General features: G+C 46.5%; 2 protein-coding genes across 3 annotated transcripts; both read left to right on the forward strand.

Annotated features, from left to right (window-relative positions):
- The first annotated feature begins 9,073 nt into the window (after nt 1–9,073).
- LOC113249672 (histo-blood group ABO system transferase-like) lies at nt 9,074–13,351 on the forward strand. Its single transcript, XM_044381002.2, has 3 exons — nt 9,074–10,155; nt 10,445–10,589; nt 12,782–13,351. The coding sequence occupies exons 1-3, from the start codon at nt 9,074–9,076 to the stop codon at nt 13,349–13,351; spliced, it is 1,797 nt and encodes a 598-aa protein (XP_044236937.2).
- A 14,026-nt stretch (nt 13,352–27,377) lies between these two features.
- On the forward strand, nt 27,378–42,336 carry ZNF599 (zinc finger protein 599). Of its 2 annotated transcripts, XM_026484390.4 has the most exons (5): nt 27,402–27,782; nt 29,671–29,797; nt 32,057–32,152; nt 32,940–33,027; nt 39,976–42,336. In XM_026484390.4, exons 2-5 carry the CDS (start codon nt 29,718–29,720, stop codon nt 41,230–41,232), a joined length of 1,521 nt encoding a protein of 506 aa, XP_026340175.1. In that variant the 5' UTR covers nt 27,402–27,782; nt 29,671–29,717; the 3' UTR covers nt 41,233–42,336. The 2 variants fall into 2 exon arrangements, with proteins under 2 accessions (XP_026340174.1, XP_026340175.1); XM_026484389.4 differs by lacking the exon at nt 32,940–33,027 and having other exon boundaries at nt 27,378–27,782; nt 39,710–42,336.
- Nucleotides 42,337–71,461: the final 29,125 nt, after the last annotated feature.

The raw sequence follows: 71,461 nt of genomic DNA on the forward strand, positions 1-71,461 counted from the left end.
AGTCAGGTGTCTGGACTCCAGCGCTAGGTACGGAAAAGAAGGCTCGTGCTAAAAGCCAGTGAAGTCACTTCTAAGTCCAAGAGACAGGTTTTCATGACAATGCTCATCTAGAAATACATATGTTTTCAGATAATAGTTACTAAATTGCTCAACTGAGTGTGGGACCCACGCAGGCAGTGAGGGGGTGGGGGACGCGTGGAGGAGACCTGCTCTGCCCCAGTGGACAGATGGCAATGCTCTGGGATGAAGGGGCCAAAGGCCAGGAAAGAGGGGTGGCTTCATGGTCTCCTCCTGCCTGGGCCCTAAAGGGGCTCTTCAACTTCACGGCTTGTTTCAGCTTCTGAAATGAGGAGATCATTTGGCTTAGAGCTGAAGAATTTTGCCTACTGTTTGGAAGAAATATTTGCACGCCATATATTCGAAAAGGGTTAATATCCAAAATATATAAAGAACTCCTGCAACTCAACAGCAAACCAAACAATCTGAATGAAAACGAGACTGAGGATCTCCATAGACATTTTCCCCAGGAAGACATACAGGTGACCCAGAGATGCATGAAAAGATGCCCCACGTCACTCACCAGCAGGGAGATGCAAATCAAAACCACAGTGAGATGTCATGTCACAGCTGTCAGAACAGCTCTTATCAAAAAGGACAAGAAATAACAAATGTTGGCAAGGATGTGGAGAAAAGGGGACCCTTGGGCATTATTGGCGGGCATTTCAATTGGTGCAGCCAGTAAGAAAACTGTATGGAGGTTCTTCAAAAGACTGAAAACAGAACTGTCATGGGATCTGGCAATTCCCCTGCTGGGTATTCACTGAAGAAAATGGAAACACTAACTGTAAAACATGGCTGCACCCCTATGCTCGCTGCAGTATCATTTGCAATAGCCAAGATTTGGAATCTGGAAAACCAGTCGACCAAACAACAACCACCCAGGCTCATAGAGAGAACACATCGGTGACTGCCATAGGGGGACTGGAGGGTGTGCAGAAGGGGTTAAAGGGGTCAAAAAGCACAAACTTCCAGTTTTAACTTAGTCATGGCGATGTAATGTACAGCCTGATGACTATAGTTAACATAGTATTGTACATTTGAAAATCGCTGAGAGAGTAGATCTTAAAAGTCCTCACCACAAGAAAAAACGGGGAAAAGTTGCTAACTATGCATGGTAAGGGATGTTGACTAAACTTACTGTCGTGATCTGTGTCTGAAGGCCTCCCTCCTTGATCTGGAAAAGACTCATCTCTGACCCTTCGTCAGGACAGGCAGGGAGCACGCCCTCCTCAATGCGGAAGGGTGGTGGAGCACACAGGGAGAGGCTGTAGGCGGCGCAACGCCTGGAGTTCGTACCTGAATGTGAGAGTCAGGCCAGACTACGTGTGTGTGTGTGTGTGTGTGTGTGTGTGTGTCAGTGGTCGCAGGAGGACAGGGGAGGGCATGGTGTTAGGCCTAAGTCTGGAGAGGTGGTTCTAGGCCTCAACCAGGAAGGGAAAGAAAGCAGAGTCATAGCCTTGATGCCAACACTGGTTTTAGTGAAGAGCCGCGTGCCAGGAGGACGGCCCGGGTGAGCTGAGCATCGCCTGCCTCTCTCTGGGCCCGGCCTGCAAGTTTCGCTCACCAGTCTCTCAGCCTGTAATTCTTCCTCAAGACTTTAAATCTTTTCCGCTTTATGACTTTGGGCGACGTCGAGTTCTGGTCTTTCACGTAATTCATTTGCTGCTGATACCACAGGTACTCCGGGGAGAGGACCTTGGAGGGTTTGTGGTAGAGGAAGTATTTGTTCAGGTGGCTCTCATCGTGCCAGATGGCCTCGATGTGGTTGGCTTGGTCGACCATGATCGCTCTGTGGCAGGCCTCGGTGAGCCTGGAAACCTCCGACACGGACCCCCCAAATAGGGCCCCTATGTAATAAAAGTCCCCCTCGTCTTCAGGAATATGCGCTTGCGACTGAGGCCGCCGTTCATAGGGGAAGTCGGCCCGATTGAGCCCATAGTAGCCAACATGGAGCGTGCCGAACAAGGAGGAGAGGACCTCCACGCCCACGTGGTCGCTGAGCCTCATGTCCACATCTGCACACACGAGGTAGTCCACCTCCCGCTGGAAGCGCTGCCGGGAAAAAGTGCTGAGCATCTCCATGCGGTGCATGGAGATGTCCTGCCAGCGGGCATAGCTCTGGATCTTGAGGATGATTATCTGCCTTCCGTTTCGGACGTTGAGGTGAGGGACATACTCCGGCTTGTCAGTGAAGACGTAGTAGTTCACCCGGTGTCCTACCATGAAGTACATCTCTGCCGACTTCAAGAACTGCTTCAGGAAGATCATGTATGCTTTTACCGAAAATACAGTCAGTCCGATGGTGGCATTCTGGAGCCGGAACTGCTCATTCAGGATGTCCGTGTTGAAAGTCCCCTCCCAGATGATGGGAGCCAGCCACGGGGTCATGATAAGGACATCTTTCCTAGAGGGTGTTAGAACATCTGGTTGGGGATACACCATCCTCGATAATTTTACACTTCGCACGCCATTGTGTTCTCTGATAGCCATGCTTACACCGGCGTGGATGCTGTCCAGCTTCTGGTTTCTTGGGTTCAGGTAACCCTTATAGCCGAGGAAGGTCATGATGAGTGCTAGGAGAAGAAGAGAGGTCACTCGATGATGCGAACAGCATTTCTGTGTCGCAGCCAGGATTTGCTGTAGCTGGGCCATGCCGGCAGGACCGAAGGATGCACCTCTTGCCTCCTCCAAGATACGAGGATACTTGTCTCTCCTGATTTTCCCGCCTCAGTGGTCTCCCTGAGGCCAGGGGAAGGTGACCACCCAGCACTAAAGCGCCTACACTCACACTGCCTCTCACTAGTCCAGCAGCCCAGGCTACGCCGAGGCCTGGACCTGGTGCAAGTGGGCCCCTGGACACAAGGACACCCTGGCTGCCCTGTGGAGAAAGACAGGAGCCAAAGAGACCTTAATAAATTCCGGTTTCGTTTGAGGTGCTAAGAAACCAGGTGTCAGGACTTAGTCAACAGACAGCTAGAACTTAAGGACGAGTGCGTAGGAGACAAGTCAGAGCTCGAGCTCCTGAAACAGATTCAGGGGGCTGGCTCAAGGAGACCACTGAGCAGGTCAAGGCCAGAGATTATGATGAAAGCAGGGCAGGGCAGTAGCCACCAGAGCCTGACCGGGGGGTCAGGACTTATGCTCTGGCCTTCCCTTGGCACTTAACAGCTGTGAGCTAAGCACCGAGTTTCCTGAAAAAACCCACAAAGTCAAGATCAGACTGTCTTCTAGCTCATATCCATGCAGCTAACATGGGCCACCCTTCAGAGGACTGATTTGGGAGCCGTGGTGAAGGGGACAGAAGATCTACACACTGGAAATTGTTTTCCTTTATTTTCTTAATAATTACTTAAAATTACTAGCATATGCTTTTTATGTTACTGGCCTTACCCTGTTGTTAGGATTAGGCTGCTCAGTGTGTGTTATCTTGTTCAATGCTCACAATAAGCTTGGAGGCTGGATGCTACGTTCTCCGTGTCGTACGGATGGAGAAACAGCCTCAGAGAGGCGGTGACAGGCCCACGAGCACACGGCTGGCTGGTAAGCGCTGCAGCGGCCTTAGCAGCCAGACTTGAGAATATCCTATATTCTGACCCTCTGTCTCGCTGGTGTCTTTTAGGTTTCCCTTACTGGGTTCTTTCAAAAGTCAGAGTCTTTGGTTTTTCTCCCTTAGGCGTCACTGTTGTCTCCGGGCTTATCATACTGCCATTTCATACATCTCCTCCCTCCAGTGTCCAGGAAGATTCCAAACATGTACCTCCCAGAAAACGAAGCCTCGGACGCAGACGGCTCCTGCCGCACCGTGGAACACACAGCAGGTTTAAAAGAAAGGGGGGGGGTCCCCTGGCAGATAAGGAGCACCTGCCCCCTGCACCAAGCTCTTGAACCGCTCTGTGACACCTCGCTCCTGCTTTCACGCACAAGTGGTGGCTGGAGATGGGGGTTTTCACGGGATTATAAAGCCCTCTCGGGACAGCGCTGAGTATGTTGGAAGAGGGAGGGAAGCGTGTTGGGAGTGTCTTCTAATGGCAGTCATCTTCTCTTTGTGGTCTGGACTGTGACATTTGCCTAGCTGTGCGTAAGAAGGAGAGCACCCTGCCTCACAACCCTCCGCCAGCGCAGCGCTCCAGGGGACCCAGCAGATGGTGGCCCAGCCCAAGTTTTGCTGACCCCTCGGCCCTGCTCACAAGTTCCCCCTGCGGACCCGCCTCCTCAGAGTTGGCCTGTCTGGGTCCCTCTAACACCACAGAGAGCAAGCATTAGCCCACAATGGGCAGAGAGTCAGCGCAGACAACTGCCCTGAAGGGAAAAGTGACTCAGATGCAACAGCAGGGCGTAAGCGACACACATGGGACAGTCCCCGGACATGCCAGGTTTGGGTGAACGAGGGGCACTGCCCTGCAGGGTATGGCCAGGATCTCTTCTTCATAAAATCACTACTTGCAAGCAGAAGACACAGCTGACTTTAACACACAGTAAATTTTATGTAGTGAATATTTTACTACAATAAAATGACTGAGGCCTCAAGTGTCTCCCATACCTGAATGTTGGCACAATCACAGAAAACTGATCCATAACACCCAAAGTGAAAGCATAAAAGTTTGCTTAGGGAGTAATTGGGAAAATGTTTTGAGTAAGGATGGGAGATTTCTGGGCATCCCTCAAGTGACCTCAAGAAGAACTCTGTCGAGTAAGTTTATCCTTCTTTTATACTTAAAAAAAAAAAAAAAAAGACGTTGAAGAGAATCTTCCAGCTAAGATAAAAGCAAATCCACGTACTGTATTTGCCATTGCCAACCTCCATCACAAGAACTGGCATGAGTACTGTATACAGCTGTGTACTGGATCTAGGATTTTTTGGGGGGGGGGGAACATATCTCAATCCTATTGCCTCTGTGATGGGAGCACCCAGAGTTTGTTTCATATTTCTCTCTCTGCTTGGACCCCAGGCCCTGAGCAAAGTGGCTAGTGCATCCTTCTGCCTGGAATCCCGAGGTTCCCCATGGTCTGAGGTTAGAAGGGTACCATAATAACATGCCGGCAGGACAGTTTGGGAATCTACAATGCATGGTCCCTCGATAAACCTAGAGACCTAGAAACACCTCTAGATAAACCTAGAGGTCCCTAGAAAACCTCTCTATCCAACCAAGATTCCCTCTGAAGGATCAACAGCCGTGTCCTGTCCCTACCCTTCTCCCTACTCTCTTCGCCGGCCTTCTATCTGGTAGCCTTTCCTGCCTGCTGGGCAGCTGTACTTGGTTCGCTATATAAGTTGTGTTCTTGCTACATAAACAACTCTGAGACAAAGCTGTGAAGACAGGATGTTCATTTGGGATGTGATTTCAGGGTGAACAAGGGAGAAAAGCCATGGCTATGAGCAACTACGTCTCAAATCTACTGGGACCCCTCTCAGAGACAGTGTGGAACTTACCTCAGAACTAACCCACTAGAGATCAAGGTGTGTATTTTTTAAAGGTTTCTCTGTGTATATTAACTACCCCCACACTTCCAGAATGAGCCTGACAATGGCCCACCACGCTCCCACGTGGTGGAGAAAGCTACCAACCCGTAAAGAGAGATACAAGTGTTTGAGGAGGCAGTATGTCTGCTGGGGGAGGGTGGGGGACCTGTCCACCTCAGCTGCACATGAACTCAGGTAGGCCTAGGTGAAAATAGGGTGGGGCTTCCATGATTATGGAGGAAATGATATGTCAGAAGCAGATATGAAAAAACAAATTCTGGCTTTTACCTCCAAATCCTACATTTGTATATCAAAGACGTAGGATAGCCTGTCGTGGTATTTCCCCCAACGCTAGAGTAGATAAAGCTTCTACAGTTTGGAGGAAGGAAGTGAGAGGGCAGGGAGCACATGGACAACCCTGAGAGTTTCCACTGGTGCCCAGGAGTCTTCAGGAAGTTCTGTGGAAGTTAAGCAACAGCCAGTATATTACCTATGTTGTGAGGACAAACTAGCCTCCACTTATCTCTTCCTCATCTTTGGACAGGCGCCCATCATACCCGTACACCCATCTATTGGTCAGAGTCCTTATCCAGGACCGTGTGCCCGTCCAGTTCATCTGGGTGGCTAGGACCTTTTCAGGAGGCCTGGAGATGGTAAGCCCCTGCAGTGGGAGAGGAGTGGAATATATCTCCTGGTTCACATGCACTTGGTGGGAGTGCAGATTCTCTGCCCACAACCTCCCCGTGCTACTGTCCTTCCACAGAGGCAGGTACTCGTACCCCATCTTAGAAGCAGCCTCTAACCCATGATGTAGAGTGGGCTGGAGGGGTGAGTGCAGCCCCAGAGTCACATCTCATCGTGAGCACAGCGGCCTTCCCTTGCCACCTACCGAGCACACATCACAGGGAGATGAGTGACTGTCAATGTGTCCAGCTCGGAGAATATTCCATAGGCTCCTTGCCACAAGGATCACAGAAACACTCATCCTGAGAGGGTCCCTGGGGTGAATGCCTAGCAGGGTCTTTCTCAGGTAGCTCTCAGTGGGTTGTTACTGAACTGTAAGAGAGTGGTGGGGGTTAGGCCTGAGAGGGCTCCAGAATCATGGCTATGGAGGCACAGGAGGGGTTCTAAAGCCCTGGAACCCAGGAACCCAGCTCTGTATAAAAGACCCACCTTGTAGTGACAGTAGGTAGAGCAGCTTGGTCCACCATTGCACGGTTGGGATTAGAATAAATTGAGGCATAAGAGGCAATTTCTTGGTCCTGGCCAGGCTCAGCACTTATGCTGCAACCAAGAACCATACCTTTGTTCTTTTTCTCCATAAGTTGCTTGGGACAGGGTCCCTTTGTACCAATTATTTTACTTTGCACTCACCACAGCCATGGAAATGAAAGGGTTTTCCCATTTCTTAGATGTAAATGAGAGGCCCAGGGAACTATAATACATGCCCAGACCCAAGTGAGAATAACCGCCTGGATTCTACAGAAAGAGGAAAAATGAGGGCTTTAGGGAGGCATGGGCAAAGGGTTGGGGGTGCTAGCATAAATTTTGGACAATGGAACCAGCCAGGGATAATGGTGTGAAGAGGATCCAGGCACTTGTGCTGTGGAGGCTGGAGTGAGGAAGGCCAGAGGTCAGGGTAACACACTGGCCAGGTGGCGCCCTAAAGACTCATGGAACCTGGCGGGTCTCAGGCTAGTGGCCTGGCAGAGCTGAGCAGGCAGGGCTCAGAGCACCTCCCAAGTGGTCAGAGGCTACACTATCTCTCTTCCTGGTCTTTTCCTACACTACTGGTGTCTGCCCCATCCTGCTACCTCTTCTGTGAGGTTCTTTAACCTCCAAGACTCTCAGGGAAGTGCCACATAGAGCAGAGCCATGGGTTCCCTCCGCCACCGCCCTGGGATGGGCAGATTCCCCAGAGAGGCACCAGACCCACGAGCACATCAAGCACATGCTCCTGATCTTCTTGGGGCCATTTTCGCATTGAAGCGGGGCTTCCGCTTTCTGGCATTTGCAACATCACTGGGTTGTCCTGGTATTTTGCCACTATGTCAGCATTATTGACTAGGGGTGACAATCAGGATTACACAAACATTCCTAGACACAGCCAGGCAAATGTCACAATCTGGGCCACAAAGACAAGGTGTCAAGTTCTTAAGACACTCATCGAAACTCACTCATTCCCTCCTCCTAACATGCCCAGAACCACCCTGAGAGGGTTTCAGGAAGTCCGGAAAGACCGTGTCTCCAGCCAGCTCCTTCTGTGGGAGAGGAGAAACAAGGTGTCACAGAGCAGCACAAGAGCGCCAGCCAGCTTCAGGGTGCAGGTGGCAGGCGCTCCCCACACACCATGGGACCTGTCTGTACCAACAGTTAGTCCCACAGGGGGCTAGAAGTCTGCGCCAGAGGGTTCATTTCCCAAGACACATGTACTTGGAACTGCCTCGGACTGCAGAGGGAGATATATGTGTTGGCAATATGATGAGTCAAAAATGGTACTGGGTCAGGTTCCCTTCTCCATCTCGAGGGCCCTGCCTAGGATCAACTGGCATGGCAACCATTAGGGAGAGAACCAAAGGAGCCTGACTGGGGAAAGAACCCAGGAAAAGGAAACTACAAGGGACTTGTGGGCAAGGCAGAGGATCAGAGTATAGGGTGGCCAAGAGGCCAATCCTGGAGTCTGGTTGCTTAGTTGGCTTCAGCGCTAAGCCATGTGGTCGTGGACTGGTCACCCATCTCTCTGAGCACGTTTCCCCATTTAGACCAGGACGACAGTGCAGCATCCATCCCTTAGCCTTGTTTTGAGGAGTGAGCAATATAATGCCCATAAAGTCCAGCAGCCTGGACTAATCTCAGTATAAGCCCTAGTATCTGCGAAGTAAATACTCAGTGGAATTTTAAGTGATTATTCGAGGAATAAAGGTAAACAATCCTTGATTTGTGGGCTCTCTTGCTTGCAGCATGGTTACCAAATCAGGCCTTCTGAATGATGGCCCACATCAGCCTGTCTGGATGGGACCTTGAAGACATTCTGTTCTCAACTTTACTTTCAGGACATTTAGTGTTTATGTAAATGTCTCACAGCTGGTGAGTGTCAAGGGAGGGCTGGAGCACAAGCCTCTAACCTCCTGTTCAGCCCTGCCCTGCTTTCATCACAATCTCTGTCCTGGACCTGCTCAGGGGCCTCCATGAGCCAGTCTCCTGAGCCTATTTCAGGAGACTGGACTTCTCTCCTACAAGCTGGCCCAAGGGTTCTAGTGGCCCATAGTCCTGCTACCTGGTTATTCTGATACAACCTCAACCAGAACTGAATTTATCCATCTTCTGCCAGGCTGGGAATCTTACTCAGCTCGGTGACCCTGAATACCCAGTGCTCAGGGGCTCCTTGCACGGGGGTAGGACCTCAGGAGAAGCAGGGGGCATGAGTACCGTATAGTCAATGCGTTCTGCCTCACTCCGCCCGGGAGAGGCTGCTGCAAGTGGAACCTCGGGAGGTGCAGGTCCTTAGCCTCATCTAAGGAGATCTAGGCTGCAAGAGTTGGAAGTGGAGCCATGGCTCGGCTGGTGAGGACAGTCGCAGAGAACCCAAAATGTTACTTGCCTCATCGAGTGATCGTCCTTCTTTTAATAGCTCTTGCCTTGGCCTTTTGCTATTGCTACCTGAATCCAAGAAACCAGATACTAGGAAGCATCTCAGCTAGGACAAACAAGGTTATTAGCAAAATCTATGGGCTGGAAAGTATAAAATTATCAAAGATGGTGTATCCCCAACCAGATGTTCTAACACCCTCTAGGAAAGATGTCCTTGTCATGACCCCGTGGCTGGCTCCCATCATCTGGGAGGGGACTTTCAACACGGACATCCTGAATGAGCAGTTCCGGCTCCAGAATGCCACCATCGGATTAATTGTGTTTCCCACTGAAAAATACTTCCTCTACCTGAGGGCGTTCCTGGAGACGGCAGAGATGTACTTCATGGTAGGACACCGGGTGAACTACTACGTCTTCACTGACAAGCCGGAGTATGTCCCTCACCTCAACGTCCGAAACGGAAGGCAGATAATCATCCTCAAGATCCAGAGCTATGCCCGCTGGCAGGACATCTCCATGCACCGCATGGAGATGCTCAGCACTTTTTCCCGGCAGCGCTTCCAGCGGGAGGTGGACTACCTCGTGTGTGCAGATGTGGACATGAGGCTCAGCGACCACGTGGGCGTGGAGGTCCTCTCCTCCTTGTTCGGCACGCTCCATGTTGGCTACTATGGGCTCAATCGGGCCGACTTCCCCTATGAACGGCGGCCTCAGTCGCAAGCGCATATTCCTGAAGACGAGGGGGACTTTTATTACATAGGGGCCCTATTTGGGGGGTCCGTGTCGGAGGTTGCCAGGCTCACCGAGGCCTGCCACAGAGCGATCATGGTCGACCAAGCCAACCACATCGAGGCCATCTGGCACGATGAGAGCCACCTGAACAAATACTTCCTCTACCACAAACCCTCCAAGGTCCTCTCCCCGGAGTACCTGTGGTATCAGCAGCAAATGAATTCCGTGAAAGACCAGAACTCGACGTCGCCCAAAGTCATAAAGCGGAAAAGATTTAAAGTCTTGAGGAAGAATTACAGGCTGAGAGACTGGTGAGCGAAACTTGCGGGCCGGGCCCAGAGAGAGGCAGGCGATGCTCAGCTCACCCGGGCCGTCCTCCTGGCACGCGGCTCTTCACTAAAACCAGTGTTGGCATCAAGGCTATGACTCTGCTTTCTTTCCCTTCCTGGTTGAGGCCTAGAACCACCTCTCCAGACTTAGGCCTAACACCATGCCCTCCCCTGTCCTCCTGCGACCACTGACACACACACACACACACACACACACACACACACACACACGTAGTCTGGCCTGACTCTCACATTCAGGTACGAACTCCAGGCGTTGCGCCGCCTACAGCCTCTCCCTGTGTGCTCCACCACCCTTCCGCATTGAGGAGGGCGTGCTCCCTGCCTGTCCTGACGAAGGGTCAGAGATGAGTCTTTTCCAGATCAAGGAGGGAGGCCTTCAGACACAGATCACGACAGTAAGTTTAGTCAACATCCCTTACCATGCATAGTTAGCAACTTTTCCCCGTTTTTTTCTTGTGGTGAGGACTTTTAAGATCTACTCTCTCAGCGATTTTCAAATGTACAATACTATGTTAACTATAGTCATCAGGCTGTACATTACATCGCCATGACTAAGTTAAAACTGGAAGTTTGTGCTTTTTGACCCCTTTAACCCCTTCTGCACACCCTCCAGTCCCCCTATGGCAGTCACCGATGTGTTCTCTCTATGAGCCTGGGTGGTTGTTGTTTGGTCGACTGGTTTTCCAGATTCCAAATCTTGGCTATTGCAAATGATACTGCAGCGAGCATAGGGGTGCAGCCATGTTTTACAGTTAGTGTTTCCATTTTCTTCAGTGAATACCCAGCAGGGGAATTGCCAGATCCCATGACAGTTCTGTTTTCAGTCTTTTGAAGAACCTCCATACAGTTTTCTTACTGGCTGCACCAATTGAAATGCCCGCCAATAATGCCCAAGGGTCCCCTTTTCTCCACATCCTTGCCAACATTTGTTATTTCTTGTCCTTTTTGATAAGAGCTGTTCTGACAGCTGTGACATGACATCTCACTGTGGTTTTGATTTGCATCTCCCTGCTGGTGAGTGACGTGGGGCATCTTTTCATGCATCTCTGGGTCACCTGTATGTCTTCCTGGGGAAAATGTCTATGGAGATCCTCAGTCTCGTTTTCATTCAGATTGTTTGGTTTGCTGTTGAGTTGCAGGAGTTCTTTATATATTTTGGATATTAACCCTTTTCGAATATATGGCGTGCAAATATTTCTTCCAAACAGTAGGCAAAATTCTTCAGCTCTAAGCCAAATGATCTCCTCATTTCAGAAGCTGAAACAAGCCGTGAAGTTGAAGAGCCCCTTTAGGGCCCAGGCAGGAGGAGACCATGAAGCCACCCCTCTTTCCTGGCCTTTGGCCCCTTCATCCCAGAGCGTTGCCATCTGTCCACTGGGGCAGAGCAGGTCTCCTCCACGTGTCCCCCACCCCCTCACTGCCTGCGTGGGTCCCACACTCAGTTGAGCAATTTAGTAACTGATAGGGGCCTGCCAGTTCCCTATTATCCGAAAACATATGCATTTCTAGATGAGCATTGTCATGAAAACCTGTCTCTTGGACTTAGAAGTGACTTCACTGGCTTTTAGCACGAGCCTTCTTTTCCATACCTGGCGCTGGAGTCCAGACACCTGACTGGCCCTGCTCCAGTCGTAGATGGGTTCTAGTCAGACAGGCGTGACTCAGCTCGGAGTGCGTGGGGTCCTGTGCTGTGAGGTGACTGCAGCAGGCGACCTGGTGGGAGATGTTGGGCGGCGAGGAGCCGGGCTGTGTGGTCGCCGAGAGCTCAGCACAGAAGCCAGACAGAACCAGGATAAATCGAGGTCCCGACCCAGACCGCGGTATGAACACGGCCCGCTGTTTTCTCTTTCTGAGGTGGTTGTCCTGGGTGCGTAGTGGGGGGTTGCTTGAAGATTGAACACCATACATGGCACCCCCGACATCACCAGCCAGGAGGTTGGAGTGTCAGTAGCCACAGGCAGCCTTTCTCTGGCTCTGGCTTTATCAGAACGTACTGGAGGTGCCAGCAAACACAGCTCCTTCTTCCCGGAGTCCCGCCTGCGAGGGAGGAGGGACCCCAAGAGGAGCACCAGGGCTGCGGGCTCAGACTCCAGCTCGCGAGGCGACGGAAGACCGAGGGCTGCAGACCCAGGAGCCTGCAGCGTCCGAAGTGAGGGGCAGGACGGGGTGACCCAGGCCCCATGGGGGACACGGGAGGGCACCGGCGGGCGGGGGAAGCTGGCTGCACAAGCTGAGGGAGAGGCCTCTGTGTGCGGGCGAATCCCTGGACTCAGTAGAAAAGTCAGCGACTGTCCTCGCACCCGAGCCCACGGTGGCCGGCGCGTCCTTCCCGCCCGGCTCCGGAGGGCCACACCCGGGAGGACAGAGAACGCGCGCACAGAGGGCGAAGGGCTGGAGGGAAAGGAGACGAGGGCCAAGGGCGAGACCAACTGTCCGTGTGCCCCGCGCTCGGGACTCGGTGGCCTCAGGCCGCGCGCACGGGGCGGCAGGTGGGGGCACCAGGTGTCGCCCGCGCTCCGTGGGGACCTTCCAGGACGGCGGGGTTGCCTCTCCGGAACCGGGTCCGGCCTCCTGGACCTGGGTCCAGGTCTCGGTGCCCTGGGTCCTCCGCTCTCTCCCTCGGGTCCGAGTACCGGGGCGCAGACCCTCCAAGCCGGCAGGCGGCTCCCCGCAGGGCCAGGGGCGGCCGGATGCGGGGCAAGTGGGGCGCTGGCCCCGGGGACTGGGGGACCCAGGGCTCCGGGGAGGCGGCCGCAGGGCCAGTGCCCGGGGCGGGGGGCGGGGGGCGGGCAAGGGGGCCGAGGGACACGGACAGAGCCGCCGCGGAGCACAGCGGTTACGGCAGCCGCCCGCCGCCGCCCGCGGGGAGCTCCGGGCCCAGGGCGCCGACCTCCGGGAGCCGCTCGCGGGCGCCGCACATCCTGGAGGCCCGCACCTCGGGGGCCGCCCTGGGAAGTCTGAGCCGCGGGATGAGCGGCCCGGCCGGCTGGTGTCTGAGGCAGCCCGGGGCTCTGACCTGCCCGGACGCCGCCCCCACGTCACCCTTTCGGCCCAGGCAGAGCCTCTTCTCTTAGCTTTACAAGCTTGGCAAAACCATAGTGAAGGCCTAGAACTTTCCTCAGCTCACACAGGTGGTAGTGGCCCTGCCAGGGGCTGACCCAGCTGTCTGATTCTACAGAGGCAGCCTGGAACCATCAGACCCTGGTGACTGCTGGGCAGGTACACGTCACGTGGTACTTTTTTTTTTTTTTAATAGTCCTTAAGGTACTTAGCTCGGGGCACACCTATGATGAGGACACGCACTGACCTCGAGGGGGGCTAATTCGGTTCAACTGCTAAGTGGGCCTTGACCACACCGGGCTTCAGTCTCGCCCAGATGGAGGCAGGGAGCACCAGCTGTCAGTCCATCTCCATGGCAGATCTCTCTTGTAAGTGCGTCTTGCGGCAAACCACACAGCTGTCTGGGGGCTGTGTCCTCCCCTGCAGGGGTAGGGGATGCGCACCAGGTGGGCACAGGATCCCCTGCCCTGAAAACTCGTATGCCCCAAGGGCACCAGCATTCTTAGAATAACTCCATGGATCAGGTTTCAGAGTCCTGGTCAAAATGGACAATTTACCAATATTAACTTTTCCAGGCCACAAAGACGGTATGTATCTCCATATATTTAGGTCTTTCTAATTTTCTCTTGACAATATTTTGTACTATCTGCCAACACCGAGGCCTCTGGGTCAGATTCAACCCATAGCCTGTATTTGTAAGACCGGAGAGCTAAGAACCATGCTAACAATTTAAAATACTTGTAACATATACACACATGCGTGCAGAAGTATGGGACAGAGATCTGTGACCCACAAAGCCCATAATACCTATTTTCTGGACGTTAAGAGAAAGTTTGCGACCACCCTTGTATAGTTTTGTGGCTATAGGTAACCCACAGCTTTTGCTTATTATTCATAAGTGTTTTATGGGGTCTGTGAAGTTATTTTCAGTAGTTCATTTGGAGTTCACAGAAAATGCTATGATCACATAGATATAGCATTCCAGCACGTCCCTTCTGGATGTTTCTTTGTAGTTTCCTTAGGAATTTCTACATGCACAATGATGTTTTCTCTGAATCGTGATTCGATGAAGAAAGCTAATTTACTTCCTTTTCATCGGCATGCCTTGTCTTGTTCTTACTTTTCCCCTTGCAGAGAGTAACAACGGTCAGCATAGCACCATCGGGCATTTCTTGTCTAAGGAAGACTTGCAGCTGACTCCACAGCTGTCTGTGAATGATCTCCCAGGTCCAAGGACAGGAGACACACACCAGGTGGGTGCAGGATCTAGCCCCGCTTAAGGGCACCCACATCACTTATAACAATTCCACAGCCCATCTTTCAGAGTCCTGACTGAAACTGACAACTTAGCAATGTGACCTTTTCCAGTGCACGAGTAGGATACGTGTATATGTACATAGATTGTACACATGCATTACACATGTGTTGGTGTTTGGTAATACACAGACAAAGCAGTTGCCTTTGGATGTGACCTTCACACGGGAAACTGGCTCAATTCATTTCTTCCTCCTTCTAGTTTCTTTGTAGATGTGTAGATTGGATTTTGTACAGGTGCAATCATGTTTTCTATGCAGAAAAGGCACTTTTCCTTCTTTTTAAACCTGTATATCTTTTATTGGTTCTCTTTACCTTTGACATTAGCTACAAGGTCCAGGAAAATACCGAGTGGAGACAAGTGGAGGCAAAGGGCATCCTTTCCCAGCTTCTGATCATAGGGTAAAAGCATTCAGTGTGCTGTTCACTGGAGTTTTTTGTAGATGTGCTTTATCACGTAAGTGAAACTCTCCGACTCCTACCTTGCTGAGCATTTTCCTCTGAAAGGAGTCAATTTTGTCAATTACTTGTCCCACAACCATTGAGAGGAGCCTATGATTTTCTCCTTTAGTCTCTCAATATGGTGATTATACAGTAACGCATTATTAATCACTCAAAACAACCTTACATTCTTGAGAAAAACCCCACTTAATTATGCTAGATCATCCTTTTATATTTGGTAGAATTTGACTTCCTAGAATGTTATTAAAGATTTCTAGGGCTATCAGAGATATTCACCGGTGCTTTTTTTTCTTTTTTTCTTGTGAGTTTTGGGATGAGGGTGACTAGTGCTGGCTACCTAGAGTGAGTTAGCAAAACTTGCCTCCTTGTCTGTTTTCTGAAAGAATTTGTGGAACACTGCTAAAATAATGTCATTATAGGTTTTATAGAGTTCATCAGGGAAAGAAACCAAAACATCTGGAGGCGGAAGTTTCTTCCTTGAAAGGGGCTTGTGGTCCCTTGTTACCATTTTCCTGTCTCCGATGGGCAGTCATACCCCCTTTTACATTCATAATCTTGGTCACTGGAATTTTCTTTTTAATTTCTCATCCAGTCTGAGTAGGGGTTTATTAATTTTATCAAATTTTAAAAACTCTTCTATCAGCTTAGTTTTCAGTGCTGTGTCATTTCAATTTCTTATTTTAGACCTTACTGCTATTTCCTTTGGATGGAAACTTGAACCATTCTTTTTAATCGTTTCTTCTTTTTTTCATACAAACACTTAAAGCTACAAGGGTTCCTGAAGCACTCTGCTTCAGCTGTATCTCACAGATTTGTATTTGCTGTGTTTTAATTGTCATGTGGTTTAAACTATTTCCCCCTTTTTGTTCTTATTTCTGCTTTGACTCATTGGTTCTGACAGAGTATGTTTTCCTTCATGTCTGGATATTTGAGGATACTCTACTCATTACTGGTTCTACTTGAGTCCTCTTGTGGTCAGAGAGAAATTCTGCCTGGTGCCCCCTGGGTCGTGACTGCTCTTCCTTCCCTGACTTTTCATGTGGTGTTTCCCTGACCTGAAAATAGCCCATCTCTATCTGGCCACTTCGTTCTTCTTCTTGAGGTGTAATTAGAGCTCCGGTCCTCGCAGACTTAGTTTTATGTCTTCCTTATCTGCTTCGAAATCCCCAGCACCGCCCCCTCCTGTATACTATTTGGTTCATTCGTCGGACTCTCACTCTACTGTAAATTCCTGTGCAGCAAGAGACCCCTTTACACTCCGCATCACTAGGGTCTACTAGGGTCTGCCACGGTGTCTAGGGGAGGGTCACCGCAAATAAATGTGTAATAAAGTAACAGGTAAGCAGCTGAGGGAAATGCCTGCCTTTTGCGCTCCCGCGTCTTAGGATGGATTTTATGGACTATAGCATGTGTTAGAACAGATCCTGTTTTCAGCAATAAAGTCTAGTGGACACACAGCAGGACTCTAAGGCCAGCCCAGCGTGAGTGACGTACGTTGTAACTCTTGCGATTTGAGAGTTCAGTGGGTTAGACGAGGGGAAGACTTGTTTTTCCAAAGAGAACCTATCCAGTTGTTGACCAGAAAAGAGAATGATTTCAGATTCTTTAAAGCAGTATGAGAACAGTATCTATATATTGACCCTTGACTTAAATTTTTAAAACTTGTGAAACAGACATGAGTGTTTCTTCCTTTCCCCACCGAGCCAGTCCCCTCGGCGTGAGGTGAGAATGTGTGTGGACTGTTGGCGTCGTCTACATTACGCGGGGACACTGAAATGCTTTCAATAGACTGCAGTAGTACAGTGTGGTTCGCTCACACAGCAAGGGTGATGTGGCCTCCATGGAGGCCAGGCGGCCGGGGAGAAGCACGGAAGGAAGAGGCAAGGGAGAGTCATGCCCTGTGGCCCCCGCCCGCACCTCGCTTCCTCCTGGGCTGCTGTCCCTGACACAGCACGGACTTCAGAATCAGCTCCTGCTGTCCTTAGCGGGACTGCCTCCACATCCTATTTCCTGGGCCACAGAGGCTTCCCACAGTTGATTTGGCTCAACACATTGCCGCTTGTACAGCTCAGTTCTTTCTCCCTCATTGAGTTGAAGAAGCCAAACAGATCGGCAGAGGCCCAATTAACCAGAACGATGTATGTATATGTATATCCTAGCTGGGAAAGAAAGATAGAGACTGACTGAAGCCAACGGGCAACAGGAAAGGGGCAGCTGTAGGTAGCAGTGGCTGTCCTGCCAGTTGTAAGACTAGAGGAAAACCGACCTAGAGCTTGAGTCTTCCAGGCCAACAGTTGCAAGCAGAGTGTTGCACGGTTGATGTTTACAGATTTCACCCTTCTCTCCGCAGGGGACCTTTTCAAGCCAGCGTGTTGCCCTCTGACCAGCCTCATCGGAACCCACAATCTTGGACGCACACACAAAAGGCCGGAGCTGTGGACCTGCAGCTTGCTCTAGGAAAACAAAACACAGGGGAGGTTTGACTGAGAGAACCAGGGGTGCCTGAGACTGTCCCCAGCACGGCAAAGCCATGCGGGAAGGTCAGCGGTTGCCAGCCGGTTGTAGAGGAGGCTCTTGCTTCCTATTGGCTGACAGCCTAGTTCTTGCAGGAGAAGATGACCAATGGGTTGGTGCCACCGTATAGGCAGAGAATCCTGGACAGGTGACAAGTCTTCCCCAAAGGCAAGGCTGCCCCTTGATGGACCCGCTGAAGAGGCACCCGTGATCCAGTTGAAGGGAGCTGAAAATGTGCCGGAAGCCCAGCTATTTTCTCCGTGGTGTCGGCTCCTACAAGGTCAAAGGGGGCATCCCGGCCGGGAAGGCCCCAGTGCACTGACCGAGGGCCAGGCCCCAAGTGTCTTCCTGAAAGTGACGTCGTCCCATGTGACTGCAACACATGTGCTGTGGCCGTGAGCCTCCCCGGGCGCTCGGAATGACGGGGGAACAAGAAGTGTGTCCAAACACAGCTAGCGTACTGTTGCCTCCCGTTGCTCGCACTGTCCCCTGCGCTCATGGACCCCAGGTGCCCAGACTGGATTCACGGACCATAGTTTCTCCAGCCACACCCGTGGCGCCAGCCCCTCTGACTGCACCAGAGGCGCCCTGGCCAGGTGGCCCTGCAGCACCTGACAGCAGGCACGAACAGCAGCCTATTCAGGCCTGGGTTGCTTCTCAGTGGTGGAGGCTTCTCCATTAGGAGCAGGTCTGCCCTGGCCACATGGGCCCTGAGGGCACTGAGCAGACACAGGAAGGGAGCACTGATTCCCCACCACGTTCTTGTCCTGGCCCCTCTCGCTGGAACTCTCGCTGTGCTGGCACGAGTGGACCCCAGGCGCTCGGACTGCAGGTGGGAACACAGGGCCCTCCAAGCGCAGCTGTGGTGTTGCCCCTCTTACGGCAGCTGCGGTGCTTTGGCCGGATGGTCTCCAGGTGATCTGAACTCAGGAGGAACAGAAGTGTCTTCTGGTGCATGTGTTGTCAACGATGGTTTCTCTGCCGATAGGGACGAGCGCGCCGGCCTGGGCATTCTGGGTGGTCTGACATTGGGTGAGAAGGAATGCGTATCCCAGTGGAGGCTCGCCGTGTGTGCTACAGGCTGGCAGGACTCTGGTGTTCAGGTCTCAGCCTCCCCCAACGTGAGCTGAGGTCCTGGCTGTCCCCCTCGGCCCTGAGCTAAAGCCCAGTGCTTCCGACATGGAGCTGGGGACTGGGGCAGACGTGCTGCCCCCACGACAGTCGTTACTCAAAGGAGCTGCAGATGCTTGAAAGGAAACGGCTCTGGAGTCATGTTAGCAGAAGGTGAGCTGCGCCTAGTGCTGGGCATCGCGATGATGGCTGCACTGCGATGGAGGATGGCCGACAGAGATGCCAAGGTGGAACACGGGAGTGTCCCACGTGCAGAAGCTGAGCGGGCTGTGCTCGCACTGGGTGCCTGTGCTTCCGCAGAGGTTAGGACTGGAGCTGGTGCTGACACTGCCGATTTCCCAGAGGCTCGGTGCTGACAACGTGGTCAGGTGCGGGGGGCTGTCAGGAGGAGCGTGGGAGGGGGGCATGGTAGCCACATCAATGTCATCAGGGTCAAAGGCAGGCTGGGATGCCCAGTTGGCTGACGTCCTGGCGGCTGGAAAGCAGGGAACTGGGAAACCAGTGATGGGTTGGCTAGTAAGGACAGGGGCACTGGGGAGGGTGACTCTGCTCTTGCCCATCAGGGGCTCCACATGACTGAAGCATGACTCCCGGGCTCAAGCAATGGTTCCGAGTTGGGGTCGGGCTCCTGATTATACTGGAGGTGGACTGATAGAGACTGGATTCCACACCAGGTGGTCCTGGTTAATGAGGTAACACACTGTGGAACCTCAGGGAAACCGGAAGGTGAAAGCCTGGAAATGGGGAGCTGAGCCCATGTGGGTGACACCCAATTCCAGAAGACACTGGGAGGTCACCTCTGCAGATGTGCTGGCTGCCCCGGGGGAAGAGATGGGGAAGCAGTGATGGGCTGGCCAGTGAAAACTAAGGTACTGGTGGAAGTGGAGGAGGGACACGGGGCGGGATGACAGCTGCTTGGGGAACGGGAGCTGGGTCAGGAAAGGGGAGAAGCTCCCCTTAAATTGCCCATGAAGAGCAGTGTGTTCACTGTCTGACCTGGGAATGGAGGACATAACCTGAGGTGCTTCCCAGCTACCCACTCACCCAAGGCAAACTCTGCACTGTTCGGCCTGATGCTTGTGACTCATCACTAGAATGTGTGACAGAAAAGGACCGGCCAGTAAAGGGCGGAAGCGAGGGCGCCAGAGGGCAAAGGCTGGGGCCACTGGCCCTTCTCCAGTCCCTTTGGGATTTCCGCACCTGGTTGCAGGTGTTGGGGACCAGCAGTGCCCCCGCACTAGGTGGGCACTGCCCAGGACTGCTGATGCTCGTTGCCAGCAGAAGTGGGACCACCAGGGCTTGGGGTCTGCAGTCTCCTCAGCACTTAGCCCAGGGCTGCCGCGGAGGCAATCTGTGCCTCTAGGGCCCCTGGCCATTGCTCCCAGGCTCCGAGGAAGCAGAGCCTGCTCAGAGCCAAGCCCTGGGGCGACCTCAGTCGTGACGGGCAGGGGGCCTGGTTCACTCTGGATCTGGGTAAGAGAGACCCTGACGGAGAGGATGAGGTTGGGCTCTGTTTCCGGCGGGTCCCGGTGCACCCAGAGTCTGGGGATGGCTGCAGCTGGACGGGTGCCAAGGGGGGCAAGGACTGACCCAGCAGCACAGGGTGTGATGTCCCCAGGTCTCTTCCTTTCCGCCAACCACCGCGGACAACCCCCGTTTGCCCTCACATCCTACCTTTCCTCCGTGTGGGTAGGTTGGGTTTCCGGAACATCTGCTCACAAGGGAGCTGTGTTCTGTTCTAGTCCTGGAGCAAGACAAGGCCAGCCTCTGCGACAGCCCTGGGAAAGTGCAAATCCCAAGCATCAGCAGCTGGGCTGCGAAGTGTTCTGAGGCAGGGGCAGATGGGGTGCCCTAGCCGGCCCGGATGCTGTGCCCCCCACATCCCTTCCCGGCAGCAGGTTCTCTTCACTTCTCCCTACACAGTTTACAAATTACAAATGGCATTAACTGTCGGGATCTTCCTGAGGTCCCCACAGGGCAGTGAAGCCAGGATCTGAAGCTGGTCTGTCTGATTCCGGAGCTTATGCATCACCCCCTGACTGTGGTGCCCCCTCCCCCATCATGCAGGCATCACGGAGGACCATTTTTCTAGTCCAGGTCCTCAGCTCCTTGGCACCCCTCTAAGGGTCACACACGGCCTACTAGGTCTGAATTGGTCGCACTCCTAGGGCAGCCACAGGCCACCCTGGCTCCAGTCTCCTCAGCAGCTGTAGGAGGGAGGTCACAGGTTGCCGGCATAATCCCATGAGGCATCTGTTGTCGCCGTGGCAACACACACAGCTGCATGTGAAACTCCTCTCCCAGATGCAAGGACACAGGAGGCGCTGCAGGGGGTTGCAGAGCCCCCTCTGCTGGAACAGCCCTGTGTCCCCAGGCATCATCTCTGGGGTAACTCGGCCCCGCTTTGTCTTAGGATGAAGGAAGTTTCTCCAATTCCTACTTCACCGAGAGGTCTGCTTGAAAGCTATGTTAAACTTCATCAATTCCTTCCCCCACAGCTTTGAGACAGGCAGATGGCGTCTCTCCTTTAGTCTCTTAATATGGTAAATTGCATTGGTTGATTTTACATTTGGAATCAACCTTGCCTTCCCGCTGCAAATTCCACTCGGTCATCCTAGATTACCTTTTTACATTTGGTTAGGAGTGATTTCCTAGTATGGTAAAGATGGTCATATCTGTGTTTATGAGGTATATTCATCTGTACATTTATTATTCTATTTTGTATGCAGGCAGTGTTAACCTCATAGAATGGACTCAGAGAATCTGCCTCCTTCTCTATCTTCTGAGAGTTTGTATAACACTGGGCAATGTCTTCTATGTGTGATGAAATTCACCAGGAGAACTCTTTGAAGCCGCAGTTTTCTTCCTAAAAAGGTGTTTATAATCACCTTATCCTTTGAATGTCTTCCAATCTAGCAATGTCACCCCTTTTTCCCTGAGAGGGATAATTTGAATTTTCACTTAAGTTCATGATTAATCTCAGTACACATTTATCAATTTTATTAGTCTTCTACAAATTTAACTTTAGCTTTGTTAATGTGCTGTGTATTTTCTCTTTCCATTCCTAGATGTGTAATCTGTTTCTGTTTTGGATTTAACTTGCTTTCATTTCTCTGTTTTTAGGATGGAAACTTAAATCACTGTTTTTAGATCTTTTTTATTTTTTAATATAAACACTTAAAGTTGCAACATTCCTTTATGCACTGCTCTAACCATATTCTGTAAATTTTGATTTGCTCTGTTTCAGTTATCATTCAGTTCAAATTATTTCTAATTTTTTGGTTGTTCCTTCTTTAACACATTGGTCACATGAAAGTATGTTTTCCTTTATTTCTAAATATTTGGAGATATCCTAGATATCCTAATTATTGGTGTCTGCCCTAATTCTGCTGTATGTATGTTCAACTTTGGGAATTTGTCGAGACACAGTTTTGACCGCGTATGTGTCTAACTCATGAACCTTCCAGGTTCACTTGAAAAAGAAGTATGTTCGACCCAGCAGTTACACTACTAGGTATTTATCCAAATGATAGAAATGTAGCGATTTGAAGGGGCACATGCTCCGCAATTTTGATAGCAACAATGTCCACAATAGCCAAGCTATGGAAAGAGCCCAGATGTCCATTGACAGATGAATGGATAAAGAAGAGGTGGTATATATAGATAATGGAATATTACTCAGCCAGCAAAAAGACTGAAATCTTGCCATTTGCATCGATTTGGATTGAACTGGAGGGTAGTATGCTAAGCCAAATAAGTCAGTCAGAGGAAGACAAATACCATATGATTTCACTCCCATGCGGACTTTAAGAAACAAAACAGACGAACATAGGGAGAGGGAAGGAAAAATACGATAAGAACAAAGAGGGAGGCAAAGCAGAAGAGAGTCTTAACTATAAAAAGCAGACAGGGTTGATGGAGGGGAGGTGTTGGGGTGATGGGGAACGTGGGTGACGGGTATTAAGTATGCAGCTGATGAATCACTAAATTCTACCCCTGAAGGCAATAATACAGTATTTTAATTAAATTGAATTTAAATTAAAAAAAGAACTGTCTGACATCAGCTGCTTATCCTGAAATACAGTTCATTCAATTAAGACAGAATAAATGTTTCATTCATGTCCTTAAAAAAAAAAAAAAAGAAAAAGAAGTGTGTTCAGCTAATGTTGGATATAGTGTCTTACAAATACCATTAAGTCAAGATAAATCTTTTGCACCCTGATTTGCTTCTTGTTTACTCGTTCTAACAATTAGTGAGAAAGAAGTGTTAACATCCCCAATTATGATTGTAACTTGTATATTATCCTTTAGGTTGGTTAGTTTTTGCCTTACATATATCAAAGTTCTGCAATTAAGCACATAAACATATTTATGTCTTCGCAATGAATGTTTTTTTAAGTGTGTAAACTACTGCTATAAGAAAGGCCATTTTATGTGTATCAGAATACATGGACAAAAACCCACAGCAGCAGGATTGCGTTACCGGAAGCTGAAAACAATATAAAGGTGCATCAGCAGCAGAATGGATGGATCAATTGTTAGCTCAACAGCAATGAAAACGGACGATATGCAGATACACAAGATAACACGGTGAATCTTATGTTTGTTTTGAAGACAATGATGAGACCAAATGGAGCCCCTAATTTAGGATTCCATTCATGTAAAGGTCGGTAATAGCCACAACCAAACTGTATTTTTGGGATTCAGACACAATAGGAAAAACTATCCAACAAGGCAGGTTATACTGACTTTCAGAATCAGGTTCTGGAACTCCTCTTGGTTTGGGGGAAGAGCACATTGTGAGTGGGAGTTCTCTGGCCTACGGGCACTGCTAATATTCTTTGTATTGCCTTCAGTGGTAGTTACATAGGTATCAAGTTTTAAAAGATTCATTAAAAATCCACATAAATAGTTTTTTAAATAATTTTTTATTATGTTATGTCACCATACAGTACATCCTTAGTTTTTGATGTAGAGTCCAATAGTTTTAAATTTCTTATACAAATGCCATATCTCACAATGTTATGGGCTGAATTGTGTTTCCCCAAAATCCTTTGAAGCCCTAGCCCCTATTACCTCAGAATGTGGCCGTATTTGGAGATAGGTTTTTTCAAAGATAAGGTAAAATGAGGTCACGTGGGTAGACCTGAATCCAATAGGACTGCTGTCCTTCTCGGAAGAGGAGATCAAGACCCACACAGCACCGAGTGAGGGACAACCACGTGAAGACACAGTGACAGCATAGCCTATCTGCAAGCCAAGGAGAGAGACCTCAAAAGAACCCACACCTGCCAGCACCTTCATCTTGGACTTCCAGCCTCCACGCTGCAAAAATACATTTCTGTCGGTTGAGCCGCCCAGGGTGTGGTACTTTGCTATGGCAACCCCAGCAAACTAATGCACGTGCTGAGAATTTCTTCAGGAGAAAAATTGGGACAGATGTCGGAAGTGTGTTCTTACACAAGTGCAACCACCATATGAAAACCTGCTTTTTCGTTCACAAACGTGTGAATTTTAATGCAGCTAAGAAAATATCTGATGTATGCATGAGAAACCGGCAATATTAAGAATTATGTAAATGTAACACTTAAAAAAGAAAGGCTGGATTTTAGGCTTACATCCCAGGTCTCTTCCAAGTGAGATCTCTGTTGTCAGGGACAGGAGTGAGATGTAAACTCAAGTCAGCCTCCGTTCCTCACAGACCCAGCATGTGAGCCTCCAGGTGACCATCAGGTGAAGTAGAGGGAAAAATCCATACAAGTAAGTAAAATGAAAACTTCCCCCAAATGATTCATTTGGTTTCAAAAATCAGGGAAAATCAGAATTATTCAGAAGCAAACTCTTATGATTAAGGACATTGTGTAGAACTTAGACAAACCCTAATCTGAGTCCAGCTGTGCTGTGACATCTAGAGCCTGTAATCGTGACATGAGGATCCTCACTAGCTGAGTTGTGTGGATAAACTATTACATTCATACATATAAAATCATTCCAGACTTCCTATGAGGAAAATATAAATCTGTTCTAGAACCAAGACGTAGACATAGATAATTAGACATAAATGAATTCACAGGTAAAAGGAACATGGTAGACTGAATTTTGGAACCCATTCCGTTTTTCCCCTGATGTGACCCCCAGGAATATGCTGAGTATGTGGCAAGGGAGACTTTGTACATGTAAGCAAAGTTACCAACCAGCTGGTCTTCAAATGAGATGATCCTGGATTATCTGGGTGGATCTAGTCTAATCTCGGGAGCCCTTAAATGCAGACCAGTTTCTTTGGCTGGTTGGTCAAAAGGAAGGAAGAGAGATTGAAAGCCTGAGAGAGCAAGCACTCAACCCACTGTTGTGCTTAAAAGTCAAGGACGACACATGGAAACTGTGAGCAGGAAATGAATTCTGAAACAAAAACAAAGTGATTGTGGAAACGGGCTGAGGGCCCTAGATGAAAACTGTAGCCCTGGCCAATACCTTGACTTTGTCCTTGTGGATTTTTATTCAGAACGCCCAGCAGAGCCCTCGAACTTCTGAAGTTGATAGATGATAAATCATGTGTGGTTTTCAACCAATGAATTCGTGGTAATTTTTTTTAGAGCAGTGATAGGAAACAAACAGAGGGACAGACATGCAAGAAGAGGAAAGAACTGGGACAGAAGAATGTGTGATATGGGGTGGGATCAATGTGGATAAGGAAACTGCTTCATTTTCTGTGGCTTCACTGAGTAACTATGTACATTAGGTGGAATCAGGTTAAGTAAGGTATCATTTATACATGGTGCCTCATCATGACATCACTCAGGTGTGAACTGGGCCAGCTACAGCAACTACACATAGCCAATAATCGATACCATACCCAGCATCCTGGCATTAACAACAGTTTTTCTTTCAGCCCCTTAATTTTTGGCTAGTGTATGGGCTTGCGGCAAACTTCTGCACCTATCACTGAACACTGGGACTTTTGTCCCGGGAAGGGTGTTTCCAGTACATGGCACTTTCAGTGCTAAAACCAAGACAGGCCGGTCAAACTGATGAGGGAGACTTCTGCAGGGTGTTGGCTTGTGCTTTGTCTCCAGCTAGCCTCTGCTCCCTCATCAGGTGGGCCGGAGAACTTGCATTTCAACAAATTCTCAGGTGATCCTAAAGTTCTACACGACGAGTACTTAGATAATGATGACGATGACATGAAAATGTTCAGACGGTTCTTGCCATGCCGTTATTAGACTGTCACATACACACACAACAGATAAGTTTGTTAACTATAAAGCACAATGATTATTTACTACTCATTAAGTGTAATTGGATCACCATAAAGGTCTCCATCCTCATCGTCTTCATATTGAGTGGGATGAGGAGAGGAGGAGGAAGAGGAGGGGAAGGTCTTGCTGGCTCAGGGGTGGCAGAGGTGAAAGGGGAGGCAGGAGAGGCAGACACACTTGATGTAATTGTGGAAATACATAATTTTTGTCTGACTTTTTTGCTTTTTCATTTCTCTAAAAATGTTTCTATACCACACCAATCTTTCTTCCCATTTCCTTTAGTTTCAGTTCTCATATCATAGAAGAGTCCCTGTCATAAAGGAAGTCAAAAGCAGTCTTGAATAATGCTTCTGCCTGATTCAAGTGTATTGTTATGTAAAAAAAATTTAAATACTATTTAGGTGGCTCCTTGTTGAGTCAAAGTATTATATATATATATATATATATATATATATATATATATATTTTTTTTTTTTTTTAAAGATTTTATTTATTTGACAGAGACGGCCAGTGAGAGAGGGAACACAAGCAGGGGGAGTGGGAGAGGAAGAAGCAGGCTCCTAGCAGAGAAGCCTGATGTGGGGCTCGATCCCAGAATGCTGGGATCACACCCTGAGCCGGAGGCAGACGCCTAACGACTGCGCCACCCAGGCACCCCAAAGTATTATATATTTTGACAAATGTCGCCAGTGCCTCTGCAAAGAAGTATCAAAGAGAATTCCTGTCTCACAGGGATGTATGCCAGATCCTCGTAATGACATTGCCAATGATACTAATATAAAATAATAATAACGACAGCACTAGCTCTTATGTACTTACCATTATGGTCCAGGTCTGCTACTAAGCTCTTTTTAGTTATCTCCCACAAAAGAGGTAGTTTTAGCTCATCTGTTCACTGGAATTTAAAGAGGCTGTTTCTCAACTGTTCTGGAGCATTGAAATCCTTCGGAGGGCTTATTTAAGCATAGATGTGGGGCCCTAGCCCAGAGTTCTTGATTCAGTAGGAGTGAAGTGGGACCTGTATTTGTGACAAATTCCCAAGGGAACGCTGTCGTGGTCTGCAGGTTGGAAACTGCTGATTAAGGGAGCTTTTAGAATTACTGCATTCAAGAATTATCTTCATTTTTTGTTGTAAATACTGGCTCAGGAAGAAGTGAGTGATCCCACTGCTGTCCACAGGGAGGAAGGTGAAGCTATGCATCACCTATTTGAGGCGAGGCATTGCCTGCAGGGCTCCTGAAATCTGTGTGGTTCTCCTTCAACCTCTAAAAAGCCACACCCCTGTCTTTGGAACACCAGGTTGCTCAGAGAACGAAACGTGCGGGGCCTAGATGCAGTCAGAAACTACATTACCCAGAAGGCAGGGCAGCTCATGTCGAAGGCGAGCGCTCAGCCAATGGCGGAGGGCGGAGATGGGCGCTTCTGCCGCGCCGTGGGCGGGACTTCTGGCGCCTTCCCCTAGGACGTCATTTGGTCGTAGTGGGTCTGTGTTGAACGGCGCAGCTAGTTGGAGGGCTGGCAGGAGGCCGCTTGCTAGAAGGGTCTTCCAGACCGAGCAAAGGACAGTGAGGAGGGTAGGACCTACCTCCATGGTTTTGTATGAGTCCGACACCACCTGTAACGGGGTTGTCCCCCTAGTCTCTCCGGCGCCTCTGCACAAGCCCTTCGTTTCCGAGGCACCCGCAGGGGGCCCCCTGGATCTTGTTGCGCGTTTACACAGCGGAGACCGAGGTCCCTGGTCACCCGAGCCAGGGCTGGGGTGAAGGGTCGACTGAGCCCGCCGGACGGGCTTTAGTCGCCGCTTCTCGCGGTCTCGCTCGGCCGGTGGACCTCATGGCGGCGCAGGCGCTGGTGAGTGGAGGGTCGCGCAGGCTCACGCGCGCTGGGGTCGCCGTCCTCACGGTTCCGCCCTCAGTGATACAGATCCTGGGACTCTTCGCCGTTCCTTCTTAATGCACTTGGATCTGGAGGTCCTGGAGGAATGCGGCGGGGGGAGGGCGGTGTAGATCTAGTCACTTCTAACCCAGGGTTCTGAATCCAGGCCAGGGGTTATAAGGGGAAGGCCCCTTTTCTGTCTCTGACCTCAGCTTGCCTTTTCACTGCCCTTGGCCTCCATTAACTCGGGTCTAAAATTGGAATACCGTGTGTATTAACGATTATTCTCTCTCAGTTGAGGGAACCAGAGAGGGTATGCGTGTGACATGTGTCCTTCATTGCTCAGGACGACCCATAGAGCATCACTCTGGATGCGATTCAGAGCGACTAACCTGCTCTGCTCTTAGGCTCACTCCAGGGAGAGTCTGTCCTTCGTGCTTCCCTGACTCGGGCTGGAAGCTGGGAGAGGGGATGGAAGCTGCGTTTTTTGAATTACTGCTTCTCTGATAGCTGTAGAAGGTCTCTGGACAGGTGGGGAAGACAGGACAGTCACTGGATTGAACTTTGCAGATGCCATCTGTGTATTACAAGTGAAGTTGCTTTGCAACTTGCAGCCATGAATCCATTTTCCTGTTTAACACATTTTCTTATTCAGGTTTCCCTACTTTCCAAAGGTTTGGATTTTGCCACTGGCTTTTAGGAAAGACTACATTAGTGAGGTAAAAACAAAACTCCTCTTGGGATTTCTTTTGGTTGGTAAAAACAGGTGCTAACGTAAGATTTTCCTAAAAGCAAAGTGGCAGTAAGGGGGACTTTCAGAAAGTTGGGGGATACTTTTCATTTACTGCCATGAAAATTTTCTTATGAATTTCCTTATGAAATTTCCACATTTCCTTATGAAAGTTTTCATAGGAACACGGTGCTTTCAGATAGTGGGGGAGATCTGTGCTTGAAGAGTGACTCCATTACAATATTCGTTAATGACACTTGTACAGGAATGCCGTGTCTCTTGGGCTGTAAACACGACAGGCCTTAAGTTATTCTCTAGTCACCCTGTTTACTCTCATCCTAGCTCTGACCGCCTTCGGGACTTAGGTTAATTATTAATCTTTAGTCACCTGGCCTGCTCCCTAACATCACTCCAGCCTCATTCCAGTGTCCCTTAAGAGAGGCCTTCCTGGTTGCCCAAGCTAAAGTCCCCTAATGTTTGCAATCAGTTCATTCTCTTTTGTTGTTTTTGGAGCCCTTAGAGCCATATGACTTGATCTTGCTCCTTTCTTTAATTTCTTGTTGGGGTCCTTTCCCCAGTCCTGGAGTGTGAACTCCTGTTCTCTGCTCCATCTCCAGGCCTAGAACAGTACTGGGCCTGCACCTAGTGCCCAATAAGTGGTTGATGAATGAAAGATTTTTCCCTCTGGGACTATGTCAGACTTAGATTAAATCTAACCCCCCCACCCTGCCACCATGGCTGGACCTGAGAGACCTGGGTTCAAATCTTGCCCCTTCTCATTAGACATACAACTCTGTTTCACTTGGCTTTGAGCCTCAGTTTGCTGCTTGTGAAATGGAGGTGATGGCCCTTACCCGGTGGGCTGACTGTCTGCTCCTTACTGCCCACATGAGATTATCATGGTTTTGTGTCTTTCTCCAATGGCTTCCTACACAGGAGACTTTTCTCTCCCACATCTTTTATTCCATCAGAGGCACTATCTGCCTCCCTCCTGAGCCCAGTACAGAGCTAGGTTCTCAGGAGATACTCAGGGGTTCAGGCCTCGGGTCTTTCTGGACTTCTGCTGGTGGTCAAGCAATAGGCTCTCATCTCATCTAGATGTATAGGCACCCACTCCTCTGTTTGATGTTCCAGGCATTGGTATCATTTAAAGACGTGGCCGTGACCTTCACTGGGGAGGAATGGAGACATCTGGACCTGGCCCAGAGGACCTTATACCGGGAGGTGATGCTGGAGACTTGTGGGCTCCTGGTCTCACTGGGTAAGGACTTATCATTCTCCAGAGTGGTACCCAAGGCTTTCATTCCATCCTTTCTCTCTAAGCATGGTTGATTGAGAAGGCCTCTGGGACCCACCTTCCTGTCTCCCCACAGCTTCAGCATATTCTGTTCTAACATTATATTGGTGTCCTTATGTGTGCAAAAGGGATTGTTGTATAAGAGACATAGTTCTTACCATTTTTACCCGAGTGTCCAGCAAAAGCTGGCCTCAGTCTGACGTCCTTATTCCAGATCTCCATAAGAGCTAGGGTGATCGATTCAGCTTGGTTGGGTCAAACGTCTTCACAGCCCAGTTCGCAGGACCTGTGGGTAATGGGAGGTTCTCCAAGAAGTGGGTGAATCAAACAAACAGGAAGATATTTGACATCAGTGCTACTGGTATCTTTCTAAACAGTCTCTGCTAATTGGCTTCTTTGGCCCCTGGTGTCTGCAGTTTTCTCTTGTTTCCTAAGGCCTATGCCTTGCTTCTCTGCTGCTAAGGGAGATCATTTTAGAGGGTGCACAGACACATCATCGAATGATGTTGATGGGCATCTAGGAAAGCTCTTTCTTTTTCCTTTCTCTTTCCTGCCTTCTGACTGTTGTTGGAAGAGTCTGGGCTTGGTGCTGCGTCTTTAGCTCTCCTGTGTCTGTTCGCTAGTTTCCCCTTCAGAAAGAATAGCTGTGGGACACACAGCCTTGAGGAGGCAGTATGAGCTTCCTGGGACTTAATACAGTTATTTTAATTTTTATTGTGTTTTTATAGTAACCTTTCACTTAGCCCAAGTGACCTAATTCCTGTGAAGTACTTAGAATAGAACTGGGAACATAGCAGGTGTGACACATGTATTTATTATATGTACTAAATCAGTAAATCCCAAATATTCTCCCACTAAAACTTTAAATGGCCAGTTTACCCAGAAATTGGTTTGAATCTGAACTGAATAGAGGCCCGAGGTCTCCCTTTTCCCAGACGTCCAGAATGGTTACCGTGACAAGGCTTCCCCACCCTTGTGTCCACATTGTCTCTCCCAGGAGGTCAGGCATCGATGCAGTAAATGGTGTTAGCTTGTGACCATTCTGATTAGCTGTTGAAAGGAGATGCACGGGGAATAGTATTCCAGGTGGAGGGACCGACAGGAGCCAAGTCTGTGCGGGGGCAGGGAGCTCAGTTCTGGAACAGAGATGAAGGAAGGTCTGATTTAACTTTGACACTGCCCCATCACGGAGCTCAGTGCCAGACGTCTAGCAGACATCGGTGAACATTTGCTGAGGGACAACTGGATGCATTCTGGCCTGCGGAACAGGATTTTCTAGTCGGGGTTCTGTGGGTCCCGGTGCCTTGGTCACTGGATTCTCTCGAGTCCTCTTGTCTTTAAGCCTCCACATTTGGCAAAACTTTGAGTGCATGTACCAGAATACCTGCTCATACTGATTTCACCCCTGAAAAACTTGTAATAACTTGTCCTGATGAGAAGCCCTGAGGTAGTGCTGGCTGCTGGCCTGGTAGATGCCAACCCAGGTGTGCCTGTTCGCTTTCTGTCCTTGGTCCAGGTCATCAAGGCAGTATCCTCGAAGCAGCCATAGGATGCTACAGCAGCAAGTAGGGCAGCAGGTCCCCACCTTCAGCTCTTGTCTTCCCAATTTGGATTAAAGGCTTTTTCTTCAGGATGGGTAGCAATTTTAGGGCATGGCCAACCTCAGACAACTGACTATCCGTGGATGCCGTTCAGCAGTTGATTTAGTCCAGTGTTTTTAGCCATCCTTGGGCACCGGAATCACCTGGGAAGCTTTGCAGATTTCCTGTTTTTTTTTTTTTAAGATTTTATTTATTTATTCGACAGAGATAGAGACAGCCAGCGAGAGAGGGAACACAAGCAGGGGGAGTGGGAGAGGAAGCAGGCTCATAGTGGAGGAGCCTGATGTGGGGCTCGATCCCAGAACGCTGGGATCACGCCCTGAGCTGAAGGGAGACGCTTAACCGCTGTGCCACCCAGGTGCCCCAGATTTCCTATGTTCTGTCCTTATGCCCAGAGATTTGGTTTAATTTGTTCTGTGTTCAGAACCAGACATCTCCAGGTAGTTCTGATCCACGGCGAGGTGGAATCCTACTGGCTTCATTAGGGAACACCTTCTGGAAGGAGTTGTTTCCTTTCTGGAGTTCTGTGGTGGCGTGTGAAAGGTGTATACTCTGTGTACTTGAGACTTTTCCTTTTGTCTGTACCTGTATACCCATGCCGCATTTATTTCTCCATGCACAGGGCATCCTGTTCCCAAACCAGAGCTGATCTACCTGGTGGAGCATGGGCAGGAACTGTGGACGGTGAAGAGAGGCCTCTCCAAAAGCACCTTTACAGGTAGGTGGCTGAGAGTCTGGCAGGTGGGTGTCCTGGCAGATGGGTTTCATGGCGACCGACAGACTACCAGGGGATCACTATGTCTGAAATTCCACGGGCAGCTTCGTTTCGTGGCCTTCCTAGGGGCTCGGTTGGTCATGGAGCACTCCCAGCTGTGTTTCCCCTGTCTTTCCACCCCATCACACTCTTCGTTTTCATTCGGGCTGGGATGTGGTATACTGAGTAAGAGACAAGCTCTAAACGCTTGGCCACTCACCAGCCTCATGACTGAGGAAGTTGCATGATGTTACTGTGCCTTTGATGTTCAGGTTCGGCTGAGTTAATTCTCTGCTGTCAAAGATAAACCCCAGAATGTGGGTGGGTCAGCCAATAAGGAGTTTTTTTTCTCAGTCACGCCACGGTTAATGTGGGTCAGTGGGGGGGCTCTGTACACATACTTAGTCAGGGACCCGGGTGCATTCTGTTGTCGGTATGTTGCTTTAAGGCTGCCCAGGCATCATCCAACTGGCCAGGAGGAATAGGAGAGAAGGGGAGTACAGATGGCCCCCAGCGTACAGTGGTTCAGCTTTGGATTTTTCCACTTTACAGTGGTGTGAAAGCAGTATGCGTTCAGTAGAAACTGGACTTTGAATTTGGAGTTTGGATCTTTTCCTGGGCTAGTGATACTGCCGTGTGATACTCTGTCTTGACGCTGGGCATCAGCAGCGAGTCGTGGCTCCCAGTCAGCGGTGCGATCGTGCGGGTAAACAACCAGTACGCTTATAACCATTCTGTTTTTTACTTTTAGTACGGTAGGCAATAAACGCGTGAGCTCGTCAACACTGTACCATGAAATAGCCTTTGTCTTTGCTGATGTTGCCCGACCGGAGGCTAATGTAAGTGCAGGAGCGTGGTTAAGGCGGCCCGGGCTAAGCTGCGATGCGCGTGGGTTAGGTGTATTAAACGCGTTTGATGGGTGTATTGGAATGTGACCCCATCATAAGCTGGCGAAGATCTGTAGTCCTGTCCACTTGCACACATACGTCATTTCCGTTCACCCCCCGTAGACAAGAACTGGGCATCAGGTTACATGTCGCCTCAAACTGGGAAATGTGGTTTATCTTTGTGCCCACGGAGAAGAGGCCAGGGATATGATGAACGAATCCTGGGTCTGCTAAAGTAGCCTATGTTAGAAAAAGATAGTAGGGGCGCCTGGGTGGCACAGCGGTTAAGCGTCTGCCTTCGGCTCAGGGCGTGATCCCGGCGTTATGGGATCGAGCCCCACATCAGGCTCCTCTGCTGTGAGCCTGCTTCTTCCTCTCCCACTCCCCCTGCTTGTGTTCCCTCTCTCGCTGGCTGTCTCTATCTCTGTCGAATAAATAAATAAAATCTTAAAAAAAAAAAAAAAAGAAAAAGATAGTAATGGTGGTTTCTGCATCATCAGATTATATGACAATGTAATTAGATAATGGGAAACTGCTTATCGTACACTGCATAACCCAGAGTAAGTGACAAAGTAACACAAGTTGTGTGTTTGTAATATTCAGGCATTATTAGTCATAGTGAATAATGATATCTCAGTCTTCTTCCCAAATTCAGAAAAAACAGTCCTTTCTTTTTCTGCAGATTCCTACCTCTAACTATACTTTGCATCCCACCCTTTCCCCCCTTCATCTGATCATTCATTCAGTTCTACATCCCTGCATGTCGCCATCCTTCCATTTATGAAGCTCATATTCGGAAGCAGTCCCTAGCCTTGTTCTCTTCTTGCCCTCCTGTCTTATAAAACCCCAACAAGACTTTGCCTTCGTCAGCCTCACATCTGGGCGCTAAGAGCCACTGGAGCCATCGAGTGGGTGGAGAGGCTTCAATGAAGATTCGTGATCTCTGCCCTCTCACGTTCCTTCTGACTGCTCAGCCAGCAAGCGTCCGGCCCTCCCCTCCTCACCCCTAGAGTCGGTCTCACACCTTCACCCCACTCTGCAGTTCCACATCTTCACTTGACTGTTCCAGTGTTCCACTGTCATCCTAAAAAGGACCTCATGATCTGGCCCACTCCTCCCATCTCCCCATTTTCAGCTACTGGTCTTACCATTTCGTAAATCAAGAAAGCCAGGAACAAAAGGATGGCCCCACACCACCTCCATCTTCTTCATACCCTCTATCCAGCCACTCCTGAATCTTGATCATGTTTCATCTTCCGTATCTCCGGAATCTGTCGTCTTCACCAGCTCTGTCAGGTCCACATTAGCACCCCCGTCCAAACCATACTTGTCTCTTGCCTGCCCGACACTAGCGGTTGTCCAGCTACTCTCCCTCTATCTGCTGCGTGCCTCCGGTCCACTCTGTCTTCCATCCGCTTCCCCATCCACTCACCCTCCTTCCCGATATCACCACCCGCCTCGCTGCTGCTAACTTCGCATGTGACCTACTTCACGTTGAGAAGAGAGGCTACACACTTGGCCTTCCTGCTCTTCACCCCTGACAGACTCATCCTGCAGCTTCCTTCTCACCTCTGGAAGAGTTCCCATGCCCGGCATGGCAGGTTCCCCCAGCGGAGTCTAGATGGCGTCTTCTCCTGACTTCTCAGGTGTATCGGTTACCTATTGCTGTTTGGCAATAATACCACAAACTTAGCTAAAAATATCACTTATTTACTGTTTCTCATCTGTGGGTCAGAGGCCCCAGCACAGCTTGGTGGGGTCCACTACACGCCACAGTCAGAGACACCTCACAAGACGTCAGCTTTCTTCTTCAGATCAAGTGATGGTGGGAGAGACTTCAGTAAGAGGGATGCAACACACAGCCTCATGTATTACACTCCGCCACTTGGCCATATTCTGTTCTTTAGAAGCAAGTCAAGGGCCTGCGGCATTCCGCCAGAGGGCATTATAACAGGGTGTAAGCGGCACGAGGCAGGAGTAACAGGAAGCCATACATGAGTCTGCTGCATCGGGGACCTTGGGTCTTCACTTATTTCCTGCCTCTTCCGTATCTTCACCTTCTTTCAACTCAACATAGGAAACAGTGCAGTTTCGGATGCTTGGGGGAAACATGGAATAAAAAATGCTCTTGGCTCTCCAACATATATAATTGTTGACAACTGTGTTTTACCTGAACAACCAAGCTTCTGGGAGGAGTTTTCTCATTCTCTGAAGAGACAGCTACACAGGACTTCTAGGCTTCCCCGTTACTATTTTACTATTTTCTTTAATTGCCGTACGAAGGTGTAACTTGCAAATAGTGAATAAACAAATCTTAGCGGTTCATCTTTATGAAATATTAAATATATATAAACCCAGGTATCCACCACACAGGTCAAGAAATATTTCCAGCACCTCCCAGGTTTCTTCTGCTCCCTCCTTGTTAATATCCCCTTTTACAAAAGTAGCCGGCGTTCAACTCAATCACTGTGGTTAGTTTTAAAGACTTATAAATGGACCCCCACAGTACATAATACTGTTATGTTTGTCTTCTTTTGATAATCATTATGGCTCTGAGGTTCCCTCATGTGGTTGAAGATTTAGAGTTATTTCTTAACTGTGCAGTGACTCAGTGAGTAAATGGATTGCATATTAACTATTTTCCTGTTACTTGGCTTGTTCTCCATTTTCAGGCTATTGTGAAGAATGGAGCTATGAATATTCTTGATCATATTTTTTGTCGGCTAGAAGCACACATTTCTGTTGGGAATGTGTAAATGAGTGGCCTGGCTGGATCGTGGTGTAGACACATGATTAGCTTCAGTAGAAACCACCAGTTTCACCATTTCACATTCCCAGCAGAATGCGTGCGTCGTCAGTTGTTACACCCACTGGGAAGCAGGCGGTGTCTCCCCTTTATTCTTTGAGACCCAGTAGTGTTGTTTCTCAGCACCACCCTACTGAAGATGTTCTTACTCAGGTTACTGTGGACATTCTGATCGGCAAGTGCAGCAGCTGTAATAATGATAATAGGGGTGTACAGTTTACTGAACATTTGCCATGTACTGGGCTGGTTGATTTACATAATTTTTCTTTCTTTTTTTTTTTTTTAAAGGTTTTATTTATTTATTCATTCAACAGAGATAGAGAGGGCCAGCGAGAGAGGGAACACAAGCAGGGGGAGTGGGAGAGGAAGAAGCAGGCTCATAGCAGAGGAGCCTGATGTGGGGCTCGATCCCACAACGCCGGGATCACGCCCTGAACCGAAGGCAGACGCTTAACCGCTGTGCCACCCAGGCGCCCCTACATAATTTTTCTTATGTAACATTATTGTGAACATGTGATGTGTCCTCCTCAAGGTCATACGTTGGCGGTGGGGGGCTAGAACCCACCTGTGATGCTATTAAGAGGTGGGGATTTGGGGGAGATGATTGGGTTCAGATGAGGTCATGAGGGTGGAGCCCCCATCATGGGATTGGTGTCCTCATAAGAAGACAAAGGGAGACCATAGCCTTTCCTAGGTGTTGTGTGTGTGCTGGGGGGTGCTTAGGAGAAGAGGTGTCTCTTCTTAGAAGGACACTAATCCTACCAGATCAGGGCCCTACCCTGATGACCTCATTTAACCATAATTGCTTCCACAAAGGCCCTATCTCCAAATTCACATTGGAGATTAGGGCTTCAACACATAAATCTTGGGGGAACACAAACATACAGTCCATAACAAAATTTGCTTTCCGGGTAAATATAGGGCTATTCATATATTGTTTTTCTTGTGTCAGTTTTGGTAATTTGAATCTTTCAGGTTTTCCACTTCATCTGATTATTCTAGCCATTACATTTTAAGATAAAACAATTTTATGTTATATATATTTTACCACAGTAAATAAGGCTAAAAAAATAAATGAAAATACATATATATTTTTTTACATTTTTATCTTAATCACCTAGTGCTCATCATGGCAAGTGCACTCCTTAATCCCCATCAGCTGTTTAACCATCCCCACCCACCTCCCCTCTAGTAACCATCAGTTTGTTCTCTCTAGTTAAGAATCTGTTTCCTGATTTGTCTCTGTCTCTTTTTTCCCTTTGCTCATTTGTTTTGTTCTTTAAATTCCACATATAAGTGAAGTCATATGGTATTTGTCTTTCTCTGATCACTTAGCATTATACTCTCTGGCTGCATCCATGTTGTCGTAAATGATGACTTCATTCTTTTTTATGGCTGAATAATATTCCAGTGTGTGTGTGTGTGTGTGTGTGTGTGTGTGTGTGTGTGTGTATAACTCATCCTCTTTATCCATGCAGCAGTCAGTGGACACTTGGGCCATATCTTGGCAGTGCTGCGGTAAACACAGGGATGCATGTGTCCTATGTACATGTTTTTATAATGCCACTATAAACTGACGTTCTCAAAACAGACTTAAAAATTACTTCGTTGTACTCTTGTGTGCACGTACTTTTTCATTTTAACTTCCTAAAAAGTTTATCGTAGGTTATATTGTCTTATATGACTTGTACTTTCTATTCAACAATTTATCATTAAGATTCACCATGCATGTAGTATAGTTCACTCATTTTTTTCTTCTGTAGTCATTTGCATGAATATAACACAATGTATTCATTTATTTTCATGAGCATTTTCATGTTTCCAGCTTTTTATACCCACAAAATGCTGTTGTGAGAATTCACATACATACGTCCTCACGTATGTGTGTAGGGATTTCTCTTAGTAGTGTTCCTGGGGCTAGAATTTTTCGGTTATTACAAGTGAGCAAAAGGAGAACTTCACTAGATGCTGCCCTGCTGTTTTCTCAAATGGTATCTTACCTGTTTACACTTGACCTGCGTTATACTAACGATTCCATGGATCTGCGGCCTTTCCAACACTTGAAACTGTCATGTTCTTAAATTTCTTCAATCGGGTGAATACAATAGGGTCTCTCATTGTGGTCTTTTTGCCCTTCCCTCATATCCGGGGAAGTTGAGCACCTCTTCGTATGTTGATTGGCTGATGTAGATCTTCTGTGAAATGCCAGCTCGTACAAATATGCTTAGTTTTCATTTTGGATGTGGAGTGTTGATGTTTCCGACTGTAATTGTGGTTTTGTCCATTTCTCCTTTGAACTCAGTTTTTGGTTTATTTTGAGGCTCTGATATTTGTTGCATACAGATTTAGGATTGTTATGTCTTCCTGGTGGATTGATTTTTTAATCATTCTATAATGTCCCTCTTTTTCTCATTTACTTTGCTCTGTAGGCTATGGTATCTGATATTAATTTAGATACCCTTGTTTGCCTTTTAAAAAATTTTATTTAGTCAAATTGACTAGTCTTTTCATTTACAGATAATGCTTTTTTATCTTGTTTATGAAATCTTTCACTTTCCTGTGATGTAAAAGATAATCATTTTTACGTTTACTAAATATTGTTAATGGTGAGCCTCTGACATGAGGTCTTAATCAGTCTAGAGTTGATTTTTGTGTGGCGTGAGGTTAGGAATGCAATTTCATTTCCCCCCATATGGGAAATGATTTCTCTAGATCTGTTTGTTGAATAGTCCCTCCTTTTCTCACTGGGCCTCTCTGCTACTTCTGTCATATTTCAAAGTTCATATATACATTTCTGAGCTCTTAATTCTGTCTTTTTCTTTGACAGTTTATCTTAAATCTATGCCTATATCTTACTGCCTTCATGTACAGAATCATCATAATTCTAATTCCTCAAAGGGCAAGACTCCCTTCTTTGTTCTTCTGTTTAGATAGCCTGGTCTCTTTGTTCTTTTATATAAATTCCACAATCAGTTTGTCATTATCCTTGAAAAACTCTATTGGGATTTTATCTGAAGTTGTATTGAATTTATAGATGAATTTAAGGGCAACTTTATATTACTAATCTCCCTTTTCGTATAGATCTTCATTAATATGGTAAATTTATAATTCTCTTCACCTAGATGGTATCTATTTGGTATCTGTTCACCTAGTCTTTACTCAGATGAAGTAGACTCAGTACGCCCACCCAGTAGTTTCTCACGGTCCCCCACTATCCCACAGCCCAGGAGCCCGAGATTTTTTTCTCTCCTCTGTCCCTGCCTGTCTCTCCATCCTCATCTCCACCATCCACTCATCCACTTCCCTTTGCCTGGCATCCAGAATTGTCTCAAGACACCGCACATTGTACTTCGTGTCATCTGCTGCAGTTTCTCTCCTAATTCCTCTGTCAGGGCATCCTTACTCTCCTTTAGAAATAAGCTACCATAGCACCTTTTCCAAGTAGCTTCCACTGACCTCTTTCTGTCTCCTACGTGGGCCAGGTTAGTGCCCTTCCCTGTGCTGTCATACCATGAGACGTTAGGGCACAATTGTTACACACAGTGTAGTCATCACTCTGCCCACCGTCCCCCATTCTGGAGAGCGAGGCGTCATCTCCACTCCAGATTCTCTATGCCCTGCCCCAGCTTTTCTTCCTGGGTTGCTTTTTAAAGATGTCAAGAGTCCAAGGAGTAGCGAAGAAAGAAATTGTAAACCTGGGCTTAATGTATAAATGGCACTGGCATTAGAGGGATTATTCTCATCTTCCTTCGACTCCTCAAATGGGAATTTTGTTTGTTCTGTGCTGACATCACTAATAGACACCTTTCTGTACTGGATTTCCTTCAGGTGAAAAAGCAAAACCTGAGACCACAGAACTTACTGCTTCTCAGCTGGCCTTCACTGAGGAAGCCCCTGTTGAGGAACAAGTGACCCAGGGAGTCTCAAGGGATTCCAGGTCGGGGCCAGCAAGGGATCAGGAAAAGCTATCCGAGATGCAGGAAGGGAACTTGAGGCCAGGAACAGACCCCCACAAGGAGACATGCCCTAGGAAGTTGACCCATAAACATGATGATTTGGAGGCAGATGATCGTGTGTGTTTAACGCTTTTGCAGGAGCGAGTCACTACACAAGGCGATCTACGTGAACAAGAACAAGGACCAGGAAGAGACCCTGTGATAGATGCAAGGGATAACTTGTATAAATGCAAGGAATGTGGGAAAAGGTTTAGCAAGAATTGGGCCCTTGTTCGGCATCAGCAGATTCATGCTGGAGTGAAGCCCTATAAATGCAGTGAATGTGGGAAAGCCTGTCGTTATATGGCAGACTTCATTCGACATACGAGGTTTCATACTGGGGAAAAACCGTACAAGTGCAGTGAGTGTGGGAAGGCCTTCAAACGCAGGTCTCACCTCACAGAGCACCAGCGCATTCACACTGGAGATAAGCCCTATGAGTGCAAAGAATGTGGTAAAACTTTCACCCACCGCTCTTCTTTTAACCAACATAATATGACCCATACTAGGGAAAAGCCCTTTTTGTGCAAAGAATGTGGGAAGGCTTTTTATTACAGTTCTTCCTTTGCTCAACACATGAGGATTCACACTGGAAAGAAACTCTATGAGTGCAGTGAATGTGGAAAGGCCTTCACTCACCGCTCCACTTTTATCCAGCATAATATGACCCACACAGGAGAAAAACCTTTTTTGTGCAAAGAATGTGGAAAAGCTTTTTGCCTTAGCTCATCCTTCACGCAGCACATGAGGATTCACACTGGAGAGAAACCCTATGAGTGCAACGAATGTGGAAAGGCCTTCACTCACCGCTCCACTTTTATCCGGCACAAGAGGACTCATACTGGAGAGAAGCCCTTTGATTGCAAGGAATGTGGGAAAGCCTTTTGTGACAGCTCCTCCTTAATTCAACACATGAGGATTCACACTGGCGAGAGGCCCTATAAGTGCACTGAATGTGGAAAAGCCTTTACACACCACTCTGTTTTTATCCGACATAATAGGACCCACAGTGGAGAAAAACCCTTGGAGTGTAAAGAATGTGCGAAAGCCTTTTACTACAGCTCTTCCTTTACTCGACACATGAGGATTCACACTGGCGAGAAGCCCTATGTATGCAGAGAATGTGGGAAGGCCTTTACCCAACCTGCAAATTTTGTTCGTCATAATAGGATCCACACCGGAGAAAAACCGTATGAATGCAAAGACTGTAAGAAGGCTTTTTGTGACAATTTTGCCTTAACTCAACACGTGAGAACTCACACTGGAGAGAAACCCTTTGAATGTGGTGAATGTGGAAAAACCTTCAGCCACAGTTCATCTTTCACTCACCATCGAAAAATCCATACCAGAGTTTAAAGGCCTCTGCAGGTTGTTTACGTCAGTCAATTTTAGTGAACTCACACTGGGAAATACCTTTTCTTTTGAACGTAACTATTCAGGACAACCTTTTGGCCAGAGAAATGTCTTCCTCATTATCCGATAATTCATACTGAAGAGAAACATATTTGCCATCCCCACGAAAGCTTTTAGTGGCAGGTCATCTCAAGGGTCATATTAGAAATTGACCCAGCCTAGACCCTTACACTACCCTTGAGAATCATCCACAAGTGAGACCCCGTGATTATGCCTTTAGGAAATATGTTAGCAAAAATTCTCTATACTCATATTATAAAACCATCTCAAGAGTATTTTAAAAGTACACTGAGAGGTGGAGGAGGAGATGTAGAAGAGAAAGGGAAAAGAAATGAGTGTATGGCTTCTTTCCAATTTCCTTGCCAAGCTTGTGATAATTTGTCATTGGGGTTGGGGTGGGGGATCATGGGGGTATGAGAGATAAAAAGACCTCATTCGCTTTATGTGTGTGTGTGTGTGTGTGTGTGTGTGTTTTAAGATTTATTTATTTGAGAGCAAGAGAGAACACGAGTCGGGGAGCCTGATGTGGGGCTCAATCCCAGGACCCTGGGATCATGACCATAGTCAAAGGCAGACGCTTACCTGCCTGAGCCACCCAGGCGCCCCTATGTGTTTTTATATATCTGTCATCAGGAGAGTTGGACCATTGAAGGCAGCTCTGCTGCCAACATTTCTTGAAAATATTCCTTATTCTAAAATATTGTCATTTTTACCCTTGAGGAGCATAACTGTGAGAGATTTAGAGGCCTGAGTCTTGAAATACTTAACATACATACACACACACACTTGTGTATTTAGTTAATTCTCGTTATTCGTTGTGGTTGTACTCTATAAATCCATCGTAAACACTGAATTAATCAATACTGAACCATTGCTCCTAAGGGAAATGCAAACTTATGCTCATCTGAGCCTCTGTTCACATTTTCATCAACCAATCAATGCATAACCTATTATGGATTTTTTTTCTGTTTAAAGGCATCTGAATTTAATATATGTTTCTTAGAAATAAATTATATGCAGTATTATAATAAAAATATTTCCATTACATCATTTTGTGTGGTGTATTCTATTGTTACTCTACTAAAGTCAGTCATACAAACAATACACAGAATTGAGTACTTGCACATATAAACATAGTAAACAGTACAGTAATGTGGACATCTACACTATGCTATACGGTACAGTCATGCAAACGGTGCAGAAAAAGGTAAACTTAATCAAAGATTAACATTAAGTAAAACCAGGTTCGATAGAGCTGTGGGATGTACGGTGGGGCAGTGCACTCTGGATAAACCTCTTGACCTTGGCTTACCCCAAGAAAACCAAAGGAGTAGTTGATGGTACTTATTTCAAGTCACTGAAGTGGTTTGAAAAATTGCTGGAGGCTGCATTCAACCATAGGGTCACATTCTTTCATGTCATTGAAAATTCTTCCAAGGCAGAATTTCATTCTGATATTATGGCTGCTGTGAGAGGGACAATTTACTCGGTGGTAGATGGATTTTCATCACCATCCTCATCATCACTGACCTCAGTGCCTTGTTTTACCATCTCTTCTGGGTCTTTGTGGGCTCTACTGCCTTTTCTGCCAAAATTTCTTCCGCATCTTCCCTCATGTCGCTGAAGCTTTTTCCACTTATTTGCCATGTGATATGCATTATGTGTTTGACACTGTCCTTTATATTTTCTGTAACATCTTCAAAGCCTTTGAAATTTTTCAGGCAGCCTGGCCATTTTTCCAGATGTTACTGATAGTAGTCTGCTTGGTACTATACCAGGCTGTGCACCACAGTCACCAACAGTGCATGTAGTAACTGGCTTACAGTCGTCCATCATGGCAGTTTCCTTGTTGGTGTTGTATCGCTTTATTATAAAGTTCCCTCATGTTGTGCACTATGAAGGCCTTATTATGTCCTGGTTGAGAGGTTAGGTGACAGACATAGTGTTTAAGGGCGTGAAAAGAACATCTAGGTTGGGGTGGGCATTTGCAAGTTCTTCCTGGCAATGGACTGGGGCATTATTCAAAATCAATACAACCTTGGAGGCAAGGCATGTGTTTTCTTTAAGGTCCATCACAGCCTTCTGGGACTTACAAACACTGGACAGCACTGGGTGCCTGGGTGGCACAATTGGTTAAGCTCCCGACTCTTGATTTTGGCTCAGGTCATGATCTCAAGGTCATGGGATTGAGCCCTGTGTTGGGCTCCATGCTCAGTGGAGTCTGCTTGAGATTCTCTCCCTCTCCCCACCCCCCCTGCACTCTCTCTCAAATAAATAAGTAAATCTGTAAAAAGAAGGAGAAATTAAATCCTTAGATAGAAATAAATGATAGAGCTAAGAGCAGAAATAGAAAATATACAGAAAAATTAACACACTAAAAGTGGACTTTTAAAAGGTTAATGAAATTGACAAGCCCCTAGAAAAACTGAGCAGGAAATAAAAAAAGAAAAATGAAACTCCCAATATCAGGAGTGAAGGGGAGCATCACTGCAGATTTGATAGATATTAAAGGGATAACAAGTGACTGTAAACACCATTCTGTGAGGAAAATTGCACATCCATGTGGTTTTCCTGTAAATTGTATCAAAAATATAAGGAAGATACTTTACTAAGGTTACACAAACTGTTTCTGAAAACAAAGAAGGAAACTTCCTCATTCTATGAAGAAGCCACTATTACCCTAATACAAAAACATAATACAGAAACTTAAAGATTAATATCCCTCAGGAACATAGACATAAAAGTCTTTAATGACCATTTCAGGAAATCAAACCAAATATAAGAGGATAATCTAGCATGACCACCTCTTGGGTGGGGTTTGTCCCAGGAATCAAGGTTGGTTTAACATTTAAAAAAACCAGTGTAATTCATATTTACAGAATAAAGGAGAGAAGCCATATTATTAAATCTGTATGTGAAGTAATTGACAAAATTCAACACTTCTTTCAAAGTAATCTCCAGCAAAATAGAAATTGGAGGGGATTTTCTTGATATGTTGAAGCACATATACAAAAAACCTTCAGCTAACAGCATACTGAGCACTATTCTCTTAAGATCTGGAACCCGGAGGGGCACCTGGGGGGCTCAGTCGTTAAGCGTCTGCCTTCAGCTCAGGGCATGATCCCAGAGTCCTGGGATTGAGCCCTACATCAGGCTCCTCCGCTGGGAGCCTGCTTCTTCCTCTCCCACTCCCCCTGCCTGTGTTCCTTCTCTCACTGGCTGTCTCTCTCTCTGTCGAATAAATAAATAAAATCGTAAAAAAAAAAATCTGGAACCTGGAACGCATGTGCGCTATCTTTGTTGGTATTCAATATTTTACAGGATGTCAGAGCAAAGGTAAAAAGTAGTAAAAGGCATACAGATTAAAAAGGATTATGTAAAACTTTATTTACAGAAAACATGAATGTGTATTTAAAAAATCATAAGAAATCTACAAAGAAATACCAGGAGCATGGAAATTTAGTACACTTCCATCATACAAGATCAACATATAAAAATCAATTGTATATTCTATATGCTACCAGTAAATAATTGAAAACTAAAATGTAAAAGATTCCATTTACAATAGCATTTTTAAAATCTCATAAACTAGTAAGGAAGAAATTAGCAGATACTGTTTAAGACCTACACACCAAAAAAGTACACATCAGGGGTTGGCAAACTTTCATTATAAAGCACCAGAGAGGAAATAGTTGTAGGCTTTGCATGTGTGGTCTCTGTCACATGTTCTGGTTTTGCTCTGATTTTATGACATTTAAAAAATGGTAACATATTTCAAGCTAATTGGCATTACAAAAACCAGTTGTGGGTCAAATCTGACCCATGATCTATGATTTCTAATTTTTCGAACTCTGCTACAAAATACTGAGAGAAAAAAAATTTAAAGACCTAAACAAAAGTTGTACAGACTGGTGAACTGGACAAGTTAATATTGGTAAGTAGTTGTTCTCAGCCACGACCTTGAAAGCCGGTCTATGGAATTATTACAACAGATACTGGTGCCCTTGGGGCCAAAGGCTTGTAAGCCAGCGTAGACCCAGCACATGCCTGACATGCACCTGCTGTTCATGCACCTGGGAGAAGATCTCTCGTAGCTGCATGATTTGCTGCAAGACTCATAGCGAGGAGAAATGTCTGATAGGGATGTGTTACCAGCTCGCAGTCCCTGGCCTACATCTTCTGAGACTGGAGCCTGGTGTGGCCAATGGTTGATTTATGAGTTGAGCCAAAGAAGATCTCCTCATAGGCAGTGACCGTGTTCGTTAAGGGTCTGTGACTGTACTAACTATCCCAAAATGGTAACACAGGGTGCATGCCTGATGAGAAGGTACCACAGTGTGGTGGTTAAATGCGTGAACCCTGGAATCAGCCTGGGTTAAAATTCTTGCGGCATTACTCCTGGTTGTGTCACTCCTACCTGCATGACTTGATGAAGGTTCTAAGGCTTAAATGCTATTTTACCAAATTTACGAAAACAAGCCAAGAGAACCTGGCTGCCAGAAAAAAGATGCATTGTGATGCAATATCCACATCCCCACTGGTATTCAGAGACCTAGCAGGCCCGCTGGTGGTGCTCAGGACACTTGCCTTGCCAGAGTGGCCGCAGAAAAGGCGCCCCTGGCTCCAGGAACTGGAGAGGAGCTAGAGCGGCCTCTGGAGGAGGTCGTATTCTGAGCCATGACCTACTGGCATGGAAGGGGTGGGGAATGGGTTGTGAGAGTTCATTCCTTCCAGAAAGGAAGAGGCTGGGGTAAATCCACTGCCCTCCCACCTTAGCCCATACCCTGCTGGGGCCATCCCCTCCTGTCTGGACGCACCACGTGCGACAGGGCCGAGCCCCAGTCTTGCCCAGCTTCAGTGTTTCTACCCCAGCCTCCCACAAGCCATGCCGCACGTTGGCAGGATCTACGTTGCTCCCCTGCTCTGGCTTTGAGCAGGCTCTGCCCTCCGGGGACCATCCGGAAAAGGGCTGGCAGACCCCCAACCACAGGTCGCCTCTGCTGCTGCCCTCCAGTGAGGCACTGAGGTGACAGTCATGCAGTTCTTGGAGTTTTTAACAGTCTCCCCAAACCGCCAGACCCGTGTGGTGTCAAACACCTGCAACCGGCAGCGGCACGCCAGGAAGTGCTAGGAAGTCCTGCCAGGATTCGGCCTCTGGGCCTTGCCCTTTGCCTTGGGCACTCTTTGTTCGTGCCCTTTGCAGGTGCAGGCTTAGCTGGTGCTCTTTTCTGCCCCGTGTTGCAGAGCTGTGCCACGACACGGTGTGCCATGGAGGCGCCGACAGCTAGGAGAGCTCTGCAGATTCCATCACTACACTTCCAAGACCCGACGGTGTACAAATTGTCATTCATGGGCCATTTCCTCAGCAAGCTTCTCTCTCGCCCTGTCCCTGCCCCTTGGCACTCACGTGTTCCTCTTCTGGCAGAGATCACCCTGCTGCCCCTGCACCTCCCCGTGGCTCTTTTCCTGGGCAGTTAAGACAGCTCTGCCTGGATCCAGGCCCTTGGCCTCTTGGCATTGCATCCCCCTAATGGGCGGTATCAGATTGGGCAGCCTCAGTGAAGCTCTCTCATGGTCCCCAGGGGGCTCTCTGAAGAAGGTGCTGCTCTCTGCACATACCTCAAAGTGTCTGTCCACTTTGGAATGATACAGGTCCCTCCTCCAGGGCACACAATGACTCTCTCCTCCTTGGTCACCTAATCCGGCAGTCAGCCATCCCCTACTGCTGCCATCCCAGACTGTCTGGACATGCCAGGTGAGCTAGGGCCAACCCCCCGTCTCCCCAACTTGAGTTTGGGGACGGCCAGGGCCATCCAGTCACCCTCCAGATCCTTGCTTAAACAGAGACTGAGCTGAAGTCACCAGGAGTGTGAAGGAAGGGGATATCAAAGAGAAGAGAAGAGAAAAGTGTGCAAAAGGCAGGACTACCAGAAAGGGGTCCCCCTAGCAGTGGGAACGTATTATCAGCATCTCGGCTCCTGGTGACAAGCGGAGTTGTCACACGTTTGGGAGCATCCGAGCCTCAGAAGGGAAGTCTCTATTCCAAGAAGATGACTTAGGTAAGATATCATAGACCTCTTCCATGAGCTCCTTCACCAAAGGCCATGCCTTCCCTGCCTCCCCCATACAGCCCTGCCGGAAGCTTCCTGCCTCCTTGCAGGAGTGATCCCGGTGCAGCAGGGCTGTCTGGCCCAGCCATATTCTGTTCCCTGCTGCCAGAGAGGTTGAGAAAGGAAGAGCTTGACGAAGCCCATTGACTCAGCTCTCCGCCCTTATTGATGTCAAAGAAGACCCAAGAGAGAAAAGCTTTCAGATACTCTGTCAAGGAGAAATTCTTCACCTGTCAATTGTTGGCTCTGTAAACAGAAATTTTCAGGACCACTACTGCTGCCACTGCTGCTACCACTGCCACTACAGTGGGGTTGAAGTGGGTCTGCTCCCACCTCCCACCTTCCTTGTACGGTCATTGCTGAAGACCTCAGCTTGGAGAAAAACACAGCACCAACAGAGCCACGAGGTTGGAGGATAAAACTCAGACCACTTCAGACAGCAGTCCCACTCAGCCTGCCTGTTCTTTCTGTTTTTTGCAGGGAACACAGTTACTTTGCCATTGGCCACTTTCCCCTAGCGGATTCCAGAAATTACCAAATTAGCAGTCACTGACTCTACAGACTTCTCTATTGGGGCCCAATCCTGTCTGCCCCTTTATCTACCCCCACACCAGATACTGATCATGAAATGGGATACACAATTTCCGACTCTCCTTTTGCTGCCCGTGCTGTTGCTCACTTTAGATTCCAACCCGTCTTTGGGCTTCCACGTAATAATACAGCTAGAGGCCCTTTGCATTCCAATCCCTCAGTCATAGTTGCAGGATCTTCTCCTTCTCTTCCCACACCTCCTAGTACTTCATCCCTCCTCCTCTCCTGTCTTTAGAATCGAGTCACCTACATCTATGTGTATGGATTCTCCTCCCTTTTTCTTACAGCCTCCTCTTCAAGTCCGTTTCACCAGTGTCCCCGTTGTCACCGGCCAGCCCATCACGGCCTCTGCAATTAACCCCCCCCAATATCACAGTCAGCCCATCTGCAGAATGGACCTCAGCGGGCGCTTTGGACTTGGCGTAACTGCCACAGACCCCACTCTGCCTTGCCAGGCTCTCATCTTCAGGTTTCCACCAGGATTCAGCATGAGCCCTGTCCCATGGGACCAGGCTTCTCCCCGTGTGGCACAAAGAACCGCTGCAAAGGCCACCATTGCCACCTGCTTTTATGGCTGGCAGCCCTACCAGAACTTTCACCCTTCCTTTTAGGGCAGGAACCGCCCTTTAGCTGAAATTTGGGGGTCGATGAGGACGGCAGCAGGAAGCCACTCTCTTCAATGCCCCTGGTTTTTTTTCCCGGCCCACCTACCTCTGCTTCTGCGGTAGCCTCACTCCCAGACTCTTCTGCCTTGCCGTCCAAGCCGGGCTTTGACTCCGATCCCACGCTCAGTTCCCAGGCTGCTCTCTTCCTGCCTCTTCTTGACAGCTCTCACAGCTTGTTCCCTCTGGGGAAGCGGGCAACAGAAACTCCGTAGCTCGCCTCTACAGCAGGCCTGGCTCCCAACAGCGGTCAGCTTCTGGGAGTCTGGCACTGCCATGATCCAAATTTGGCATCTCTGTGAGCACCCGGCCAGCTTTGGGGGGCACTTCGGGTGTTCCCCCAGTCGCACAGCTGCTCTTTCCTGCTCGGCAGCTGCCACCAGCACGCACAGCACCGAAGGCTGCCGCTGACCTTTTGCAGCTCCTACTCCAGACCCACTTGGGTTTACGGGACCTGCAACCCTATGGGTAGTGGCAGCTTTGGGGTTATCATGTATGTCCCAGGCTGCGGCTTCATGTCCGGAACACTCAGTTTTGGAGCAAGGCCAAGTAGGACACCTAGCACCATGGCTCATGCTGGGGGACGCTGTCAGCCAGCTGCATCCCTGTTGCAATCGGAGGGGCCAGCGCTGCTGAGCGCAAATCTGTCCTTGGAAACACTTTCCTTCCTACCTATAATCATAGCACCTAGAGCCAGCCCAGCCGTAGCACGCCTACTACTATGGGACGAGAGAGCATCACTGAGAAGGGACAGGTGCCATAAGGCACTTCTAGTCTTCACTGCGTTCAGATCACCTGGGACTCATCCAGCCAGAGTACATTTATGGCAGTCAAGGGGACAACACTGTACCTGTGGCTGGAGGGCTTTGTGTTCCTACCCGCGGTCCGAGATCCTGGGGCCCACCTGAAAGAGCACGTGTTTTATAGTGGCAAGGGCCAACACCGTTAACTGTATTTGGAGGATTCTCTTCTCGAGTCTGGTCTGAGCACTTGGGGCCCACCTAGTCACAGGGAACCTGTTACTATTGGAGAAGCCTGCACCACTGAGAAGAAATGTGTGTCATGAGATACTTCTGTCCCTGCCCTCCATCAGACACCTAGTGTCCACCTGGCCAGGGCACCTCTCCTGCTACCCGAGGGGCTGGCATCGTACCTGTGATTGGAAATACTGATGTCAGAGTACCTGAAGGACATGGTCCAGAACATGGGTGGTGCAGTAGGAAAAGTCGGCTGGATAGTTGGATAGTTTTGTCCCCACCGTCATTCAGAGCAGCTGGGGATGCTCATGGTCAGAGCATATCCATTGCAGTCTCATGGGACAACGTCACTTTGAGGAAGATTCTCTAATCTCACCTTCACTCGGAACATTTGGGGTCTACTGAGCCAGAGGACTCTCTTTGATGTGGAGTAGTGAACCCCACCAAGGAAATGTCCAAACTTCAGCACTTTTGCTGCTGTCTTTCAGAGCAAATGTGCACTGGTGTGCGCATAGCAAGCAGTGCTCTCACCTTGGGGCACTTTTGTCACCTGCCCAGATTTCTTTGGCGACAGAAGTGTTGGATCACCAACCCATTCATTTTCTTTTACTGAAAGAAACAATATCTCAGCAAAAGCTAGCTAGAAATGGTGGGTGACCAGCAATTGCCATTAACGGGGAGAGGCTCAGCCCCTCTAGTTATGTCAAACAAACTTAACCTACACTCTGTCCTCCTGGGGCGAGCAGAAGCCCAATATGTCAGCGCGTTTGTGTAAGATGGTGTCATTTCAGATGAAGCTGATCAGAAGTCAACACACTGGCCATGAGAAGTTCCACTGTAGAAAGAAGACAGAGATCAGGAAGTATCAACCACGTCATACCTGGGTGCAACTCAGTCTGGCACACGCAAGCTATGGGCCAGTTTTCCTCTAGTCTTGGGTGGGCAGGACCTCCTGCTGCCTAAAACTGTCCCCTTTTGCATTTGCATTACCCATTTGCCTCAGTGGGTTCTTTTCTTTCTTACCCAGATTAAAAAATATGTATAATATTATACATCATAATGTAATATTATTATGTAATATGTGTAGATTACATGTATACATTATATATTACATAAAATATGTGTAATATAATATAATATATAAGGATATACCACATCCCATTTGCTGAACCAGAAAACTTTGAAAAGTTAACCCTGACTCAACACATCACCACTCATACAAGTCAATTTTTCCTCCACAGTTGAGTAAAAGTATGAAGATGTATGAGCAGTGGATTAATTAATGAGAACAAGAAAAATGTGGTATAAGCCACACTTCACATGTGGTATAAGCCACACTTTGCAACTGCACGTGCTGATGTCCGAAACCTCTATTTTAAAGTAAGGAATGGCGACCATGAGGAAGTGAAGTTCGGAGGAGAGAGAGATGGGCGGCCCTCTCCCATCACTGACTTCACTGTAGGTCAGATCATCCCTAATGTGCATTAGGAAAACCCACTTAATAATTTTTTAAAATAATTAAATGTCTCGTTTGTGTCTTTCTCTTTAATTTGGTCTTAGTCACCCCCACACATTCATACCTCGAGAGGATGGATGTGGCATCTAGGCTCTTGTGCCTAGAGGAACGAAGGAAGAAAAAGCTCACAACTGCTTTGTAAGTACTGGAAATGTTAGGTCCAGAATGCTTCATCTGGGAGTGTTTTCATGCTCCATAAAAATTCAGAGAAGAATCTCTCTTCAAGGGAATAACTAGATATAGCCTATTTGGAAAAAAAAATAATTGGTCTGGCATTCCTCTAAATCCCTAAACTAGCAAATCACAGTTGTACAATTTCACCCAGTTCTGGCTGGCTGTAGCGTCCTGCTGTCCCCACTAGACTTCATTCTTGAAAATAGAGTATTTTCTAAGATAACTCATATACTACAAGAACTATCCGAAGCTGGAAAAAAAGAAAAATATAAGCATTTCCCTCAACTTTTACATATCATTTTATTAAATATTTATTCAGTTGATGATTCTACACTAGACATTGTGCTGCTAGAGCCCTAATTACATCGAGTTGAGAGACATCTCTTGCCTGAAAGGGATTTACAATATAGGAGGAGAGACGGAAGAAGGTATCAAGGTTAAGACTGGAGGGGTTGTTAGTAGGGATATGGGAGTAGGTAAGAAAGACATAAAACGAAGAATACCAATTCCTCAGAAACTCCACCCAAAAAGAAGATGAGGGGACTTTCAATTCCACACTTAAGGAGCTGGGAGGTCACTACTCTGTCCTAACAAAGAAAAAAGCTGAACAGATTAAAAACTTGACCACTCTTCTTAGATCTGTGAGAGGTGAGGCCACGGGCCAAACTGCTGCCCCTAAGATTGGAGAGTGGGTGAGTACAGGGAGTCGTGGTTTGCCAGAGCAGAGACTCACGAGTGGAAACTACTGCGGGAACCAGCGCCAAGGTTGGAAAATTGTACTGTATGGATGGAGGTTTCTGTGACTTGTCCTCCATAACCGACCACCCCAACCCGCACGTACGCAGATTGGCTAAAGAATATTGTTTGTGAGACTTGTGCTGCGTAAGTGACCTTGGGAGCCTGATTTGTGCACGTTAGCTGGCATCCAGGTCAGAACTGGTGCTCCTGGTCTGGATGCCTGGAGCTATAAATTGTGCCTTGTATCCCCTCTGGCTCCAGGCTGGGCTGCCCCCCCCCCCCGCAGTGGAACCTGGAAGGGGAGGCAGACACACCTGGCCCAGCCTCCTTGAATATGTAAAGACATAACATAGAAATGCAGCTGACTCCAAACTGCATGTAGGGTTCAGACCCCCATCACTTGCCTTATGAACACCGCCCTTATGGGGATGGTCAGCTGGAAGTCTCACCTGAGGCGAGGATGATCCGCGAAGGCCTCTCAGTCGGGACTCCAGCCTGGCCGTCTCCAGGGGGCTTCCCCAGCTAATGAGGTTGGATGTGTAAGTACCCGATCTGATGTAACTCTGTCTTATTCTCCTTGACTGCTTGCTATTGCCCTCATCTATGTGCAGACTTCCCTTTTCTTCTTTCTGTTTCTATGAGATTTTTAGAACATCAATAAAGTGTTTTTTCCCTTCGGAACTGAGAGTCTGGCTGCCGTGAATCTTGTCTTTAGAACAAAAACTTGAACTGTTGTTGACCAATTTCTAGAAGCACAATATGGACAAGTCTGTAAGTTAAAAACTCCTGGGGGACCTCCACAGGAAGGCTCCTGTAGTGAGCAGTATTTCCAGGAACTTGACCAGGTTCTCACAGTAAATATCAGAGAAAAATCCCCTTGTGCTCTGCTGGATGTGGGGTTGAGAGGGACGAGGAATTATTTTTTGAAATACGCTTTTAAATACGCTAGAGCACTCTGTTCTTAACAAGGCCTACCCTCAGGAGAAACAACTTAATCACAGCCTAAGTGACCTGAGGGAGGAAAACACGCAAGTCCAGTGAGCTCTAGCCTTCCATATTACTGGAGAAGGGAAATGCCCCCACTTGAGTCTGCTCTAAGCCTTCCATGTGGGAGAAGGGAAATACCCAACCCCAGCCCATTCATGCCGTCCTGTCCCACCTAAGAAGGAAGGAAAAAACCTGAGAAACACTTGTGAAGTTGACAGTGCAGAAGCATAGGCTTACTAAAATACTGACAACTCATCATAGGACTCCGGAATGCTTCTCTTCCCCTGACGCATCACCACCACATTAGTAAGGCCTGTTGACAGCAGTTCCTTTAACCCAGTACATCGGGTTCGCCTATCAAAAAAACATGACAAGGCATTACTAAAATAAGGCATGATCAGAAAACATTCCTAAAAGGCCAAACAAAAACAAAAACACTCCCCACACACAGCTTGAGGATAGAAAGCAAGCAACAGAATCAAAATGGCAGGGATGTTAGAATTATCAGACCAGATTTTAAAACAAGTATGACTGATATGCTAAGAGCTCTAATGGATAAAGTAGACCGCGTGCAAGGACAGATAGGTGATGTAAAAGAGACAGGAATCCTAAGACAGAACCAAAACAAATGACTACTCTATCCTAACAAGGAGAAAACCTGAACAGACTGACCAATCAACCACTCTTCTTAGATCTGTGAGATAAAAACACTGTAACAGAAATGAAGAACGCCTTTGATGGGCTTACTAGTAGACTGGACATACCTGAAGAAAGAAATCTCTGAGTGTGAGGATAACTCAAGAAAAACATACAAAACTGAAAAGCAAATAGAACAATGACTGAAAAAAAAAAAAGAACAGAATACTCAACAAAGTGGGGCAACTACAAAGGTGTAACATACACACAATGGGAATACCAGAAGGAGAGAAAAGAGAGGGACAGAAGAAATATTTTCAACAATAATGCCTGAGAACTTCCCCCAAATTAACTTCAGACACCAAACCAGAGATCCAGGAAGCTCAGAAAATGACGAGGAGGATAAATGCCACAAAATTACACTTAGGCATATCATTTTCCAACTACAGAAAATCAAAGACAAAGTCTTGGAAGAGGCCAGAGGCGGGGAAAAACACCTCACCCAGAGTAACAAAGAATTACATCTGAGTCTCTTCAAACACTGTGCAAATGAGAGTGGAGTGAAAAATTTAGTATTGAGAGAAAAAACCTGCTAACCTACAATTCTGCATCCCATGAAATTATGCTTGGAAAATGAAAGAGACATAAAGACTTTCTCAGACAAACAAAAATTAAGGGAATTTGTTTCCAAGAGACCTGCCTTGCAAAAAAAATACTAAAAGAATTTCTTCAGAGAGAAGGAAAATAATGTAAGATCGAAACTCCGTTCTACTCAAAGATAGGATGAGTATCAAAGGAGGAATGAGTGAAAATGAATTATTTGCTCATTCTTAATTGTTGTATTTATTGTTATCTGTCATCCATCCATCTGTCTATGGTTATATATGCTTATATATAGGTGAAATGAATGACAGCAAAGATACAAGGGATGGGAGCAAGTAATTTGGATTATTTTGTTATTATAAGGTACTCACACTGCCTGTGAAGTGGTATATTGTTACTTGAAGGTAGACTTGGGTCATTTGTAAATGTATATCGCAAACTCTGGAGCGACCGCTAAGAGCAAAAAAGAGAAATATGCTTGATAATTTAAAAAAGGAAAGAAAATGGAATAATATATAATGCTCACTTATGGCAGAAAGAGTAGAAGACAAAAAATAGGAACCTAGAACAAGGGCCATAAATAGAAAACAGAAACAAATAAGATCAATAATAATCCAACTATGTCTGTGAAAGGTGAAATAAAATGGAGTCACTTAAGTCAAGGGGTTTTAAAATGGAGTCAGGAAGTCATTAAGGAGATAGGCTTTAATGCAGGTCCTCACCAGGTGCAACCTTGAACTCTTGAACTGGGCCAAACTACAAATACTCCAAGAACTGCACAAACACCTGCACCTTGCTACAGCAAAAGACCTGTTTTTGCTGATAGCTTTAGCAACCAATTATGTTTGGCCAAGATTAGTTTTCTGCTGCCAACACCAATCAAAATTCTTTGTAAACAATGTGTACACCCGTTCTTTTTTGCCTTTAAAAAACCCCCATTGTATTCTTTTCTTGTTAAGTTCTGGTGTTAGGGCAATGCTGGCCACACAGAACAAGTCAAGAAAAATTTCCTTCTTTTCTATTTTCTGAAAAAGTGTGCAGAACACTGGCAAAATTTCTTCCTTATATGTTTGATAGAATTTGCCAGTAAAATCATCTGGACCTGCAGTTCTTTTTCCTAGAAAGGTGTTTTTAGTCCCTTGTTATCCTTTCAGTAGGTTTCAGTTCTGTATTCATGATGCAGTCTTAATTCATATTTCTAGTTATTTGGGTGTTTTTTACAGCTTTATTGAGATATAGTTCACATATTCATACAATTTACCCAATTAAAATGTAAATTCAATGGTTTGTAGTATATTCACAGCTATGGGCAACTGTAATGGAAACTCCCACTCCTGTGTGTTTCTCACCTACCCTTACACTATCTGACCACTTCACTTCTGACACCAGACATGTAGATTTTCTACGTTATCAAGCAATTCTCCAATTCTCAGTGGAGTCCTACAAATTTAGCTCAATTCCGACACTCTCTACCTGGAGATTGTGCCAGATCCCTTAGGTTATGGGCTCAGTCCAATCACAAGTCTCAGGTTGTCACCCGTGCTCCTGACTGACTGGCTATAAATTGGAGGTTTCCATGACTTTCTCCATAGGTTCAATTTAATTTGCTAGAGCAGCTCACAGAATTCAGGAAACCAGTTTATTTACTCGATTACCCGTTTACTATAGAGGATATTAAAGGATATGAATGAGTAGCTAGAGGAGGAGATACATAGGGGAACATAGTTGGTATATCACTGTGGTTTTGATTTGCATTTCTCTGATGACTAATGCTGTTGGGTATCTTTTCAGGTGCAAATTGGCCAATTATATGTCTTCCTTAAGGAATGTCTATTTAGATGCTTTGCGTATTTTTCAATTCTTTTTTTTTTGTCTTTCTATGTCTTTTTATTATTGAGTTGTGTTACTTACCTACATACGGATACAAGTCCCTTATCAGATATATGATGTATAAATATGCTCTCCCAGTCTGTGGTGGTTTTGTTTCAATTTCTTGATGGTATCTTTTGAAGCACAGAAGTTTTAAATTTTGATGTAGTCCATTTTATCTGTTTTTTCTTTTGCTTGTGCTTACCTAAGAATCCTTTGCCAAATACAAGAAACAAAAGGTCATGAAGATTTACCCTCATGTTTTCTTCTATAGAGTTTCTTCTATAAAGTTTTTAACTTAAACATTTGGGTAGTTGATCCATTTTGAGTTAAATTTTGTATGTGGTGAAAGATAATGGTGGGGCACCTCGGTGGTTCAGTCGGTTAAGTGTCCAACTCTTGATTTCAGCTCAAGTCATGAGCGCAAGTGTCCTGGGATTGAGCCCTGCGTGGGGCTCCTTGCTCAGCAGGGAGTCTGCCTGAGGATTCTCTCCCTCTCCCTCTGCCCCTCCTCCCACTCACTCTCACTCTCTCTCTCTCAATAAATAAATCTTTTTTTTTTAAAAGAAAGATAATGGTACAACTTCATTCTTTTGCATGTATACAGTTAGTTGTTCCAACACCATTCATTGAAAAGACTATGTTTCTTGTATTGAATGATCCTAGCACCCTAATCAAAAATAAGTTGACCATAGATATATGAGTTTATTTCTCGACTCTTAATTTTATTACATCGATCTATATATCTACCTTTATGCCAGTACCACGCTGTCTTGATTACCACTGCATTGTAGTAGCTTTTTGAAATAGAGAAGTGTGAGTCCTCTTACACTGTGCTTTTTTAAGATCTTTGGCTAATTGAAGTCCTTTGCAATTCCTTATGAGTTTTAGAATCAGATTATAAATTTCAACAAAGAAGTCAACGGGAATTCTAGACAGGAATCGTGTTGAATCTGTAGATCAGTTTGGGAAGTGTCACCATCTTTTTTTTTTTTTTTTAAAGATTTTATTTATTTATTTGACAGAGAGAGACAGCCAGCGAGAGAGGGAACACAAGCAGGGGGAGTGGGAGAGGAAGAAGCAGGCTCCCAGTGGAGGAGCCTGACGTGGGGCTCGATCCCAGAACTCCAGGATCACGCCCTGAGCCGAAGGCAGACGCTTAACCGCTGTGCCACCCAGGCGCCCCAGGAAGTGTCACCATCTTAAATCAAGTCTTACTCATGAACATGAGTTGTTTTTCATATTATTTAGATCTTTTACAATCGCTTTCAACAATGTTTTTGTAATTTTCCAGAAAGTTTGTTAAATTTATTCCAAAATATTTTATTTTTATGATGGTATTGAAAATGTTTTAATTTCATTTTTTATTGGTTCACCACAAGTATATAGAAATAAAATTGATTTTGTATATTGATTTGTATCCTGTAATCTTGCTGAAATTATTTATTAGTTTCACTATTTTTTAGTGTATTCCTTTGGATACTCTCTACACAAGATGCATATCATCTGTGAATATAGTTTTACTTATGCTTTTTCAATTTGGATGGCATTTTTTTCTCTTTCTTGCCTAATGGCTTTGGCTAGAAAGTCCAGTAAAATATTGAGTAACAGTGGTGAGAGTGGACGTCCTAATCTTGTTCCTCAGCTTAGAGATCAAGCATCCATCTTTTACCTTTAAGTATGATATTTGCTGTGGGTTTTTTGTCCATGCCTTACCAGCTTGAGGAGGTTCACTTTTATTCTTTTGTTGAGTTCTTTTATAATAAAAGGATGTTGGATTTTGTCACATGCTTTTTCTGCATCTGTCGAGATGATCATGTGATTTTTAAAAAATTCCATTGATACGATGTCTTGCAATTAATTATATCGACATATAATATTATATTAGTTTCACATGTACAACATAATGATTTGATATTTGTATGTAATGCAAAGTGATAACAACAAGTCTAGTTAACGTCATCACCACACAGTTACATTTTTTTGTTGTTGTGACAAGGACTTTTAAGATCTACTCTCTCAGAAACCTTCAAGTATACGATACTGTGCATTACATGCCCAGGATTTATTTATTTTATAACTGGAAGTTTGTACCTTTTGACTACCTTCACCTTACTCATTTCACACACCTCTAGCCCCTACCTCTGACAAATACCAACCTGTTCTCTTTATATAGGAGGTCAATTTTTTTTTGGATTTCACATATAAGTGAGATCATAATGCTATTTGCCTTTCTCTGTCTGACTTCTTTCATTTAGCGTAATGCCCTCAAGGCCCATCCAGGTTGTCACAAATGGCAAAATTTAATTCTTTTTTTAAGGCTGAATAACATTCCTATCCATTCATCTGCTTTATCCATTAATCCATTGATGGACACCTTGGTTGCTTCCATGGCCTGGCTGTTGTGAAGAATGCTGCAGTGAACATGAGGGTCAGGTATCTCTTCAAGATACTGTTTTCCTTCTCTTTGACGGATAGCCAGATGTGAAATTGCAGGATCATATGTAGTTCTATTTTTAGTTTTTTGAGGAACCTCTATAGTTGTTTCCATACTGACTACACCAGTTACATTCTCACCAACTGTGCATAAGTGTTCCTTTTTCTCCGCATTCGCACCGACACTTATTATTCCTTGTCTTTTGATGATCGCCATTCTAACAGGGTCTAAGGTGGTATCTCACTGTGTGTGTGTGTTTTTCTCTCATTGTGGTTTTGATGCATTTCTCTGGTGATGACTGAGGCTGAGCACCTCTTCATGTATCTGTTGGCTATCCGTATGTCTTCTTTGGAAAAATGTCTATTCAGGTCCTCTGCTTACTTTTATTTTTTTTTAATTTTTAATTTAAATTCAATTTAGTTAACATATAGTGTATTCTTCGTTTCAGGGGTAGAATTTAGCGATTCATCAGTTGCATATAACACCCAGTGCTCATTACATTAAGTGCCCTCCTTAATGCCCATCCCCCAATTACCTCCTCCCCCCAACCACCTCCCCTCCAGCAATGCTCGGTTTGCTTCATAGAGTTAAGAGTCTCTTACAGTTTGCCTCCCTCTCTGTTCTTATTTTATTTTTCCTTCCTCTGCTCATTTTAATTTTTTAAATTTTTTTTTAAAGATTTTATTTATTTTGACAGACAGCCAGTGAGAGAGGGAACACAGCAGGGGAGTGGGAGAGGAAGAAGCAGCCTCCCAGAGGAGGAGCCCGATGTGGGACTCAATCCCAATCCAGGACTCCGGGATCACGCCCTGAGCCGAAGGCAGACACTTAACGACTGTGCTACCCAGGCGCCCCCCTCTGCTCATTTTTAAATCAGATTGTTTGGTTCTTGTTATTGAGTTGTATGAGTTCTTTATATATTTTGGATATTAATTTTTTATCAGATATATGATTTGCCAGTATTTTTTCTCACTCAGCAGGTTGGCTTTGCATTTCATTCTTTTCTTTTCTTCTTTTTTTTTTGTGCAGAAGCTTTTTGGTTTGATGTAGCTCCACTTGTTTATTTTTACTTTCATTGCTTTTCGTGTCAAATCCAAAAAATCATTGCCAAAGCCATATCTAGATATAAATACAGATGTACATATCTATGTCTCTATATCTATGTCTCTATCTCTCTCTGCACTTATGTCTCTATATATCATACAAGTGGACTAGAAAAGTTAATAGTGGTAAGTAGTCCTTTTCAGCAGGACTTTAAAAGCTGGTTACGGAATTATTATAAGATATAGTGAGTCCTTGGCTTTTAAGCCAGGGTGCATACTTCACCTACCTGAAACGCATCTTCTCTCCTTGCCCCTAGGAGAAGATCACTTGTAGGCAGCTGTGTGGTCAGCTGCAAGGCTCAACTAGGAGAGAAATGCCCAATATGGCTGTGCTGACAATTGTCGGTCTCTGCAAATGTAGGAGGTAAGAAAGAGAAACAGAAGGCATGCAGATTAAGCAGAAGTAAAGCTGACTTTATTGACTTTATTCAGAGATATGTGATTTGCAGAAAATACTATGTGTATGTAGAAAACTTAAAGGAATCTGCAAAGAAACCACAGAAGCAAAAAGTAAACTTAGCAAGTTCCCAGTATACATACATAGAGAGAGAGACAGAAGTGTATTTTCCATCTACTACTCATTACCTATTTAAAAGACACCATTTAAAATAACATTTACAAATCTCATAAAATTAGGAATTAGAAATAAATGAACAAAAGCTGTGCAAGACCCGTACCCAGAAAACGACAAAACAGGGGTTGCAACCTTTCTCTGCAAAGGGCCAGAGAGCAAATAATATAAGTTTTGTGGCTCATATATAGTCTCTATCCCCTCTTCTTCTTCAATTTTTATAGCTCTTTAAAATGTTAACACAATGCTTAGTTCACCAGCCTCACAGGCTATAAGCTGAATGTGGACCCATCTGATGTGTGTCTCCTGTCCCTGCACAGACAGTTAGTGGTTGGCTGCAAGGATCCACCAGAAGAGAAATGCCTATGGGGAAGTGCTGACAACTGGTGGTCCCGGCCCAGCATCTTCTGAGCCTGGAGCCCATGTGGCCAATGGTCCGCTTATGAGCTGAACGATTCAGATGCCTGGTAGGCAGCGCATGTGCTCCCGACAGGTGTGTTGTGATGCTGAGTAGCCTAAGGGCTGTCAGAAGTGGTAACACCCGATGCCTACAGAACGAGGAGGCACCATAGGCCAGTGGCTACATTCAGGAGCTCTGGAACCAGACAGACTGGGTTCCAGTGCTGGCTGGGCCACTACCACCGGTATAACCTGAGGAAAGTTCTAAGGCTTAAATGCTGTTTTACCAAATTCACGAAAAAAGCAGTGAAGAGAACCTGCCTGCCAGGCCGCTGGGGGCATCTAGTTTCCACCTCAGGGAAGTTCATGCCCAGATGGTGATGCTGTAGGCTCTTACCTTTCCCTGGCTCCGGGACACCGGGACACCATGGGGCACTAGAGAAGGTCGTGGAGGACGCAGCGTCGGCAGTTCTGAACTACCTGCATGGGGGTGGAGGGAGGGAAAATTTGTCCTCTCGGGCGGCTGGAAGGGACACGCTGGGGGTTCCTGGCGCCGCTGCTGCTCTGGTTCCCCCCCACCCCAGCACTGGTCCGCTGCACCCCCCACCCCACGCGGCGGAGTCGGTCACCGCGGTAACAGCACCCGCCCGCCCTGCCCCATAAGGCGCCTCTGCAAGGTGGGAGGATCGGGGTCGCTCCTGCCCTCGGGTGGGAGCCCGTTCTGCCTCCAGGGACCCAAGCAGGACGGGCTGGCGGGCTCACAGGCCTGGTTGCCAGATGTCAGGAGAGCCTCCGCAGTCCGGGACAGTCTCCACACCCGGCGGGGCCCTTTGGGTGCCAAACGCCTGTAACGAGGTGAGGGAAGGCTGGAAGGACCGCAGAGTCAGCTGGGCTTGGGCCGTTGGACCCTGCCCTTTGTCCTTGGCCGCTAGTTCTTCGCGCCCTTGGCTCGCGCACGGTTTCTCCGTCAGCCGTTGCAGTGGGTCCAACAGCCGCTGGGCAGCGCGGGCTTCGTGGCGGAGGGGTCGGGAGCCGGAGACCGCCCTGCGTCCCCCAGCCCGCTCCCGAGGACCCCGCAGCGCGCAACTGCTCTTCGCCGCACCTTCCTAGGCGAGCAGTGCCCCAGCCGCCACCACCCTCCAGTGCTGCCCGGGTCCTGCTGGGATCACCACGCCCCCCGCCCCCCGCCCCGGGTCCGGCTGGGATCACCTGCGCCCCCCCCCGCCCCCTCCCAAGCCCCTACTGCGAGCACGTGACTTTGCAGGCTATTCTATTGCGATCGCGTGTCTTCCTTCCCTCGGTTTTCCGTCGCTGAGAGGCGCTATCTGATCCCACGGGCTCAGCGCTCCTCCCTGGAGTCCGCACTCCGTGTCGCCGCAGGACTCAGGTTCGACCCGTGCTGTCTGCCGGCAAGTCTGTGATGTTCCTCGCTCAGGAAAGTTAAGTGGATTGTCCAGGGGGCAGACTGACTCTCCAACTGCCACCTCAGCAGGCAGTCTCCGCTATGAGGCCAATGCCGTCCAGACACTTCGTAGATCCTGGCCCAAGGGATACTGAACCGAGGACCCCCAGAGAGACCAGGAAGGGATAGAGAAGGTGGAGGAAGATTCGAAGTGACCGAAGGGCTGGGCAATAGGAGAGGGGGCCTCACCATAGCAGTGGGAGTGTACAATCACGATCTACCCCCGCAGGGAGTGGACTCTTAACTTCCTTCCCCAGGCTTGAGCCTCTACGGGCAACCTCCATTCCATCCACCCGGAAGGCGCTGTGAGTGAGAAACTGGAGACACCTTACACGAGCTCATTCAGTGAAGGCTATGCCATCGCCTGCTCACGCCGCCGGCTGGAGCATGGTTGCCTCTTCGGCGGAATAATCGAGGGGCTTTGTGGTCCATCCTCAGTGGGCTCCAGTGTTGCCAGAGAGTTCAACAAAGAGCTGATGGACGCCGTTCATCCAGTCCTTCAGCCTCAGAAGACAGAGAAGAGACAGGGAAGAAGGGTCTCAGAATACGTTGTCAAATAGGAATTGTCCACCCACACCTGCCAGTGGTAGGCTCTGTAAACAAAATTCCAGTACCCTTACTGAGGCCACCACTGCCATTGTTTTGAGGTCCGGGTGAGCTGTCCCCAACTCCTAAGCTCCTTTGAGAGCTTCTTTGAAGAACTGGGATGAAGTATAATATCTGGACAATACGAATCTACAAAGGAGAGGCAACGTTCTATAGATCATAGACCAAACATTTAGAAAAGGAAGTACAGCTGCTAGATACACATAAAAAGAAAGCATGTGAGACTTGTTTTTAGGTATGTTAAGTAAACCTTGAAAAAGTAGTGGAAAACATGGAGGAGGGAAAAATGAGAAAAAAAAATCAAGTATGAATCTAAAACACCTAAATAAAGACCAAACATGTCGTTATTGTCTTGCTTATCGATTAAAAAAAGAAGAAAGTGTGTGAGTGCATACGTCCATGCACCTGGGATCTTGTAGGAGAACACAAAAGCTTGCTCAGCTGCCTACAGCACTAACAGACAGTGGGGAGTAGTGTCTGCAGGAGCGCCCCTCAACCAGTGGGCGTGGGAACCCGGGGGCAAATACCCCAGCCTCTCCAAGCTTTGGTGCGACAATTCTGAGGATGCTCTGATTTCTCAAAGGGTCCCTACCATGTGGGGCCAAAATTGCCCAGACCATTACTTATCTCTTCTTCTTTAAATAATTACACTCTATACTAAAAAATTCACTTTTTTTAGGACTATTTGTGCCTACTTCTTATTACTACAATTCTCATCTCGAATAAAATCACTTTATTATAATTTTGGATTATGACAACAAATCTTATGTTCTAGGGGTGTATGTAGCTTAGATAATATTCTGTCAGAGTTCTGTCTTCCTATGATTAGTATTTTGACCTGTAAGCTCATGTCAGTATGTGTTTAGGAAGGGGTAAAGGAAAAATTTCCAGTTGGTGTCTTTTCCGTTGACTATAAAGAGATATGATGAGCCCTGGATACGCTAACTTGATGTTAGCCTCACCCGCTTCTTCCCAGCTTAGTTGGGTATTAATGGCCTAAAGCTAGTGATAAGCGGAACTCAGAGGAAAAAAACTTCCCAGGTCCTCATTCACTGGACTTGGAAGTTTGGAGAAGAGAGAATGGAGAAGCTCATGCCCAAATATAGCTGGCAGATTAATTATCCAGCGATAAACAGGAAATACAGTGTAATATCTAACAAAGAATGCCAGTATCTCTGTGGGAAGACATTAATGTCAAATTTCCCAGAACATCTAAATTCAATGCAGTTTTAGTTTTCCTGAGGGGATTATGATGAACTTGAAAAATAAATTGTAAAATTTACATAGAGGAAAAAAATCCATAAGGAGATAAGTCAACCTCAATTCTTAACTTCTTAAGTTCAAGGGGCGCCTGGGTGCCTCAGTTAAGCATCTGCCTTTGGCTCAGGTCATGATCTCGGGGTCCTGGGACTGAGCTCCATATCAGGCTCCCTGCTCAATGGGGAGTCTGCTTCTCGCTCTTCCTCTGCTCCTCCCCCCACTCGTGGTCTCTCTCCCTCTCTCTTAATCACTCTCTAATAAGTAATCTTAAAAAAAGAGAGCATATTTCTTTAAAGCAGTGATTTCCCCACAATCCTAAATTAGGTGTCCAAATGTGTGTGGATCTCCTTCTGAGCTCTGCATTCTTGCCACTGATCTGTTAGTCTAACACTGTGCAAAGATCCAAGGTCAAATGATCCTTATTTCTGCAGCTTCAGAATTTATCCTAATTTCTGGTAGAAAAAAACCCCACCTAATAATTTTTTTTTGCCTTTTCTAAATGTGTCTGTTATTATCTGTCTTGTGAAATTCCTTATGACCTTTAGACAACTTAAAATAAGCATTTTAACACATTCTTCCAGTACTTTTTGTCTCCCAATACTACCAACACAACAGAAGCCAAGAAATGTCGAGAATCTAATTCTGAGCTCCAACCACCTGGAGAAACAGGGACGACACTTAATGTCCTGGAAGCCACCGAGAAGGCAGGTAGTGCTGGGGAGAACCTCCCCCCTTCCCACTCTTGAAGCCGAGGAAAAGTTTCCATGAATATCATCCAGGAAATATTTCCATTCCCAAACAGGACTTACTGTTAACTCTGTGTGTGTGTGTGTGTGTGTGTGTGTGTGTGTGTGTGTGTGAATTTAATTTTTCTTTGGTATTTTAGACAATAATAAAATTTATCAGGATACTGATTATCCTCTCAGCACCCAGCAGGTTTATTTTTCTTCTTTGAATAATTTCTTTGAGAGGGACCTCATGGTAGATCTCAGTTTGAAAAAAAATTCTACGGTCTAATGTGCTCACAAATATTTCTCTCTCTCTTTTCCTTTCAAATATTCTTTGTGTAGGGGCGCCTGGGTGGCACAGCGGTTAAGCGTCTGCCTTCAGCTCAGGGCGTGATCCCAGCGTTGTGGGATCGAGCCCCACATCAGGCTCCTCCAATGGGAGCCTGCTTCTTCCTCTCCCACTCCCCCTGCTTGTGTTCCCTCTCTCGCTGGCTGTCTCTATCTCTATCGAATAAATAAATAAAATCTTAAAAAAAAAATATTCTTTGTGTAGAAATTTCTTTCCTTCAATACCTCAAACTTTTTACTTCTTTCTACTCTTGCATTTACTGTAATTACTGAGCACACTGGGCCTGAGCTCCATCTGAGGGCTGGTCCTTTGTTTCTCTCCCTGCGTAACTACAGAAGTCTCCTTTGCCCTTGATTTTATTACAATGTATTGAGATATAGCTTTCTCTTTTCTAAACCTTCCCTTTTATTTCCTTGCCTTCTTTAAATTCTATTGTCTAGATATGTCTGCTTGGGTCATTGTTACTTATTAGCACTTTTAGTTTTTCTGTCACATCTTCAGTGGCTTTGCCACTTTCCACCTGCATCTACGGTTCCTTTATCTGATATTTCATCTTACTGTTTCATATTTTAGCTATATCAACCTTGCTATCCCGGCCATTGTATTTCTGTAAGATTGTATCTTATTCCCAATATTTCCACACTGATCATTTTTTTTTAAGATTTCACTCATTTATGTGAGAGAGAGAGACCATGAGCAGGGGGAGCAGCAGAGGGAGAGGGAGAAGCAGTCTCCCTGCCGAGCAGGGAGCCTGGACTCGGGGCTCGATCCCAGGACCCTGGGATCATGACCTGAGCTGAGGGCAGATGCTTAACCGACTGAGCCACCCAGGCGCCCCTGTAATTCTTTTTCTTATACTGTATTCCTAATGAACATTCACCTTGTTTTGGATATAATCATTATATCTTATTGATTAAGTAACATTTACTCTGTTACAAAAGCTTTTTCCAGTATCATACACTGCTGGCACTTAGAGATAACGCCGAAAGAGAAGGGCAAGAAGATGCTATCTTACTTGACCAGATGTTAAACGAAACACCCTAGAAAGTGGCAGCGACAGATTCAGGTGGTAGCAAGAGTCAATTCCAGTTTGCAGCAAAGCCTTCTGAGAGCCTGCAGGTGTCACGGCAATGCAGGGGTGGGGAGGTCAAGAGGTTAAGAGGCCCAGGCCTCACCGACTCAGGGAGGCAGATGAGAAACTTCCTCGTGGCAGCCTCCTACAAGACAGGGAGGCAGGTGAGAAATGTGTTGTGAGAGCGCTTCACGAGATTGTCTGTTTGGCCATGTTCCTGGCACCGTCATTACAGGACATTGGGCCAACACTGGGGTCATTCTGCAGGAGAGCCTTGCCCACGTGACCTTTGTGATGTGCGAGGTCACCAGGATACCGTGGCAGAATTGTTCCTGTATGTGTGCTCCTGGCACACAATCACTCCTCAGGCCTATATGGGAACTTTTATATGATATACGTCACATCACAAATCAGGGGCAGGGAGGTGTGATGTCTTGATGTATTCGGACTGCTTAGGACGTCCGTATCCTTATAATGGCCTTGTGGGATGGGCCCCGAGCTGATCTGTGACCTCATCCCCTGTTGTTACCACCGACTTCTCAAATACACAAATCCTTCTGTCTGAGAGACCCTGCACAGATATCCCCACCTCCTGGAATGACTTTATCCCAGATGTCCACATAGCCTGTTTCCCCATCCCCTCCGTGTCAATACTCAAAAGTCCAACCGTCAGAGATATCTTCACTGAACAACCTTACAAATATCGAAACTGTATTTCCTTTCTATTTTTAATTTTTTTTCTATTTTTAATTTTTTAAGGAGTCTCCATACTGTTTTCCACTGTGGTTACATCAATTTACATTCCCACCAACAGTACACGAAGGTCCCCTTTTCCAGTAATTTCACTACAGGATATTTACCCAAAGAAAATGAAAACACTACTTTGAAAGATACATGCACCCCTACGTTTATTGGAGCATTATTTACAATAGCCAAGATCTGGAAGCAACCCATGTGTCCACTGACTGATGAATGGATAAAGAAGATGTGATATATATATATATATATATATATATACAATGGAATATCACTCAGTCACCAATAAGAATGAGATCTTGCCATTTGTGACAAAATGAATGGACTTAGAGGGCATTACGCGAAGTGAAATAAGAGAAACAAATACTGTATGATTTCACTTATGAATGGAATCTAAAACAAAACAAATGAACAAACAAAAACGGACTCTTAAATACAGAGAGCAAACTGGTGGTTGCCAGAGGGGAGGTGGGGTGGGGGGAGATGGGTGAAATAGATAAAGAAGATTTAGAGGTACAAACTTCCAGTTTTAAAATAAAGAAATAATAGAGATGAAAAATACAGCGTAGGGAATATGGTCAACAACACTCTAATAATGTCGTGTGGTGACAGACAGAGACTACACTTATGGTGAGCAGTGAGTACTGTGCAGGATTGTTGAATCACTATGTTATGCACTTGTTAATTATACTTCAATAAAAATATATATTTCCTATTTTAAAATAATTTCCAAAAGAAAATCCCAGATCCTGAGAGATTTATAGGAGGAGAGTTTTATGAAATATTCAATGAAACGATAAACCCAAATATACTCAAAATCTTTCAGAGATAAGCAATTACTAACTCATTTTATGAGATTAGGATAATATTATCATAAAAAGTTGTTAATTAGGGGCACCTGGCTGGCTCAGTCAGAAGAGCATATGTGACTGTTGATCTCAGGGTCATGAGTTCAAGCCCCATGTTGGGTGTAGAGATTACTAAAAATAATAAACTTTTAAAAATGCTAATAAAGGGACATCTGGGTGGCTCAGTCGTTAAGCATCTGCCTTCGGCTCAGGTCATGATCCCAGGATTCTGGGATTGAGCCCGCATCAGGCTCCCTGCTCAGCAGGAAGCCTGCTTCTCCCTCTCCCACTCCCCCTGCTTGTGTTCCCTCTCTCGCTGCCTCTCTCTCTATCAAATAAATAAAATCTTTTTAAAAAAATGCTAATAAAATTCATCAATGTATACAAATTGCAATACCTTGAATTCATCTCAGGAATGAATTATTACTAGGAAACAGATAAATGTCATTCACCATATTAATGGAAAGGACATAATCATAACGTCTTTTTATTAAATATGGAAAAATGTGAATAAAATTCAAATCCATTCATATTTTTAAAAATCTATCACACCATGCATAGGAATATGTGTGCTTATTTAGCAGAATATTATCAACAAAAACAATACAATAAGCTTGATTTTAGTGATAAAACAATGTTTTGCTTTCAAATTAGTAACCAGACAAGGCTACCATTATTTTTTCAATATAATATTATACCAGATAATCTAGCTGGTGTCATGAGACAGAGAAGAAGATTTTAAAGGGTTGTAATCGTATTAATATAAAAATTTCTCTGAGAGTATCTGATCATCTATACAGGAAAAAATAATATGTAATGAAAACTGGAATACTCATGACACTTTATCAACTTTGCCATATGTGTGATCAGTTTCTGAAAACCAAATAAAGTACACTTCTACAAAGGAGAACTAGACGAGGGGAATATTTCATTTTTAAAAGTTTTTCGTTTCATAGCAAAAAGAGGTAATGATCCTCAGAATAAAACTAATAAAACATGTATGTGGTGGAGATAGCAAGTTTTCATATATCTGATAAGGGGGATTAATAACCAAAATATGTAGCTCTTAACAATTAAAGAAATGATTTTTAAATGGGCAAAGACATATAGATATTTCTCCAAAGATATACAAATGGCACATGGAATGATGCTCAAGATCACTAATCATTAGGAAATGCAAATAAAAACCACAATGAGATATCCATTAGGATGGCTAGTGGTTAAAAAATGGAAATTAAGGGGCACCTGGCCTGGTTTGTATGAGTAATCTCACCAGCTCACGGGAACTGAGACCCCGCAGAGTAAGGACCAGTTGCAGTGCACGGTTCTGGCTGATAGGGGGAGCTAGCCAGGTAAGGAGCCTTTCTCACCGGGGTGGGGAGCCTATGTGGCCGGACTGGGGGAACTCACAGTGTGGCTCTTGGGCCCCTGTGAGGCACAAAGATGTCAAGGCAGCACTTGAAATCTCAGGCCTCCCTGAAGAGGTACATGGAAAGATGCTCAGCATTGCTAATGATCAGGGAAATGCAAATCAAAACCATAATGAGATATTACGTCACACCTGTTAACTTGGCTGTCAGCAAAGAAGATAACAAGTGTTGGCAAGGATGTAGAGATAAGGAAACCTTCGTACTGTAGATGGGAACGTAACTTGGTTCAGCCACTATGGAAAACAGTATGGTGATTTTTCAAAAAATTAAAAATAGAATTACTGTTATTGATGAGGTTGTGGAATATAGGTGAGGTTCAGTGGGGTGGAGTCTGGAGCCGACGACCAAGAAAGAATTCTTGAGATGTCTTTGGTGCAAAGTTGGTGGTTTATTAAAGCACGGGGACAGGACCCGTGGGCAGCTGCTGCCCCGGGTTGTGAGGGGTGGCTGATTATACACCATGGGGTTGGGGGAGGTAAGGAAAAAGGGAGGTTGAGAAAGTACTTTCATATGTTAAAGAAGACTCGCAGGATACCGGATATCTGGTTATTGTCAAGCCAAGGCTGTCCCTCCCTCCAATGAGGCACGAACGTGAAGACAGCTGGGAGTCTCCCGGAGGAATGTTACATTCCTCCTATCACAAGTCCTTGTCAATGGGCTTCAGGTTTAAAGGAAATTTTATTTTATTTACATTTCCTTCTGCCTCAGCCTCCCTCAATTTTATGGAGGGGACGGTCATATTAGGACTTCAGGAAACTGAATTATGGGTCTCTGGAAGTTACGCTATTGATAAGAAAGCTTCTTGTAAATCGCTAGGACATGTTCAAACTGAAGGAGACTCAGGTCTTGCAGGATTGTGATCTCTGTTAGTTAACTATTTGTTTTTCCTTTCCTGAGCTTTAGGGCAGCCAGGAGTGCCTGAGGAATATCACGTACATCCCATTGCTGGGGGGGAGGTGTTGCGGGGTGTCAGTTTCTGCTTTGTCCTCAGCTTGCCTTCTGTTCCCTCATCAATTATGATCCAGCAATCAATACCCCACTTCTGGGTGTATATGCAGGAAATGAAAACGGGAGCTCAAGGGTGCCTGAGTGGCTCAGTTGGTTAAGCGTCTGCCTCCTGCTCGGTTCACAGTCCCCGGGTCCTGGGATGGGGTCCCGCATTGGGCTCCTTGCTCAGCGGGGAGTCTGCTTCTCCCGCTGCCTGCCGCTCCCCCTGCTTGTGTGCGCTTGCTCGCTCTCTCTGACAAACACATAAATAAAATATTTTAAAAAAAGAAGAAAATGGGGGCTCAAAAAGACATCACACACACACACACACTGGACTATTATTCGGCCATGAAAAATATGAAATTCTTTTATTTGTAACACCACGGATAGACCTTGCAGGCATTATGCTAAATGAGATAAGTCAGACAGAAAAAGGAAATCTGTATGATATCACATGTGGAATCTGAAAAAGCCAAACTTGTAGAAACAGAGTAGAAAACTGTGGTTGCCAGGGGCTGGGGGCATGGGGTAACTGGAGGGATGTGCACAAACTTACAACTAGAAGAGGAGTAAGTTTTACAGATCTCATGCACGACATTGTGATTATGTACTTGAAAGTTGCTAAGAGACAAGATCTTCAGTGTTCTCACCACAAAAAAAAGATGATCGTTATATGATGTGACGGAGGTGTTAGTTAACACTAGGGTTGAGATCCTATTGCAATATATAAGTGTATCAAATCAACACATTGTACACCTTAAACTTACACAATTATATCTCAAGTTTTTAATTAGATGAATTTAAAAAAAAAGAAAATTCGGGCCTTACAATACAATTGACTCCTTGATATTTTGACCTTGAATTCGGCCTTGAGTCTTTGAGGGAGTAGAAGCACTGGGCTAAGAAGCCAAGCAGGCTTTGGACCAGGATGAAGAGGGCCACCTGGTGAAGTGGTTGTCAAAACACGGACGAGGCAATTGGGGCCCTGTGTGGCACCTGTGTAGGGAGCTGGGGTCCCTAGGGGATGAGAATTTAGGTGAATCGGTGCCAGTGGCAAAGCAATCCCACCGTAGGGGATCCATTTGCCGCTTTGTAACATAAATGGTTGTTCTTTGAGATGCATATTGGCCTTTCAATGAAACTGGCTTTCTGGGGTCTATAAAGGTAGTGAAGTTCCACTGAATACCTTCTCCAAGAGCCCAGTAGTGTGTATTCTAAGAGGTAAAATGGGTGTCTTGGTCACTCACTATCTGTAATGTCCAGAACTCCGAAGGGGATAAGGAGTATCCTGAAGTTTTATA

This window comes from Ursus arctos, unplaced genomic scaffold, assembly GCF_023065955.2.
Source record: "Ursus arctos isolate Adak ecotype North America unplaced genomic scaffold, UrsArc2.0 scaffold_19, whole genome shotgun sequence".
Lineage (NCBI taxonomy): Eukaryota > Metazoa > Chordata > Mammalia > Carnivora > Ursidae > Ursus > Ursus arctos.

What these genes read in the sequence shown, in the direction of transcription:
- LOC113249672 (XM_044381002.2), top strand. Translation starts at nt 9,074, where the DNA reads ATGGCTCGGCTGGTGAGGACAGTCGCAGAGAACCCAAAATGTTACTTG. An exon ending in AATTACAGGCTGAGAGACTG is followed by an intron (nt 10,156 to 10,444) that starts GTGAGCGAAACT and finishes TACGAACTCCAG; the next exon opens with GCGTTGCGCCGCCTACAGCC. An exon ending in TTCAGACACAGATCACGACA is followed by an intron (nt 10,590 to 12,781) that starts GTAAGTTTAGTC and finishes ACCTGGGTCCAG; the next exon opens with GTCTCGGTGCCCTGGGTCCT.
- ZNF599 (XM_026484389.4), top strand. An exon ending in TGGGCTCCTGGTCTCACTGG is followed by an intron (nt 29,798 to 32,056) that starts GTAAGGACTTAT and finishes CTCCATGCACAG; the next exon opens with GGCATCCTGTTCCCAAACCA. An exon ending in CTCCAAAAGCACCTTTACAG is followed by an intron (nt 32,153 to 39,709) that starts GTAGGTGGCTGA and finishes GATTTCCTTCAG; the next exon opens with GTGAAAAAGCAAAACCTGAG.